General features: G+C 47.2%; 1 protein-coding gene across 1 annotated transcript; it reads left to right on the top strand.

Annotated features, from left to right (window-relative positions):
* Positions 1-8,967: 8,967 nt before the first annotated feature.
* LOC149348239 (uncharacterized) lies at positions 8,968-39,957 on the top strand. The gene is made up of 7 exons (XM_089588030.1): positions 8,968-9,212; positions 11,642-11,757; positions 19,915-20,113; positions 28,899-29,078; positions 36,714-36,808; positions 38,966-39,188; positions 39,852-39,957. The coding sequence occupies exons 1-7, from the start codon at positions 9,117-9,119 to the stop codon at positions 39,879-39,881; spliced, it is 939 nt and encodes a 312-aa protein (XP_089444156.1). The 5' UTR covers positions 8,968-9,116; the 3' UTR covers positions 39,882-39,957.
* The last annotated feature ends 28,489 nt before the right edge of the window (positions 39,958-68,446 follow it).

Below are 68,446 nucleotides of genomic sequence, written 5' to 3'. Positions count from 1 at the left end.
CCCCGCCGCAGAGCTCGCGCACGGGCACTCCACAAATACTATGGCACGGAACCGTATGCCGTTTGGGTGGATGCCGCATGCACGGGCGAGGACGCGGTTGTCGCCATCACGAACCCCTCCCTCCAACCCATTGCCACACTTCACATAACCCCTACTGCCACTTCGGAGGAGGCCGAAGAGGCCGCCATTGCCCTGGCCATCACCCGCACGGAGGCGCGATATATACTGTCAGATTCCAAAACTGCCATACTAAATTTTGCTCGCGGGAGAGTTCACGTCCCTGCATTTCGCATACTGGACTCCCTCGCCGCGCACCCGCCCCGCCATGTATCATGCGTATCATGTAATTGCGTATCATGCGAATTGCCCCCAGCCACATCACACCGTATCCAAGACATTTCACCTCAAATGTCAAGGGTCAAAGGTAGAGGCTTCAGAGACCAACAGATTCTTTCAGAATTGCTAGTGAGGTAGTGCTTTCGTACTAAAAGCAGAGAATAATCACAGACTATCTGGTCGTGTAGAGTAAATGTAAACATGAAATGCACAGCAGGAAAGGCGTACGGTAATGTAGGACGGTTCATAGGTGACAATATCCGCACACGAGTCTAGGGGAGCCACGTCAGCCAGTCTTCTTTCCTCAGCTTTTCTTCGCGAGGGAGGCCTGCCTGTTGTTGTTGTTGTGACTGAGAGAAGGATGAAAAGGAAATTGCACGGGCCTGCTACTGGCTCGAGCCAAGCCACCACCGCTGCCACGTGCAGATAGAGGAGAGGTAAGAGATCAGAGGAAAGAGAAAAAGGCAAGAAAAGACGCGCGTCGCAGCAACAACTGCGTCCGCCGGAGCGGACGCTGCTCAAAAAACAGATAAGCGGCCGAAGCCGCGCTCGCCGAGGCGAGGACAGATACTGCCTTTCTTTGCCGCTTTCTATATATGGCGACATCCGCGACCAGCGTCCCACACGTGCCGAAGAACGGGTGGTGCCAGCGCGTTCTGCTCAGAACGCTGGGACATTCGTAACGGCTAGACGCCGCCATCTACGCCTTCGTCGACCGCCCCGTCGAAGAACACCAAGTAGAGTTGGTTACCGCCCGTCCTGACAGATGGCGCCATAGTACCTGTGTTCTTGGTTTTGCCTGCATTTCGTAAAGACGCCAACTCACGCGGCGCTGACGCCTAGCTTGTTAAGTGCATCGGTGACCGCGCTTGCGAGTCTCGGGCTCTAAGGCAATTCACGGGCTCCTTCGCCCACCATGAGATCACGATGACGTTTCTTTTGGCGCATGCGCAGTTCCGGCGGAAGCGCAGCACGTAGCACGTAGCTTCGCCATACTTTGTTTAGGTTCGCATTCGTGTTCTCCTCTGTCGTTGCACCAGGGTCACACGCTGCGCGCAGACGAAGTGAACTAAGAGCATTTCAATCTTGAAGACGAGAATTAGATGCACAGCTACACGAAAAGCTGTAAAATAAAGCCAGAAAAAACCCAAACGCGAAGTCAGCGCTGCACCGCCAGCGCCTTCGGGAGTGTTTGGTGGCGTCATCACCATCACTAAACCAGCGAAAGGCGATTTCAAACGCAAAGGGGTAGCCTGTTTAACCGACGCAGAGGACGTATCAGCTGCTGCACCACAGATGACGCGGAAGTCGAGCGTCATACGTCCGCTAGCTAGGGGAAAGTCGTGCTTAGTCGGTTTTGCTGCAGCCAGCCCATAGCGCATCGACCAGTGACGGCTCTCGCTGTGTTAAGAGGTTTAACCAGGCCGAAGCGTTGTTTAGACACCCAGTTGTTTTATTCACGCCGCGAGGTTCAAATGGGTCAATTATTCAGCATGCGGGGCGGTCGTTGGCTTAACACGTCCTGTGACCGTGACGCCACTTTGGCGTGACAGAGCCCGGGATGCACCTTAAAACTGCATCACCGTGACCGGCGACACCACCGGCCGCGTTACGAATAGACGACGCAAGCTCTCGGATCACTTGCCACAAACGAACTACCCAGTATAACTTGTAGATCGCCAAATCGAAATCTGCCGCCGACAAAGAGTTAAAAATCTGTAGGACAGAGAGAGAGGGGGAGAGAGACTTTAATGAATAAAGGACAGGTCTTCCTGGTTATGAGCCTAGCATGCTACTCCAGTGTGCTGGATAGGTCTCCATCATATCATTCGGGCTTCAACATTTCGCGCCAGTGCACCTCTCACTCACTGAGCATCAACACAAAAAAAACATAGAAAGGAAGAATGAATGAATACGAGACTGCTTCGATCGGGAGTTTGCATATACAAAAAGCACGAGTGTCGGCGAAGCTTTTCCCTCCCTGCACGAGCATGGCACTTACGCTTACGATGCCGCTGTTAGGATATAACACCAGGCCTAGGAGGGTACGGAGGTGGCGTACAACTTCTTCCGTGGCGTCCTTGTTGTCCTTCTGTGTTGCTTCGCACTTTAGTGCCGCTGCTCACTGTGTTGGGGTTGTTGTTGTTCTAACAAATCCCAATGGCGCACTTCTTCTTCTTCTTCTTCTTCTTCTTCTTCTTCTTCTTCTTCTTCTTCTTCTCCGCACGAGAATGGCACATACGCACGCGGGGGAATTGGCCAAGGTTGTTGTTCTTGTTGTCCTCTAAATAATGGCGCGTACCCACTGCGGGGGATTGGCCAAGACACAGGCGGCAACAGATAGGTGCTCAAAAGGTTAAACACGAAAATAATGATGGGTAAAAAATAAAATACGGTGCTGAATTTATTGCATGGCGCACACGGTCAACTTCTTCGTCATCACATTTTTTTTTTTGTCAGCGCCATACTCTTCTTCATTCTCGTTCTGGCCAAGTAAACGACGGAATGGCTCCATGGCTGAGGTTCAGCTCCCGAGATCGAACATGTTGGATGACAAGCCGCTTCGGTCGTCTTTTCCCAAAGATGAAATAGAAAAAAAAAAATGCATGCCCGCAGTGTTACATCAGAGCACGTTAAAGAACACCAGGTAGCCAGTACTGATCCAGAAACCTCCACTGCCACGCCTTTTTCGATCAACATATGTTCACTCCCTCCTTCAGTCCTTTCCGCAAGCAGTTTTAAAAGTTTCTTTGGAATGAGACAGTCACTGCACCTTTCCTCCTCTCATAATTACGTTTTTTTCTTTTCACCACCCGGAATACGGTTTCCAAGAATACGGTTTGGTAAGTTCAATTGTAGAGCAGTGCAAATGTGCCACTCGGTATTCATAACAAAAGTGCACCAAAGAGACCAGTACAGACGAAGGACGGCAAGGAAGGCATTGACTAGCAACTGAACCCTTTTTTTTCTCCTTTATTGCACATACATATGCATATACATTACAAGTATGTATGTCATAATGAGCCCCTCTATTCCTTACCCTTGCCTGCGGAATCGCTTTCTTGCATGTATGGTTCTTTCTTTCAAGTTACCTTTCATTTTTAATGCTTTAAAACTGAAAGTTGTGACATTTAAACTGGTATTTCTCTGAAAAAGCACCCTCGATCAATTTGTTTTATCGCATACTGTATGATTATTAAGGAAAACATCACTGCTATATTAATTATTACCGGCCTGTTTGATGACTTTGAATCACAGCTGGTAAACAAACCTATTTTAGGCCTTTTCACACTCGTGTGCTTAGAAGCCCTTTCGCCGGGAAACACACCAAGTGCGGAGCAATGGGAGAGCCGGCTCACCAGCTGCGAGCTAGAGGCCCAAAGGGCACTCATAGCACACGCAAGCGAGGTGGCCAGACTCAGTGGAGCCCTGGACTAGGGGACCACCCAAGGCTAAGGAGGCAACCTCAAGACTCGAAGAGAAGACTTGAAGAACACCTCCACCGCAGGCTAAATCTTAGAAATCAATAAAGTTTCTACTCACTCACACACTCGCCGGGAAAAATTAAAGTAAACAAAACAAAACTAGCGTAATGACATATTGATGTTTTTTTTTTCTTGAAAGAAAAATGCGAAAACTAATAAAGCCTGTGTACGCTACACTGAGAGTGAGTTTTATGCAAATTTTATTTCTTTGCAACGTTAGCATTCGGCAGGAAATTCAAGAAGAGATGATACCCCTATCTCAGTCACCGGCTGACACCGGCTGACACCGGATGACACCGGCTGGGGTCAGCGCACTCCTGTTGATTTCTTCAGATATGGGGATATTCTGTAGAACTGCGCAAAGGATCCGCCTCGGGCGCAGTTGATACAGCTCCCTTCTCGCGAGCGGTTCAAGTACGGGCAATCGAGCGGGCCAATGAGGTCGAGCGGCCATCTAGTACGTGTCTCCTGCAGCGTGCTCTCGATGCAATAACTGTTTTAGAATCCAATCATCAGATATGAGGGCGCATTTTGCAGATATTATCGATGAGTGCGATTCTGGGCAGCGTGCCAAGCACATGTTTCGTATGTTCGACCCGTTCGGACTCTGACGTTCTGGCCATGTGCTGAGTCTGAGAGGCGTTTCGAAGAGCCTGGGGCGTCGAACGAAGGCGCGTCCCACCCAACGAAGGTAAGAACTTCAGAAAGCGAGAGGCCGGTTGGACATCCCCCCCCCTCCTCCATGACGGTTTCCCCACGACCTGGTCATGTGGTTCCCATACCTCGCACCCCATCTGAAGACAACCAAGGCAGCGTGAGGCACCTGCAGAGAGTGGTCACGTGACCTGGGAACGCAGCCACGCGTAAGCCGTCTTAGGGCGTGCGTATATGATAGCTATGCTGCTAAATCCATGTTCCAAGCATTGCTTTGCTGCTTACCGCGGATTCTGAAGCGCTGAATGCGATACAGCTGACCCGGTGAAAAAAAAAGCATTATTCAAGCATAGTGGCTTTCTCTATAAGTTGCGCAAACGTTGCACGCATCTACGGAGTTGTCTTCAGAGGGCAAGAAAAAGAAATCAGCCCTACAGACGCCGTGAGAGGTGTTCCAGAGAACACTATCATTCTCTATATAGGAAATACCAATGGTTCAAAAGCAGCTCATTCAGACAGTTTCAAAAGCAGCTCATGTGGAATGTTCCAAAAGCAACATGTGGACGGTGGAACGGGTAACAATTACCAGCTAATAGCAGAAAAAGATGCGAATTCAGGGAGAGAATATTCAATCTTGTGCCTCCATAGTTCGGCTATCAACCGCTTCAAAAAATTCGTTACGACTTCATAACTGGAAGAAAGTAAACCATAAATCTTTCTGAAGCTTCTTTTAGCCATCCTTGGCTGTACTTGATAATAAACACGGCTCATATAACTCCAGCTACAAAGCCCCTTCGCTTCTGAAGCATATAATATCGCTGCACTCACAAAATGACGTCCAAAATTAAGGAAGGCTCGCTGACAATGCTTTCCAATGATTATATTGAGGTTCATGTTTTGAAAGATCCGAGTAAAGTGCACGTTTGTTCAATTTTTAGCGTTATATTCCTGAAAAGCATTTTCCTTTAGACGATCACTTGCCTTTGTATTTAGGGTAGATGTAACTCGCATTTTCTAGCAAAATATATATGCCTTATCAATAACAGCTGACTGACAGCCCTGTCTGGCCATTTTCGACCGCATCAGCTTTTACATGGAGTCAAGCAGAGCGGCCCGCCTACATCCCTACAAAGAAGTGCTGTTTGCGAAGTGTCGATACATGAAGCAACAACAGGCGCATCAGGCAATACACTGGTCACCGTCTAAGACCGGCATTTGTGTCCCCCTGGGCAAATATGTGCGGTTAAATATTGTCATACAGGTGTCAGAAGTACAGAATAAAATAGCACGGATGTAATAAAACCTACCCCGCAAGCAGAGTTTTCCTAAACGAGCCCAAGGGGTACACCGATATCAGCTCATCTCCTATATGCTAAATGATATTATCTGAATCATACCTGCATGATAACTGATATATCAGTTACTCAGGCTTCACGTTTTGCGGAGGCAAAGCATTTATTTTTATTTTGAATTGCAAATAGCTGTTTCTTGAGATTCTTCAGTCATTAGGCTGCTTTGTTCATGCGATAGAAAACAATGACTGATTTTAAAGATTGTCGCTTGCTATGAGTGGAGATCCTACTAGAAGCTTCAACTTCTTGAGGCGTTTTCCATTTCAGTGATATCCAGAAAACGTCATTGCGCGGTATGTCCGCGCTACCGCTCTCTAAACACGAGTAGTATTGCAGACTAACCAGAATGAAGAACCTGGGCAGTTTTTTTTTTCGAAAATATTACAGGTTCTTTATCAAAACATGTATGCGATCAGTTACGTAAATGGGTTACTGATATTAGGCAGTCCAGCTGAAAAAGTTGCGTGATGCAATAACCTCACATAGGTTGTGCCATACAAATGTCATATAATTTGTGTAATATTGTATGGAACCTGAATGACAAACGCATGATTTTGCAAAAATGAATGACGTTTGTATGATAATTTCGTGTGACTTCAATGATAATTGTATGATATTTCTATGACATACTGTATCAGTTTACTGGATCATACAGTTTTTTTTCAGCAGGTTACGCTTGCACTTTATCCACTCTATGGCTTTCAATTATAGAGGCTTGCTTCTCGAGTTAACGCAGCCTCTTAATAAATACCCTGAGAATTTACCTTCAAGAGAGAGTGCATATCCTATTTCATTTTTAAAGCTCGGAATAAACCACCTTGGCGCAGATACTTTCAGACAGACAAAAGAGACGAGGTGACAACGGAAATTATGTCTCTATGTGAAATTATTTGGGCCAAGGGGATTTTATTCGAAGTTTCAAGATTCTAAACCAACTAGCCCGGCAACATGCCTTACTGAGCTATATTTCATTCTAGCAATTTATTTCCTCGGCCGAGAGCATATCTCCAAATCCAAAGCCCATTGAGCTGTCTGGAGAGGAGTCTTGGACTGACGCTCTCCATTCCTCACCAAACACCACGCGCTGCCCACAATAGCCGGACGTGACGTCAGCACCGAAGCCTCTAACGGTGTTCTGGAAGGTTCCGTGCTTCAATGAGAACACGCCCACGAGTGACGTTAGCTAGAGTCTAAGAATCTCGCCATTCGAACGCTATAGACATGTTTTATTGACAGCTCAGGATCACTTCTCAGCTCAGTAGTACCCAGGAACAATATGCGGTTCACGGAGAGCCCACAGTTTTCTCCGGCTGTAATTAAAAATGTATTCATGTGGGCTCAAATTCCTACGCACGGCTTTCTTAAGATATCCTGATGCTCATGGCTGCGGTCGCTAAAGTTTTCTTTATGGAAAGAAAGAAACCCGTGGGTGGTTCCTCAAAGAATGATGTTTGCAACAATCCCACGACAGTGCTGTCTCTCTTGCCGGAGTCTGTCGCTAAATACTCCAATAATGGATCCGAATGAATAACAAGCACTTGCTTTTAGTATCTCGATAACGAACCATGCTGATAACAGCTTAAGAAATACATGCCCGCACCTAATAAATCTCGTTCTGGTTCATATGGGCAAGAAAGCAAGCCATTAGATATATGTGCAATCTCTTCCATATATGACTGATAGAATCAGGAAGCAAGTGTGGCCGGTTCTTTCACATTTGCTTGTCTTTCCTTACTGCTCATACTAACTTTATTACAGCTCATACAAATCCTGTTATCTTTCGGTGTTCTTATACTTCTCATTTTGCATTTATATAAATCTCAGCCCTGATAAGTTTCGAACTGAATCATTAGTATAGCGCGTGATTGTGACCCCAAAACGAACATTTAGTGCTTGCCATTTAAGTAAAATTGAGCGAACATCTCAAGCATCATACATGCTAGTTACGGTGCACCCAATATTTCGGTAATCAATGGCTCTTAAAATTCCTGGCAAAACATTTAAAAACGTTGCATGGTCTTTATGCTGAGAACTACCGCAATTCAGGGTAGCGTTAAAAGCAGTACAGAAGTTCGATTTTTTATGCAGGTATCTGTATACTCGGTATTTTCATTGCTCTTAGCCAAGGATACTTCCTGGATTAGTAGTTGCTTCATAAGCAGGCGTATCCCCTAGTAAAATTACCGGGCATGCTGCGACTTATTTTGACTTCCTTATATCACTCTAATACGCCCTCAAATCGGATAAGCTGCGGTCATTTGGGATCCTGATCAAGACTACGCTACCACTAACATCGAGTCGTTGCATAACCATCTTGCTCGCTTCATATTATCAGACTTCTCACCCTTCTCAAGCGTTTCACCGTTAAAAAAACGTGCGGAACTGGATGATTTGTCACATCGGCGTAAACTTCCCTTTTAATATTTTTCCATCACCTTTATCACTACCCATCCCTTTGTAGTGATTTGTTTTATTCACCTCATGCCGTCTTTCCATGTCGCGATCGTTCTTTCAAAGTTTAACGCGTAAAGTGTCAGTCATTGTCTTACGCCAATTCATTCATTCCCCATAGTATGCTAGAATGGAATAGTTTGCCACAGCCATCGGCACAGTAACTGACAGTAAAAAATTCCAAGATCTTCTCTGCTGCGACTGAAATGTGTAACAATTTGCTGTTTTTGCTTGTGTCCATTTTTCCTTTTTGTATTATGACTTCTGTTTCAATTAATCTTTTTTGTTGTACTTCTTGCTAAAATGTACCGAGTTTATTAACATGATTGCTTCCCCCCCCCCCCCCCACAGACACACACATGTAATACCCTCCTCTGGAGGGTCTTTAGGGGCAACACGAATAAACAAACAAATAAATCTCTAGAATAAATGTTCTTCTTTCGAAATCTTTCCAGAAGCTCCTTCGCTGCGCCGAGAAAAAAAACCGCAAGCCTAAAGATCATTCAACTGTCTAGGCACGAGCCACGAGCGGGCGTAATCCATTCTTCAATAACCTTTCCGCAGGCATTGGAGAATCGCCGGATATGACGTAGCGCCGGAAGGTCGACAGCTCCTTCTAGAAAGTTCGAACCTTCTATAAGTTCATGCGCGTAACAACGAGTGCCCTCAGTCGCTGCTGCATACCTAGGCTCACGCACTAATAACCGGCTTTGCATCGTCAGCTTTGGAGCGCTTTTCGGCTCGATCGAACGCAGCGGTCGTTTGCTGTGCACGAAGACCGGAGAGTTTCTTCTGGGTGTGAAGAAATTTCGCCCTTCGTTGGCCAACGCAGCAAGACATGGCGTCCATCAGATTTCCGGAAATTGAAAACAACAACGTGCTGTCGGTAATCGCAGCCGCGAGACAAGCGAATGGCGTACACGTGTACATTGATGTAAGTATGTCTGACGAAGGGTCGTGTCTTTTGTTGCGAAAGCAATACTACTTGCACTTTCACGCCTTTGCCGTGCCGCGGCGGTGACCACCATTGACCTTCATTTGCGAAAGCAATACTACTTGCACTTTCACGCCTTTGCCGTGCCGCGGCGGTGACCACCATTGACCTTCATTTGCGAAAGCAATACTACTTGCACTTTCACGCCTTTGCCGTGCCGCGGCGGTGACCACCATCGTGCCGCGGTGGTGGCCACCATTGACCTTCATTTGACCTTGACTGCATTAGATTAGATTGGATTAGATTAGATTAGATTGGATTGGATTGCACTGGATTAGATTAGATTAGATTAGATTAGATTAGATTATATTGGAGTGGAGTGGAGTGGATTGGATTGGATTGGATTGTATAACCGATGCATCACCACAAGTCTGACCACAAGCACCACCACCAGCTAAACTACCAGCTGTACCATGGCGTAGGTACGGATATTGCTTTCGCAATTACCGGGCTTAACCAAGCTAAGCCACAGCGAAGTTTTCTAAGCAACAAGCCCACGCGTTTCGACATTGTGCATGTCAGCGCCAAAATTTGGCAAGGTGCTTTTGTTTCCAAGGCTGTTAGAACATAGTCTCAGGGCACGGGACTGGCGATTCTCGTGCCCTGAGATTCTCGTTGGTAGTAGTGGGAGTATAATGGTTGCCATCAGACTCACAGGGATACTCAACAAGCAAAATAATTGAATAAGGATCTGATTTCTGGCAAGAAACAGTTAGGCCGGAAATCATTCATTGTAAATGAGCTTTACAGAGCAACGGTGGTTACGCAGTGCAGAGATAATGTTCGCAGAGACGTCAGTATCCGCGCTTGTGGCGGTTCTCACCTGCTTCTATTTTACAGCTCACGCATCGTCTTTGCCAGAAGGAAACGCGCTGCGGTTTCTTTTGGCGGTGTCTTATTTTTGGGAAGCATGTGCCATCGCTCAGTATGACAGCGCTACGAAGGCGCGAAGTCACCCTTTTACACTTATCATTTAAGAAGGGAGGGCGAGGATGCATGCTTGCTGCAGCCAGTTTACACTCGCAAAGGGGGCAACACAGAGCCGCTACTGGGCCGCGAGGCCGCTGCCGTTACTTTTCGCGAAGACTCGGTTACCTTTGGCAAAGAGTCGATTACCTTTGGCGAAGATTCTCTTACCTTTGGTGAAGAGCCGGTTACCTTTGGCAAAGACTCGGTTACCTTTGGTGAAGATTCTGTTACCTTTTGTGAAGAGTCGGTTACCTTTGGAGAAGACTCGGTTACCTATGGCGAAGAGTCGGTTACCTTTGGCAAAGACTCGGTTACCTTTGACAAAGACTCGGTTACCTCTGGCGAAGATTCTGTTACCTTTGGCGAAGACTCGGTTACCTTTGGCAAAGACCGTACGCAGGGAGTAGCAACGCGACAGCGTCAAAGGCCCGGTTATGAAGAAAACCCGGCGTCGGAGGTGCCGGCGTTGTGAGAGAAAAGTCACAAGCATCACTTTGCCACGTGGCGCCTAGAGAACAACTTAAGAGGCAGGTGGAGCAACTAAGTCCCATCAGCTTGCGGCCTCATCACAACCTGGCCACCAAAGAGTGAGAAAACTATCCACCGCAGCAGGTTGCAGTTAATGATTTGTCGCTCGGGAAGAGCAACCTAGACCGCACTAGGCCCACAGCTAGGAGCACCTTCCATCGCAGGGCAGCGGCACATCGCCTAACGCTGCACCACTGCGCCGGGACGGGTATGAGGACTCACAGAGATCTATGAATGTAAAGTGCAGAATGATATTCTGCTTCTATAGGAATTAACCCATTACGCTGTCAGGTCATACTGTTAAGGTGGAGCTGAAGTGTCCCCTTCAATTTTTCCCTCAGTAATATGACAAGCGAAGCCTACTTGAACAACGTTCTTAGCGCTAGCTTTAAGTCTAAGATATTTTGTTTATTAATTGTCGGACATTTTTTAGCAAAAATGTTTTGAAGGAAACGCCTTTTCTAGCAGGGACGAGTAAAATCATCAGCGAGATTTACTCAAACGAGAAATAATTATTATTTAGAGCGCTCTTCAGAGAAGTGTAAACATAAAAAATAGGTATTGCAAGGAGTTTTGTGAGGCGTTAATTACAGCAATAAAAGGAGCGGCATGAAATACTGGCCGATGAAGCTGGCTTGTGCTTACTTAGGACTTCATGGCACAATCTAATTTTAGTAACTGTGCATCCGTGTTTACTTATGTTACAAAGATAACAACTTCACCATTTCAGTGTTTAACGCTGTGCCGTCAGTATGCTGTGAAGGTCTGTCGTTAAAGCTGCGTGACTTGCTAATATAAAAGAGGAAAAAGCGAACGGCTACCTTGGCAGTGACGCAGATATTAAAGTTGTTTACGGCTTTCTTTTTGCACAGGAGCCCGGCGACGAGAAAGGCACAACTCGCGAATTTCTAGTGCGCGACTTGCCTGCTACTGGTTCAGAGACGATTAAGTTTACGGCGTTGGTACGGGCAACAGGCGATGATGGAGTGTAAGTAAAAAATGATGCTCCCAAGCGGTTTTGTGCAAAATGTTGGGCGTAACGGGCACTGGCTTAGCGTTCGCAGTTGAAAAGAAACGCAATTGCAAAAACAACCAAACACGACAAAGTCGCTTCTTTTGTCAGTTTTCTTCAGAAGTCATACCATTACTTCAATATATCAAACACAAATGAAGCAATGAACATTGCTTTAAATTCCGGAAATTCTCACTGGTTTTTTTTCGTAGGTGTGTACAAGCGCTCTATATAGTTGAAACACTGTGCGATGACAATTTCTGTTAGACCACGTAGACCACACATTCAGCCCCTTTAAGCATACATCCGCCATGGTGTCATGGTGGCACAGTGGTTATGGCGCTCGGCTGCTGACCCGAAAGACGCGGGTTCGATCCCTGCCGCGCCAGCCGAATTTCGATGGAGGCGAAATTCTATACAGGCCCGCTTACCGTGCTATGTCAGATGTCAGTGCACGTTAAAAAACCCCAGGTGGTCAAAATTTCCGGAGTTCCTCACTACGGAGACCCCCATAGCCTCAGTCCTTTGGGACGTTAAACACCATGAACTAGCCAACTAAATCTCTAAGTAGATTGATAACGAGAATAAATGGATAGAACAATACAGGGGAATTTAAAGCACAAAAATGAAACATTACAAGCACCACAGAACATGCTATTGGAGAATTCAGCAACCACAAGTGGAAACGAAGTGGAGGCACATTCTGAACAGCCTCGATAATCACTCGAAGTTTTGCATCACCGCCAGTGTTGCCCTTTATGAGATCCACAACGCAGGTCTCCGGGCGACAAATGAAAGAATTGCAATGGGCTGAGCGGCCGGACACGCGATGTATGTTTCGAGTGTAGGAAGCACTTGGAGGAACACCTATCCGGCCACGTCCAGAATGCTCCATGAGCGTTGCGGAAACGGCCCCGGAGGTGTTCAGACAGCCATAATCGCGCTCCTGCGCGAAAAACCTCAACAGAGGACTTTGACAAGACTGTAAAGTCGCGTATTAAGTTGTATGTGAAATCAAAAAGTGCCTCTACCGTTTGCCCTCACAGACAACAATGAGAAGCAAAGCGGTGAAATCTCATAGGCGCTTTCCATGCTGGCGATCGCAAGAACCAAACAAAAGCGGACCATTTCCACAACGGTGTGTCCGTTGGCAACATGGAGAAGCAACCCTCGACTTACCCATTTTAAGTTGTTAACCTGTAGAACCGGGCCCAGGGAGGTGCTTTCCTCAGCGCTAATCAAAAGGAAAATGTACTCGAAAGAGAATTTCGAAATTATTCCGCTAGCATCTAGAGAAAAAATGGCTGCGGCTTAGCTCAGGTAACCCTGGCTATACAAGGGACAGTCGCGCTTGCGTAACCAGTGGGAAGTCACTAAGCGGCCTGCTGCAGTTCCGCGTGTCTGCGAAAACGTTGACAGTGCTAACGCATGCAGCCAACATCTCTCTCACCACCCCACGTACCTCAAAGCGCTATTCAGGCGTCCACTGAACCAGTGAGCCAGTTATGCGAACGTCTTTTATGCGAAGCATACTAAAATAGCCCAACCCAGCTCCTCGAGCGCGGCGGTGACGTTACCATTGACCTTTCGTGACCTATATGTCATACCACGTGATGCGTGACGTCACAGCAGATGAAAAACGGGGGCCCAACTCACGCCGTTGCGCGAGGCGTCGTGACCAAGGATGACCACGTGGTGCGTTACGTCACAGCAGATGAGAAACGGGGGCCCAGCTCGCGCCGTCGAGCGAGGCGTCGCGGTCAAGGAGGACCACGTGATGCGAGACGTAACGACATAGGAGAAACGGGGCCCCAGCTCGCGCCGTCGCGCGAGGCGTCGCGACCAATGTGTTTCCTGCTTCTGCCGCTAGATGCGCTGTAGTGAACACGTGATGCTGGAGCGGCGGTACACAAGAGGGTGCGCCTGCCTCTGCTAGGCGTACACGGGATAGATATGCCTCCTGGAGACAGGGCTGCTCGTTGGAATGAGAAGCAAAAGTTTCGGCGTGCTACAGAGACTGATGAAGAGCGCGAAGAACGTCTCCAAGCGGCGTGCTCGATATGCAACTCGGCGACAATATGCTTCCCATTTGACTAGGCTAAACCTAAGCTAAGCCTCAGCCATTTTTTCCCTAAAATCATCGGTTTGGAACGTTGTCACTGCAGCAATGAACACAATGAACGCCGACGGCCTATGGCTTAATTTTGATTTTTGAGGAAAGGAAACGGCGCAGTATCTGTCTCACATATCTCGGTGGGCACCGGAATCATGCCGTAAGGGAAGGGAGGAAGGTAGGAGTGAAAGAAGAAAGGGAGAAAGAGGTGCCTTAGTGGAGGGCTCCGTAATAATTTCGACCACCTGGGGATCTTTAACTTGCGCTGACATCGCACAGCCCATGGGCGCCTTTTGCGTTCCGCCTCCATCGAAACGCCGCGGTGGGGTTCGAACACGAAAACTCTTGTAGCTGAAACCCCTCCCCAATGACCCCCCCCATTGAACTGCACATGTACGGGAATCCACTGCCCATTGTGACTCAGGTGAAGATTCTCGGCCTTCTCATTAACAACACAGTCGATGCAACCGCCACACTTCAGCTCTTGCAAAGACAGACCAAACAGACCGCTGCACTAATCAGGCGGGTGGCAGCATGCAACATGGGCTGTCTGAACGCGAGACCCTCATTATTGCCGCGTCTACAGCTATAGCCGCTCGGCGGCTGTTCGGCACGCAGCTCGTGCGCTACGCTGTTCGATTGTGAGGAATACGAAACTATACGCTCTACCCTGGCCGTCTTGGTGTGCTGTGACATCCTGTCGGTGTTGGCGTTCCTCTGCCGTCTAGACGGGGCGCTACCTGTACCAACTCTTACGTGACACTGGTGGAGGTTGCGGGCCCGAGGTCCCATGTCCAGGACCCCTCCAGACAGCCGTGTACAAAAGCCTAATGAGAGCGTTGCCATGGTCGCCGAGGACGTGACCCGTCTTTGTCGGCGCGCTGACCCAGATATGGCGGAATCCACGAAGCTCCGCCTCCTGATGCAATGTGTGAAGGACCAACTCTTCGCTCGTTTGGTCCGAAATCCCCCGCAGACTGTAGCCGATTTCATCAAAGAGGCGACCGTCATTGAGCGGGCCTTGCAGCAGCGCTGCCGCCGAAATGACTCCTTGTACGGTGAGGCAAGCGCCAGTGTGGCTTCTTTGAGTGTGTCCAGTGACAATTCGTCGTTGCGTTAAGCCATACCTGTACAAGTCCAAGAGATGCTGCAGAATGGTGTTATTCAGCCACCGAGGAGCCGGTGGGCTTCCCCTGTGGTTTTGGTTAAGAAGAAGGATGTTAGTCTGCAATTTTGTGTTGACTACCGGAAGCTTAACCAGGTTACAAAGAAAGAAGTCCACCCGTTGCCACGTACTGACGACTCTCTTGACCAATGGTGTACAGCCCGCCGAGACAGAGAAAAGCCAAACTCTTCGAACTGTTTTATGGAGCGCAGAAGCTGGCCAAAGAAAATGCACTCATCATCGTAGGAGATTTCAATGCCATGGACAGGAGTTGGGGATACCAGAAACAAGACATCAAGGGAAGAACATTAGCGGAGGTAGCGGAATACTTTGGCTGCAGTCTAATCACAGATCCTGCGACCCCCACGAGAATCGGGAATAGCGTGAGCACGGACAAATGCCCGGACCTCACATTCGTAAGGAAGAGCAGGGAGTCACAGTGGGAAAACATGATGGAAAATCTTGGCAGCGATCACTTTATCCTCCGGACACGAATAGCATCCGACACCATAAGACGCCAGATTGGACAGGCGAAAATCACTGACTGGAACGCGTTTCGCGGGGCTGGCAACAAATCTGAAGGCGGTATCCAATCACTGGAGGAATGGAGCGGCATGCTGAGAGAAACGCGACAACGATGCACAAAAAGTCTAAGGAGAACGACAGCAACGCCCGAAGTAGACGCCCACCTCCTCAGACTATGGGAAGCGAGACGCAGTCTCACCAAAAGATGGCGGAAGCAAGAACACAACAGGAAACTAAAACTAACGATAGCAGAATTACGGCAAAGGTGGAAGAATACGCGATGCAACTCGCGAAACAAAATTGGCAACAACTCAGCGACTCGCTTAGGGGAACTCTAGGCACGGCCAGAAGCTGGAATCTCTTAAGAGCACTAATCGATCCGACCAAAATGAAATCAGAAAACAATAAAGCCATCCACAGGTTCATCCTCTCCTTCGAGGGATCAGACATCGCCCTACTGGAGAAGGCACGAGAAAAATGTTTCGGCGATCACAACCCCCCGATACCAAGGAACGTATCGAGGAGCCGAAAACGAGAAACTCGACCGCCCCATAACTGTGGAAGAGGTTTACGCGGCCATATGAAACACCACCAGAAACACGGCAGCCGGAGCGGACAGAATCGACAACGTCATAATCCGCAACCTCAGCGACGACCTCATACAAGAGCTCGTCCGCTTTCTCAACAAACATTGGGAGGCGGAGACGGTTCCCGAAGATTGGAAACACGCCGAAGTAAAAATGATACCTAAACCTAGTAAAAAGCTACAAATTAAAAATCTCAGGCCCATATCACTCACGTCGTCCCTTGGCAAGCTTTACGAACGGATGGTAACTTTAAGACTGTAAAATTACATGGAAGATAACAACTGTGTACCGCATGCCATATTCGGATTCAAAGCAAAGCTCTCAACGCAGGACGTTCTCCTCCAAATACAAGAAGATGTGCTGCGAAATGTACCTCGGACGGGATAAAATGTCGTAATGGCCCTGAACATCAAGGAGGCATTCGATAACGTCAGCCACGAAGCGATCCTTACGATCCTAGACAACCTGCATTAAGGACGCAGAATCCACGGCTTCGTGAAAGCCTTCCTGTCCGATAGAACTGCCACCATCGGCATAGGAGACCTTCGATCGGACAAAATTCGCACTCCAAACAAGGGAACTCCCCAAGGGTAAGTTATCTCACTCCTACTCTTCAACATAGCTATGATAGGCCGAGCTCGAAAACTAGAGAACATCGAAGGCATCAGGCATGTCATGTATGCTGACGATATAACAGTCTGGGAAAACACGGGCTGTCTCGGAGAGAAGGAAGAAAGGCTACGGCAAGCGGTCTCTTGTGTAGAGCAATACCTCGCAGAATGAGGACTCGCATGCTCGACCGAGAAATCGGAACTGCTGAGAGTGTGGAGAGGGAAGCGAAACCGGACTATCGCAACCAACGAGGATTTAAAACTCAACGTCTGCCTAGAAGGGACGCCCATACCGGAAAAGACAACAATAGGAATTTTGGGCATGTGGGTTCAATCCAACCAGCGCAGTACTTACACTTTTACCCTGCTCAAAGCAACAACGCTGCAAGTCGCAAGCATGATCACCCGCATCACCAACAGGCGACATGGCATGCGTGAAGATGACACACTAAAACTAGTCATAAACATAGTGGTTAGTCGAATCACGTAAAGCCTACCCTACCAGTGCCTCAACAAAAATGAAATACAACAAGCGGATGCCCTGCTACGCAAAGCGTATAAGACAGCGCTCCGACTACCACGCAACACGTCTACAGAAAAACACATGGCCCTGGGATTACATAACACCTTTGAGGAGCTACGAGAGGCGCAGCATGAGTCGCAAAACTCAGGCTGTTGCAGACGACGACTGGAAGAGCGCTCCTACGGAGGCTCGGATACCGAAAGCAGATGCGAGAAATGACGAGAACGGAAACCATCCCCGACGAGCTTCGCAAGACCCTCAAGGTAACGCCAATACCAATAAACATGGATCCCAACCTCCATCGAAGCAGAAGGGAAGCGAGGGCCGAATTCATCGAGAAAACATACGCTCCTCAAGCCACAACCGTGTATGCCGACGCGTCTTGGAGAGAAGGAGATACCAAAATCGCTGTATCGGCGGTGGTCGATTCGTCTTTACGCGAAATGACCAGCGCGTCTCTCTGAGGCTGCACAGCTGCAGAGTCCCAGGAAGTAGCCGTTGCTCTAGCGGTGGCGGAGGGCTATAGAACCGGGCGGTCGCTAACAATACTCACGGACTCTCAACAGCCTGCCGATATTACATGAATGGCCGGATAGGTCGTTACGCGCTCCGTATACTCCTCGGAGCGACCGACAGAATTAAAAACCAGGAAGAACAAAACGGCAAGATCCCACACAAAATTGTGTTGGTACCGGAGCACACGGGGGTGGCTGGGAACCATGTGGCCGACAGGATACCTCGAGGATACATTACTTTCCGAGCATCCGACGAGACCGCGGAACTCGCGCCAGCACCCAGGAAATAATCGCCCATACTACAAAGCTATAGAGACAGAAGAATGCGATATCCCCCGCCGCAGAAATCTCTCATCAGAGAAAAAGCTGTCACTTGGAGACAATTACAAACAGGCTCTTTCCTAAAGCTACATATACTAAACAAAATGCACCCTTCGGTATACGCGGACAAATGTCCCTGGTGCGACGAAAAAACACTCTTTATCACATCGCATGGGCCTGCCAAAACATAGACGTGGTCCCCAAAATACAAAACCCGAGTGCGGAGCAATGGGTGACTCTGCTGTCCAGCGACCGCTGTGAAGACCAACAAGGTCTGGTACAGCGATCTCGTCGGGCGGCAGTGGCCAGCGGAGGCCTGGACTGAGGGCAACCGACCATTTATTAGAGGCGGACGACTTCGACCGAGAAGGCTCCTCGGGATAGAACCAAGACGTCTCTGAAGATGCCCCCAAACCGCAGGGAAAATCATTAGTGAACATGAAGTTTTCCCTTCCTTCCTTTTGGTGTCATACGCCGCTGTTAAAAAAAAAGAAGACAACCTGCGCGAAAACAATATCTGTCAATTTTTTTTTTCTTTAATAAACCGGAAAGGTTAGTTGTTCGTTTAACTGTAATAGCTACATAAAAAAATATGAGCGCACGCAGAACACCAGGAACTTTATTTGCAAAGGACGTTTATTTTCTCCCAAAAAACACCAGTACGAAAAATCGAGTTCAAAATATTTTCACATAATAAACAGCAACACAGAAGCTTCTTCTCTGTAACAAAGACATCAACTGAGACCGAATGGCATTTGTCAAAACTTCTACACCATTCATGTGAATCCTCGTCTCGCCGTAGAGGCGCTTTAAAAGAACACTTTTTTTTATTTTCGCGATAGTTTATGATCGTTTCAAGACAATGCAAAGGTGAAAAATTAGGCTGACGTGAAAAGGTACGTTTTAATTGCGTGAACTGTGCCTACAATTAAATTAGTGTGATACGTCTTGTGATGGCAACGAAGAGTGACCGCTTACAGCAATATAACTTCTACTTCCTATCATAGAGCCGCGACAACGCACGTCCATATTTTTAACAATAAAACGACATTTTGAAGCGAAAAGCTTTTAGTCAACACCACGCTTCGCGTGAGCCGGAGGCCAGATTTGCCTCTTCTGCGCATGCGCGAAACCGAGCGACGTCACGCACGGCGCAGGTTGCCGCCGTCGCCGCCCCCGCCGCTGACTCCGTCACCTGACCTTACGCCGCCGCCGCGCGCTACTGCCCATGTGCGCCGCCGCTTCTCCTCCTCGCTACCGTTTGACCTTTCGCCGCAGCCGTGCGCAGAATGCATTTGAAAGAAGGGGTATATAAGGCGCGCTTGCTCATAGAACAGGCGCAGACACTCGCCATGGAAGGCAACAGTCGGACGGCGCCGAAACACCAATCCAGAAGGGGCAGCTTGGGAGTTGGCTGAAAAGCAGCGATAGCTTTTCGCTTCGAGATACCCAGGCTTAACATTACCTAAGCCACAGCCAATTTTTTGTTGTTGCATTTTAATATATCGATGCTGCGTAAATAACAAGGGCGCAAAAAAAGGCCATAAGGAGTGTGTAGGGGGTAATGCAGTGGTCAGAAAATTTCGGGGGCTATTCTTGCATCCAAACACCCCTCCCACCCCTTTCCCCCTCCTTCTGGCTACGCCCCTGGTGGGGCAGGGAGTCGATCGACAGGCATCTAATTGTGAGTTCACACAAAATCGCATTCTCAAAGTGGGAAGCGTATAGTATGTAACCCTGCTTTCTTTTCACTCCGTAAAAATCATCATGCAGATTCGCTCTAGGGGTTTCAAGTGGTACCGGAGCAACATTGGAGGCTGGACGCAACCCAAATACCAAGAAGGGTTACGGAGCAAGGGAGGAGGACTCCAGTTGGGAGCAGAAGGATGCGACCGAAGATGTGTCATTCAACACTGGAGAATGCCTGGTCGTCTCAGCCGAACTGCAGTTTAAAGCGGGGAAGAAACTCAAGGTTAGTAACAAAATCAAGATCAGTAACGCCATTTGCTTTGTTTATCCCGAATTTTATATAATTAGTGAATAACTGTTTTTTTAGCGCCGCTTCTGCACACTGAGTGACAAAAAACCTCTTGGCTGTACCGAAATGTCGCTGAGCCGCCGTGGTGGCTCAGCGGTTATGGTGCTCGGCTGCTGACCCGAAAGACGCGGGTTCGATCCCGGCCACGGCGGTTGAATTTCTTTGGAGGAGAAATTCTAGATGCCCGTGTACTGTGCGATGTCAGTGCACGTTAAAGAACCCCAGGTGGTCGAAATTTCCGGAGCCCTCCACTAGGGCGTCTCTCATAGCCTTAGTCGCTTTGGGACGTTAAACCCCATAAACCAAACCAACCAACCAAACCAAATGTCGCTGAGACCGGGCTGTAACGGCTCTTTGCGGGAATCACCAAAGACGGTGCGTTCTCTAATTTGCAAGTACTTATATCAGGGATAGACCTAAACGCTCATTTTCTGACGATATGTCCGCGGTGATTTCCCTCAAGGTGAGTTGATGGCGGCGGGACGGCACAAATTCGAGCTTGCTAACCGAACTTTTGTTGCAATGCCATGAATTTTAGGGGCCGTGAACCCCGTCAAGCCCAGCTAGAGGCTTTTTTGTTCACGGTCCTCAGTATCTGTAATGTTGATGTTGGAATAAAATGATGATGAATAAAAAATAAAACTATCATTATAAGATACGTGTTCAGACAAATTTACAACGCAAAAAGAAAGCTGCGAATATTCCTTAGTTCATACTAGAGATAGAGAGAGAAGCCATTTAATGAAAAAGCAGATAATTTATACGGCTGTAACGGCTTTTATTGAGAGGAGAAGACTGGTTGTGAAGGCCGATTAGAGCGGGCAAGGGCAGGTCCGGTCCCAGAACAGTTGATGCTCCCGTCTCGCGCCGCGCGTCGGCTCTGGTGCTTCAGCTGCCGATCGTCTTCCTCTCGTCTAGCGCCGCGCGTCGGTTCTGCTGCTCCGACTGCTAACCTTCCTCTTTACAATTGGCCCCGGGGGAAAAGGAGCCATCCTGGGGATTCAGGGGGTCAACAGGACGCAGGGGTCGTAGTGTGACTTCAAACGCGAAACATGGACGGTCTCGCGCCCACGTCGTCGGAGATCGGTTGATGGCGTCACGGGCTCAACCAGGTAATTAACGGAAGAAGTGCGCTCAAGGACACGGTAGGGTCCGTGGTAGTTTGGCAGCAACTTGGTAGGGAGGCCTGGTGCAGCAGTAGGCACACGGAGCCGAACAAGGGATTACGGCTGAAAAGTGACTCTGTCATGTGAGTGGTCGAAGTGCTATTTCTGGCGCACTTGGTCGTCGGACGTGAACGACCGGGGGAGCTGGCGGCACTCTTCAGCGTGCCTGGAGGCTTCAGATACGGTTGGGGATTCCGACGAATCAGGATGGTAAGGGAGAATAGTGTCAAGCGGCGAGGATGGTTCACGGCCGTACAGAAGGAATAATGGGGAGAAACCAGTAGTGCTCTGCGTAGCGGTGTTGTAGGCGTATGTGACGAAGAGGAGTACGACGTCCCAGTTAGAATGGTCTGCCGCCACGTACATTGACAACATGTCACCTAATGTTCTATTGAAACGTTCGTTTGGTTTATTGTTTTGGTTTATTGGGGTTTAACGTCCCGAAGCAACTCAGGCTATGAGGGACGCCGTAGTGAAGGGCTCCGGAAATTTCGACCACCTGGGGTTCTTTAACGTGCACTGACATCGCACAGCACACGGGCCTCTAGAATTTCGCCTTCATTGAAAGACTACATTTTTGGGCAGCCAAAAGTCATTGTGGAATCTGATCACAAGCCGCTCGAAATGATTTTCAAGAAGCCATTGCGCCAGTGCCTTCTCCGCCTGCAGCGTATGCGTCTAAACCTACAAAAATACCATATAAATGTCAAGTACACTCCGGGAAAACAACTGTTCATCGTTGACGCGTTATCACGTTTTCCTAATACAGCACAGCTCGTAGAACAGTGCGCGGATTTCCACGTTAGCACTATCGCTTGTCTTCAAGTTTCAGACAGGCGCCTGGAGCAAGTTCTGCGGGAGACGGACCGTGACCCAAGCATGGTGAAACTTCGCCAGTATGCAAGCACAGCGTGGCCCATTGACAAGGCTAACGTCACTCCCGAGCTACGCAGCTACTGGAGCTTCCGCAACGAGCTGCATACTGAATCCGGCCTTGTGTTCCGGAGCAATCGCCTTATCATTCCTGCCAGACTGCGCAGTGAGGTACTGGCTTCTCTTCATGCTGCGCTCACAGGAGCAGAAAAAATGAAGGCACGCGCCCGAACCGTTGTCTTCTGGCCAAATATAAACAGCGATATTGAGGAAGTCGCTCAACGCTGTCAAACATGCGAAAAGTACAAATCAAGAAATGCGCGACTACCGCTGTTAAGTCACGAGATACCAACTCTGCCCTGAGAGTCAGTAGGAGCTGATATTTGTCATCACGACGGTGCCGAGTACTTAGTTGTTGTTGACTTCTACTCTTTCTTTTTGAAATCAGGCTTGTGCAAGCGCCGTCAGCTCACAAGGTTATTGCAGCATGCAATGACATCTTTGCAACACATGGCTTCCCAAGGCGACTTTGCACAGACAACAGACCACCCTTCAGTACCCAACAGTTCAAGGATTACGCCGATAAGATTGGCCTGCAACACGTCCGGTCTAGTCCGTACTATCCCCGTTCGAATGGAATGGCAGAAAGAGCAGTACAGGAAGCTAAGAAGCTGTTAAGGCGCTTCCGTTTCGGCAGCACTGAATTTTGTGCCGCATTGCTTGAGTGCCGAAATTCACCTCGGGACTCTTCTCTGAAGTCCCCTGTGTAGAGGGTCATGGGCCGACAGACAAGAACGCTGCTTCCTGTACCAACCAGCCACCTACAGCCACAAACAGTGCCACCCAAGACCGTGCGACGAAGGCTAGAAGACATCAGGAGCAAGCAACGCTGCTTCTACAACAGAGGTACACGGCCTCTTCCAGAGCTTCGCACTGGCTCGACCGCAACTATGTACAACGTGCCCTCAAGATCATGGTCCCCTGTCATGGTCGTACAGCGGGCTGAGACTCCTCGTGCCTACATCATCAAAACGGAAGAGGGTCAACAGTTTCAGCGCACAAGAGAACACCTCAATCCGGCTCCTCCTCCCTCGTCTCCAGACCACGAGACACCCGCGCCGCTGCCAGCTGTGCGAGCCCAAGACACCACAGGGACGTCCGAATCTATACAACTCCGTAGGAGTGAACGGAAGCGCCAACTACCCGAAGATACCCGGCGCCTGAGTTCAAAAACGCTGCTTGTTTCGACTAAAAAAAAGAGAGAGAGAGGAGATGTGACGTAATGCAAGTCATGCGCACGCGCCTAGCCGGACAGAAGCCGCCCCCATTTCTGTTATCTAACCGCTTGCCTATATAACCGCTCGCATTCTTGAATAAAGCGTCATTCATGCACCATGCCCCGTCGTGTCCACAGAAGCTTTGCTGGGTCAGGAAGGACACCCTGTTTTGACACGACGTGACCCAAAATCGTCAACTGGCTAGCGGCGAAGCGACATTTTTTAAATTGAGTTGAGGCCCGGCTGCCGCAAGGCATCTCAGAAATTGCTCCAGGTGAACGAGGTGCATCTGGAAATCGTCCAAGTAACATAAGTATGTTTTCCATTTCAGGCCGCGCAGTATGGTGTCCATCATCCGCTGAAAAGTGGCAGGTGCACTGCATAGTGGAAAGGGCATGACGTTGAATTCATACAGCCCGTCAGGCGTCACAAAGGCCGTCTTGGCGCGGTCAGCGTCGGCCATCAGCACTTGTCAATACCTCGAACGTAGATCTAAAGATGAAAAGACTTCAGCTCCCTGCAAGCAGTCAAGTGTGTCATCAATACGGGGCAGCGGATATACGTCTTTGCGAGTGTATTTGTTGAGGCGCCGATAGTCAACGCAAAAGCGGATAGAGCCGTCTGTTTTGGTGACAAGGACGATGGGGGAAGCCCAAGGACTGTGCGATGGTTGTATGATGCCACGCTGCAGCATGTCATTCACCTGGGCGTCGATAACCTGGCGTTTGGTGGCCGAGACGCGATATGGGCGTTAGCGCAACGGCGAATGGGCGCCAGTGTCGATCCGATGGGTAACAGCTGAGGTGCGGCCCAAACGGTGGTGAGAGACGTCAAAGGATGACCGAAACTTATCTAGCAGGGCCGCCAGCTGGGTCTTCTCCGGCGGCGAAAGAATAGCGTCGATTGAGCGCGCGAAGACCGCCACGGGAGCGGGATCAGGAGGCGTTGAGGAACAAGTGAGTGAAGACACTTCCAGGCGGCAGGAGTCATCCTCGCAAGGGTCCCAGCCGACGACCGAGGCGAAAGGCTAGACACATCCCAGGCATTCAACGCGATCAAAGAAGAGTGGAGGGGCACAGGAATGGATTGGTTAGGGGCAAGGCGCTGCAGCCGGCTGAGACGGTAAGCACGGCGAATGGCAGGGGTAGACAGTAGCGAGAAGCGAAGGAATCTGACGGGATGAAGATGACAGGGCCGTTGGATGCAGAGTCGCAATGAACAGAGACGAGCACAGCAGAGCACGGCGTTATCATGACGTCATCAGCCAGAGTTAGCTTGGAGCACGGGTTAGTGGAAGCGTTCACCGAGCCGTCGCCGAAGGGAAGAAGGGCGAGTTCGGAACGAGTGCAGTCGATGACAGCGTCATGTTGGAAGAGAAAGTCCCAGCCTAAGATGACGTCGTGAGGCGGCGATGCGAAGACGATGAATTCAACAATGTACAGAAGGTCCTGAATATTAACTCTGGCCGTACATGCTCCCGACGGCGCGATAATTTGCGAATTAGCGGCACGAAGCAGAATACCAGATAGCGGAGTCATCACTTTTCGTAACTGGCGGCATAATTTTGCACTGAGTACAGATACAGCAGCACCGGTGTCAACAAGCGCGAAAGCATCGGTGCCCTCCACAGAAACCATGCTCAAATTGGCCGGAGAAATTCGAGGTCTTCAGCTTGGCCACGAGCACGCAGTTCTTGCCTCCGGAACTGCGGGCACTAGTTTTCCGAACGGGAAGAGGGACGACGGCGCATCGGGGAAACCGAACGGGGACGCGGAGATGGAGAAAGGCGGCGAATATAGGGGCTGAGATCGGAGGGACCAGTGGTCTCAGAAGGAGAAGTGCGGTGAAAAGGCTGGGGAGGGGCGTAGGCGTAACCTCGAGGGTCGGTATCGGCAGCAGGGGACAAAACTTGGCAGCGGCATTGACGCATCACGTGGCCAGGAATGCCGCAGGCATAACAAATGGATAAGTTGTCCGGTGTCCGCCATGGACGGAAACGTTGTGGTGGGGGCCGGGCGGCACAAAATGGGGTCGACTGCGGTGGATGTTGGTACGGAACGAACGTGTCTGGGCGGGGACGCCTGACGGCTTCGGCGTAGGTAAGTGGCGCAGCGACGGGAGGCTGGGAGGAAACGGAGGGCAGGGCCTCGGACACTTGCTCCCGGATCACGTGCTTATGTGTCGGAATTAGATTAGATGAACTCGGAACAGGCAAAAAGCGAAAGCTGCCGCGCAAGCTCCTCACGGACAAACTACTTGATCTGAAGCAGTAGCGAGCTGTCCTCTGTCGTCATGCTGAGGCTAGTTACTGTGTCTGTGTAGAGGGCTGCCGAGTGAAAACGCGCTGTCGGCAGACCTCATCGTATCTTTGGCTGTGGTCTCATATAGATATCGGTGACAGAGGTGACGTTCTTTCCCACAAGCATATTGAAAGTATCGTCTTCGTTGTGCTTCTGCTGCCGATCGTTTTCCTCTCGTCTCGAGCCGCGCTGCGGTTCTGCTGCTCTGACTGCTAATCTTCCTCTTTACACGGCGTATAAAAATCACTGGCATGCTACACTGCGTGTGGAAGGGAATTTTGGAGATAAAGCTGGAAGGAGAGCGCGCGGTGCAGAAAAGGTAAAATAAAACAAAAATGAAGAAGAGAAATCGCGACCATTAAATCCCTAGTAGGCTCATCGGCGAGTAATGTTACATATAAAATGATGAAGTGCATATTCCGACATATGAGCTAACAAAGTTCAGTGCGCGAAGAATGGCTGAGGATAACATGCAAGGTGAGAAACTATAGTAAGAAGCCGCAGAGTATTGCATCCTCTGCAATCTCCAAAACCACTTTTTTAGACATTTCCTATGTAAACTAGGTTTCATCAGCTTAGTCATCAACTCAGCTTCCTTCTGCTGGGCACAACCCTCTCCCTCCGACCGACAATTGGTCCTCCCTACCTATGCGCAGAAGTTGCGCATTCTGATCAGTCCTTATAAGTTACTATAGGTCGTTCGTTCCGTTTAGGTACGCTATTAAGTCCTTTCCCCAGCTCTGCGCAATTGAAACCTCTGCATATGCTTGTGAGCATCCCGTGTATCTGATCCACAAGCAATATTTTGCGTAGGTTAGCAAGCAGGCAGCGATAAGAAAATTAGAGGTCACTAAGGCATTCCCGCTCTGGTCTTTTTCGTAGTTATTTCTAATCTAATCAGCCCCGTAAATACATCTTTACATTTTCAAAATTCAGTACAGAGCGGAAGTCATCGCGTCACTTTGATAGCGTTCCTGGCTGCTTGTAGGCTATCCCATTTGCTGTCAGACACTGATAAAAGTAACTTCGCGCATAGCCTTTTGAAGCGCTTTTACATTTGATTATTTCACAACCTCGTCAAGAAATGCCTGCTCAAATGAAGACTACTACAACGCGCGAACTGCAGTTAGAGCATGCCTATATTCTGAGTCATTCTGAAAAGCCTGATGGATAGCATGACTATAGATTTCTGTCGCGTGCCTGAATAAGTCATAATAAAATAGCAAAACTAACAGACGATTACCATGGTCGGTAATGCGTAATCTAAGCAAAGCTCTTCATGTATTGTTGCGAAAGCAACAATACATTAAAAGTCACTCAAACGATTGCAAAAGCAACAATACATGAAACACTACACGTCAGACAAAGGTAGGGAAATGAGGCAGGGGCTCGCTGACCGATTTGAAGGAAGCCAACCGCCTCTAAAAGCAAGAAAAGCTAAGGGGGAATGTTTCGTTTTAGAGGGAAGCTCTTATGGTCGTGCTTGGCAGGTGCCGAAACACGGCACCTGCCAACCATGACCGATAGAAACGGAGCGAAACGTCACCGGCCTCGGCGAAAGCGGAGGAATGAACAACTCGACAGTGGCTGCAGAGGGAAGATCGCGAAGGCATACATTGCGAAACGCAAAAAAAAATGGTGCGGGTCTAACGCAGTAAAACCGTGAAAACGTTCGAAAGCAGCTGTTCATTCTTCAAATGGATGGGGCAGTTAAGCTCCGCCTAAAGAACACGAAGTTAAGCTCCGCCTAAAGAACACGACGCGATACCAGTAGAGGGTGAATGCAAATGTATGCAGAATTCTTCATTCTCTATTTAACGTTCATAGATGGCGTTCAGTCTTCATACCACTACCAACGCAGTGGCGCAGCGGTAAAGAGATTTATCACTGCACTGGGAGGTGGCTGTTTCTACCACAGCCACCCGTAGGCTTTGTGCTACCCATCTTGCTCTTCCCGAGCAACCTCTCACGTAGCTGGTGCGACGCTCTTCCGAACTTACCCGAGCTTAACCGAGTAACTCGGGTATGCTCTGGTAACTCGGTTTGCTAAGCAACGGCACAAGATCGTCAAGGACAAGTTGCGGGGTGGAGATTCGCGGGAAAACAGGCGGCAGCGGCGCTTCGCCATCTGTTGGAGCGCAGCTGAAGCGGTTGCTAGGCAACGGCGACTCAAGGTCATTTGGTCGCCGCACCGCCACGAGCATACACGACTAGCCTGATTGATAGCATGACTATAGATTTCTGCGGCGTGCCTGAGTAAGTCAATGTAAATAAGGAAAACTGACAGACGATTACCATAGTCGGTAATGCGTAATCTGAGCAAAGCTCTTCATGTATTGTTGCGCAAGCAATACTACTGGAGCCCACCTCGACTCGTCGTGCATGCTCCTTATTTGTTGACAGGCATGCAGCTGACCGAAAGTAATATATCACACCAGTATTTAGAGTTTCGAAAACGTAGATCTCTTCGGCTCTCTGGGCAAAGAAATTTTGCCGACACCGTGCTTAAATTCATCCGCTTTCGAAAAACCTCACGTCCAATCAACCTCTTAATCGTTCGCCGATATAGCGAACATTTTTAGGGCTACAGTGCGGATTGTAACTACGTTTTCCAAATTCTAAACACTGATATGGATATTATGTACAGTGCGCTACAAGCCTTCAATAATAAAGGAGACGGACTGTAATCTCAAAAAAGTTAGCTATTTAAAATTAGCTAACCTGCTTACTAGACAACATGTCTTATGTGTACTGCGATGGGCTACATCATTGATACTGCCGTGCCAAATAAAGCGCTTCTAACTCAAAAAGCCTTTTTTTTAAGAATTGCAGCACTCTTTTGTGAAAAACCTGGAATACTAGCTGTCGAAATTATCAGTGCAGTCATGGTGAGCGCAAAACGTGTTCCTGAAAAGAAAAGAGTGTTCCCTTGCTACTACTGCGATTTCTACCGTGCGGTTGTGATGCCGTTGCATTCCAGACTCGATGTGCTATTAACAAAGTTACAGGTCCGAAGCAAATATCTCTATTTATGACCCAACCTGTATGTCGGCTGAGATTACATCGTGTCACACGATTCATTTGTCTGCGCTTTTTTTTTCAGTACGAATGCAACGGGGTGCCGATTCCTGGTGAGGGTAGTTTCCCCAGTAAGGATCTCAAGCATTTGTTTAGCAAAGTGTTTTGCCACTACCACACTTACGAACGAACAAACGTCTTGGAGTGGCATTTTGAGTACATCGGAATCACTGAAGGCCTGACACCCTCCGCCACTGTTAAAGACGTGAGTATGCAGAGTACTAAGGCAGACCACCTTCCCCTTTATCCCTGTGTGCAGCGCTGTTCTAGACGACAATGAGTACGCCTTTGCTTTTGTGAATTATTTCCTGAGAAATTATGATGCGCCTTCTCTGTTTAAACGGGGCTGCCCACACCAGCTGAAGGAAGATTCATAACATTAAGTGTAGCTGGAGACTATACTGCTGAATGAGAAATAAGCAAGATAAATAATTACCAGTGTATGTCGAGTGAGTACAACGACCATTAAACGCTTATTTGAAGAAAGAAAAAATTGGCTGAAGGCTTAGCTTGGTTAAGCCTGGCTGATTGCGAAAGCAATAGCACCTGGCTGCGCTTGGTTCTGCTGGTTGTTTCGTTTCTCGAATTCACGCGTAGCAGACTCGAACTCGCCAACTCTTATCTCTTGTTGTTCGCGTCGCTGAGCCACGATGTCACCTTCTCGAATCACCACAATGCTCTGCTCTTTCTTCTTGGCTGTATACTGCACTCTTATTTTACCAAGCCACTCTTCTTTCTGTTCCGGCGTTTCTGTCGGACGGCGTTTTCTTCTCTTGTGATTATATCGCTCCGCACTACTCATAGATTCTTCTTCGGCATCAAGTAAATTTAATTTAATTTAATTTATAAATAATTAATTAATTTAATTTAATTTAAATTATTAAATTAATGAGCCCCATCGATGAGACGAGTTGAGCCCCCAGCTCTCCTCTTGTCGTGACATCACGCGGTCCCGTGGTAGCGCGCCGCAGCTGCGCCGGAGCGAAGGATGAGCCTCCGTCGACGAGACGAGTTGGGCCCTTAGCTCTCCTCTTGTAGTGACATCACGCGGTCTCGTGGTAGCGCGCCGCAGCTGCGCCGGAGCGAAGGATGAGCCTCCGTCGATGAGACGAGTTGGGCCCTTAGCTCTCCTCTTGTAGTGACATCACGCGGTCCCGTGGTAGCGCGCCGCAGCTGCGCCGGAGCGAAGGATGAGCCTCCGTCGACGAGACAAGTTGGGCCCTTAGCTCTCCTCTTGTAGTGACATCACGCGGTCTCGTGGTAGCGCGCCGCAGCTGCGTCGGAGCGAAGGATGAGCCTCCGTCGATGAGACAAGTTGGGCCCTTAGCTCTCCTCTTGTAGTGACATCACGCGGTCTCGTGGTAGCGCGCCGCAGCTGCGTCGGAGCGAAGGATGAGCCTCCGTCGATGAGACGAGTTTGGCCCTTAGCTCTCCTCTTGTAGTGACATCACGCGGTCCCGTGGTAGCGCGCCGCAGCTGCGCCGGAGCGAAGGATGAGCCTCCGTCGATGAGACGAGTTGGGCCCTTAGCTCTCCTCTTGTAGTGACATCACGCGGTCCCGTGGTAGCGCGCCGCAGCTGCGCCGGAGCGAAGGATGAGCCTCCGTCGATGAGACGAGTTGGGCCCTTAGCTCTCCTCTTGTCGTGACATCACGCGGTCCCGTGGTAGCGCGCCGCAGCTGCGCCGGAGCGAAGGATGAGCCTCCGTCGATGAGACGAGTTGGGCCCTTAGCTCTCCTCTTGTAGTGACGTCACGCGGTCACGTGGTAGCGCGCCGCAGCGAAGGATGAACCTCCATCGATGGCAGAAAAGTGCAAGCAGTATTGCTTTCGCAATAAAACATTATTCGAATTTTTTTATGCAATGTATTGTTTTGCAGTGCCCACTCTAAACTAAAACGAAGCCTCTCAGTATCTTGAGATGGCATCCCTGCATAGCACAAAAAATTTGGGATGGCTACGATAAGCCCAGCCTCCAATTCTTATAATGCTTATAATTTGGCGACTGCTGCAAGGAGCAAAGTGCGGGCATCGCGGACACCCGTCGACAAATTAGGTGACCCTTTTCTTTAGGCGCTGAGTCCACCTCTCTACAAGTGGCCCGAACACCGCGAAATGTTTGTATGCAGGGCGCAACGGTGACAAATATGGGCATTAAAATGTGGTAAAATGTGTGGGATCGTCAACACCGGAGTGACGGTGTGCTAATTAGGTAGCACTTCGCCCACATATCGCGGGTTCGGGCCGGAGCAAGCTCGGGGCACTGCCAGTGTTTGGTGCGCGCCTGCGCTCTCGCTCCGAAGGAAGGAAGGCGCAGTTATTCGAAAGCACAAGTGTTTATTACACAGAAAGCTGCATTGCATAACACTGCACTAATCCCCAGACCTCGGTACAGCCCATACCCCGCCGCAGCACCCGAAAGCGGGCCCGCGGAGCCGCGCGCGCAAAGCAGAGACTACATACGCGCGTGACGGCACAGCTAAGGGCGATCGCATGCCGCGCGGCCAACCAAAGGGATAAATCGCACGCAGCGCAACACGAGGAAGGATGGGGTATACGCGGAGCACATCTTGACGACGCAGGTCGCACATCGATGGCTCATCGCGCGTCGTCACCAGCAATGACCGGCGATGACGGAGAACCAGCCAAATCAGGCCCTCCCGAATCCGGAGCGCGTCGGCGCCGCACAGGCGGGCTACACGACTCCGGAGGTTCGGGCCTGGACTCAAACATACATACTAGATGCGCACGTTAAAGCGCCCGCGTTCTTGGGCCCCCGGCAAAGGCCGGGGCACCCGGGAGCCAAACTCTACGCACCTTTCTGCTGCCCGAGTCGGTGGCGATCTCCCCGTTCATTTCCCGCTCGGGACCTCTCGCCGAAACAACGCCCCCAACTGTCACTCGGAGTGACCCAATGGGGACGCGAGGTCGAAGCGGGAAGAACGGAAGGGAGGGTGATTTACTGCGGTTCTCGGAAGAGCTTCCCTTGCAAGGGAGGACAAGCAGCGCGGCTGCCCGCATTCCGCTCGCGGACACCCCACGGGGGGTCCCTCTAACGAACGAAACGGCGGAAGCGGGCGCACACTCGGGTATCCCAAGAAGCTCAATCCCCACAAATGACAAACCTTTTACTCAGAACAAGATTATGTCAGACATGCTAAATTAATGTGCAACTCGAGATTGGTTTACCATAACTTTTGCACATTTCACGCCACCTCCGGCGGTATATTGCAAGTGGCTTTTTTGTTCATGTTGACAGATAAGTGCTTATAAATGCATAAATGTGCCGGTTGTTGCATGGCGAATTTGCAGGAGTCAAACCGGTTTATTTGGTTTATTAAGGTTTAACGTCCCGAAGCAGCTTGGGCTGTAGTGAAGGGCTCCGGAACTTTCGAGCACCTGGGGTTCTTTAACGTGCACTGACATCGCACAGCACATGGGCTTCTAGGATTTCGCCTTCATCGAAATTCGGCCACCGCGGCCGGGATCGAAGCCGCGTCTTTCGGGTCAGTAGCCGAGCGCCGTAACCACTGAGCCACCGCGGCGGTGCACAGCAGGAGTCAAATGAAGCATGAATGACCATTCTCTGCTTAATGTCGCGTTAATATGTGGATGAAGTAATCAAACACTCAGTCAATCAACCGTTATTTCCTTCTAAAAGGAAACGAATTTTGAAGTACTGTTTGCGCGCAATGCCTTATGTAATAAATGGAGCCTCAACAAAATGGTTTGGTTGGTTTGGTTTTGTGGGGTTTAACGTCCCAAAGCGACTAAGGCTATGAGAGACGCCGTAGTGAAGGGCTCCGGAAATTTCGACCACCTGGGGTTCTTTAACGTGCACTGACATCGCACAGTACACGGGCCTCAAGAATTTCTCCTCCAAAGAAATTCTATCCGCCGCGGCCGGGATCGAACCCGCGTCTTTTGGGTCAGCAGCCGAGCACCATAGCCACTGAGCCACCGCGGCGGCTCAACAAAATGATTCACGTCGCTGTGTTCAAGCTGAACAAAGCAAAAAGGGACCGAAAGCATGACTTGCTGTCAGCGTCGAAAACTTCTTCTTACATTTTCTCAAAGATTCTGGGGTCAAACATTGTAATTACTTGAAAATATTCTTCATTTGTGCCTTCAAATTGGCTTGAGAAATCGCTTTTATTTTTCCGACTACTTCAACTATAGTTCTGCGATAGGAGTGCATGAGAATGGCTGGCTATCTATTAAATGTTTATTTCCACCGTTTCGGCAATGCTAACAAAATTTTTATAGCACATTTTGAATGCGAGCACAGTGCCAAGCAAAATGTGTATGAAATGTTTCTTTCTACTGTTCTATAATTTGGGTCGTAAAACGTTAAGGCCCTGGACCTTGTGTTTTGTGACAATTTGGTGACCCGCCGCGATGGATCAGAGGTTAGGCTGCTCTGCTACTGAGCCTCGGAGTAGCCGGGCTCGAACCCGACCTCGGCAGCCGAATTTCGATGGGGGCGAAACGCAATGGCTCTCGTGTGCGCTGCGATGTCAGTGCACGTTAAAGATCCCCAGGTGGTCCAAATTATTCCGCAGCCCTTCACTACGGCAGTTCTCTCTCTCTCTTCCTTATTTCACTCCCACCTATCCCTTACCTTATGGCGCTGTTCGGGTGTCCATCGAGAACTGACACTATTACTGCGTCATTTCTGTTCCACAAAAATCAATTTTCGATCCTTTTTTTACAATGTGGTGACATGATGAAAGAAAAACTGGTAATGGTGCAAGAAACGAGGACACAGAAGGCACACAAAATACAGGACTGACTCAAAGATTCTCAAAGATTCTGGGGTCAAAAATTTAATTACTTTGAAATATTCTTCATTTGTGCCTTCAAATTGGCTTGAGAAATCGCTTTTATTTTCCGACTACTTCAACTATAGTTCTGCGATTGGAGCGCATGAGAAAGGCTGGCTATTCATTACATGTTTAATTCCAACGTTTCGGCAACGCTAACAAAATGACATGAGGTGACTGAGGTGACATGAGGTGTCCAAAGCACTAGCCCGTCTTAGGATTATGCAAGTGTAATGTTTTTCTATGAAATCTCGACAAGCGCCCTAAACAATCAGAAACGCTAATATTATTCCCACTTTTGATAATAATTAGCGCCTGAGCACCGAGCCTCGAAAACCTTCGCCCCATATCGCTGACGTCCTGCGTCGGCAAGACCATGGAGCACGCATTGCTTAACCGCTGGCAAGCCCACTTAGAGCACAAAGGGGCATACCCACCATCCATCATAGGATTTCGCCCACAATTGTCCACGCAGGACGCAATGATACAACTGAAGCACCACGTTCTTGATGGCAAGACGAGAGGCACCAAAGCAATTCTCGGCCTCGACCTTGAAAGCGCGTTCGATAGAATCGCGCACTCGGCGATCTTACACCAGATATCGCGGCATAACCTTGGTGTACGCACGTACAACTACGTTAAAGATTTCTTGACAGACAGGCGAGCTGTTTTAGTGGCAGGGGACCTCCAGCTAGAAGAGCAAACGCTGGGGAGCACCGGCACCCCGCAGGGCTCCGTCATCTCGCCCACGCTCTTCAACCTGGTCATGATCGGCCTAGCAGAAAAGCTACAAGAACTGAAAGACGTCCGGCACACAATATACGCCGACGATATAACCCTTTGGGTGCACAAAGGCAGCGACGGTCACATCGAAACGGCACTGCAACTAGCAATCGAGACAATAGAGGAATACCTACAGGGTACGGGTTTACGATGTTCGCCGAAAAAGTCAGAACTCCTACTCTACCGCCCCACGCAGAGGGGCAGACCACCCGGGAGTGGTCGGAATGCGGCAACGACAAAGCGCGAGTACGAAGAGATCAGACTACGTACGAGAAACGGAGCAACCATCCCGATAGTACACACAATTAGGGTCCTCGGCATGATAATCGAGGCCAACGGCGTCAACGGCGAAACGATCACTAAATTAAAGCACAAGACAGCTAACGCCATGCGAATCCTCAAGAGGGTCACTAGCAGAAGAAACGGAATGAGGGAGGAGAGTCTCACACGACTCATACACTCTTTCGTCATTAGCCATATTGCGTACGTTGCGGCATTCCACAACTGGTACAAGGGAGAAGAAGCCAAGATCAATGTCCTCATTCGCAGGGTGTACAAGATAGCACTGGGTCTACCCGAGTCTACCAGCACGCATCGCTTGCTCCAGCTCGGACTTCACAACACGCTTAGCGAAATCGCCGAGGCGCAGCGCACTTCACAACTGGAAAGATTAACGGGAACGACAGCAGGCCGCCAGATCATGGAAAGTCTCGGCATCCGTTACCACGTACAACAAGGCCAGAAAGTCGCCATTCCAAACGCGATCAGACAAACGCTAAGAGTCGACCCGATTCCACGAAACGTCCACCCGGAACACAACCGGGGAAGAAGAGTGGCCAGGGCCAGAGCTCTCCTGCACAGCCATGGAGACGATACGGGGACAAGGTTTGTTGACGCCGCGGAATACGCAGAACGCTCGCGATTCGCGGTTGCGGTCGTCGATTCGTGCGGCAAAACGCGCATAACGTCAAGTGTAGCGTGCGAACGCGCAGAAGAGGCGGAGGAAGCGGCGGTGGCACTCGCCCTCACGGATCCGACGTGCACCGTGGTTCTCTGCGACTCGCGTCAGACGGTTAGAAACTTCGCCAAAGGATGGATCTCACAGAGAGCGGCCCAAGTCCTGAGGAACCGGCAAGTCCAGCAGGAGGTAGAATTCCAAACCAGAATTCAATGGTTCCCGGCGCACATGGGAGAAGTATCGAGGACGTATCGCAACCGCAACGAGACGGCACACGCCAAGGCGCGCGAGCTCGCGAACCGCGCCGGCGACCGTCGTCCGTGGAATAGCACCAAAGACTGCTTGACCAGCTACAACGAAATTACCAAGGCCCTCTGCCTGGCCCGCCGAACCTTCCCTCCGCCCAGCGACAAGCTGGACAGGGCGCACGCGGTGACCCTCAGACAACTGCAGACGCTCACGTACCCCAACCCGGAACTATACCACAGGCTTTACCCCGGTACATACCCGACAAATATATGCAAGGTCTGCAACGCCAATGTAGCCACTTTAACACACATGCTCTGGGACTGTACCAAAAACCTTCACGGTGCTAATTCCGGAACCCTCCCGCCGCGGTTGGCCGCTGCCTTGCGCAGCCCCAGCCTCGGGGACCAACTCTGGGCCGTCCAGCAGGCCCGCGAGGCGACGGCGAGGCAGCGCCTCGACGTCCCCACGTGGGAGACCTAAGGCCTCGTCGGCGAAAGCTCTGCAGGACTATGAATAAAGTTGTTACCAACCAAAGCGTTTGTTTGGTAACCATCCACGCATCTTGGCTCAAACTTGTACCTCACTCCACCTCGTTTCAATGCCATAGAAGGCAGAGCGCTGCTTTATCTCGCGTCTAAGTAATGCGTAACAGTAATTAGAGTTTTTTACATTGCTGCCGCGTAAAAGAATACGGGGCATTTCTGAAGCGTTTCACGAAACAGTAAGAGGCGTGTCTCAAGGAGCAACCTCTACATCTCGCAGGATATGTGTCTTTGGCAAACCCCTGCAATATAGTCACGCTAAATCATATGCAACTAATCTTTGGCTTGAGCACATAAGCCGGTCAAAAACCCAAACATCAACCTTCATAATTCGTTTCTACCTGTAGCTCTCCTGTATCTCTCCTGTCGCTTTGGAACGACTATTACCATCGCCTGTACGCGATTCGTGCCGAAACATCGCTAGTATTCTGTTCTTGTGTACACTGTTTAAATGCCTTGGTTGCAAGCCTTGCTTTCTGTTTTTTAGATAAGCTTCAAGGACTACAATTTTTGCCACATGAGCGTCGGCTCAACTGCCACCATTAAAGGAAAATACAAGCAAATCAATACCTCGTATCAAGGGTGAGTTTCTTTACTCGCTTACGTCGTTTTAGATTTTGCCCGAGAACAGAGTTTTAGTCTCTAGAAGCGAAAGCCTATCGTGGATAAGCACTTGTGCATGCTGACAGAAGCCGAAAAATCGCCAAGTCGCGTGATATTTTGTAGTTGAAGGAAGCCCAAATACCAAATAGCTGCATTGTAAACAATGGGTTCATTCGCATCCACGTTCACCGCATGCAAAACGGCCAGTTCACCAGCCAGCGCTATGTCTAGGAACTTGCCTACGCGCTAGAAACGCAAGGCCAGGACTTAAAGTCTAAATGTGAGTGCTTTCATGGCTCTGCTACTCTTTGTAAGGTGTCAAGAATTCATCGTCAACTTATCGACACTGGCTCCGTGGTGGCCCAAGAAGATCCTGAAAATCGTTGAGTGCGGGCTATAGCGCGCTAAAGTGCTAAAGCGCTGAGCACAGTTGGCCGTAAAGACTACTGGAAGGTTGCTCACAACCAGGTTGGCGTGTTTCCACCTGTCCCACGCTTCAGAACGACAACGCTGAAATCGGCCTCTGCGGGGTGAAAGCTAACGCACTAAAACTTGAGAGGACGCCTAAGCTCCGCCCCAAGGGTATGACGCAATAGCATCAGTGGATCCCTTGTTTGCGCTTCCCTTTACAAACAATGTTTTTATTTATTAAGAAAGAAATTTTATGAATGCCTAACATAAAAGCTTTAAAAAAGGTCGAGAACCTCAAAAGGAATCATTGGCTGGGGAAGGATGTTCAGCTTCCCAATCAGTAAAACAAACATCAGCCGCATAGAAAGTAAAAGTTGCCATGTTTTAAGTTTACAGCCAATGTTTAAAACGGAAAAGTTTCGAGGATTTGAATTCATGGAAAAAAAAATGTATGTCTGAACAGAGTTTGACACATTTCGGAAAAGCTACCTTATGATGGAAACAAGTTACAACTTTGAAGAAAAAAGGATAAGAAGACGTACCTTTCTTATCGCGGCAAACATAAAAACTGAGTTCCTGGAATCCTTTGTGTCTAGTAGTTGTTCCCCCAAAAAGTCACACAGCAGTACTTGCCGTAGCCAGCGCTTCTCGACGGCATGACCTGAGAACAGAAAAATTATTAGTCGTAGTTCCTCTCTCAGCTTCGCAACTACTAGCGCCTCCAGGCCATTTTACACTGCCGGGTCCCGTTTCAGCAATAGAGCAATAAACCTTTTAGAAAAATGCCTGCGTAGATGAAAAAAACAACGCGATGTCATGCCTGCAGTTTTTTCGCTAGAACTGATTGAAAAGAGAGCATTCTCGTTAATTTTGCTGAGACTGTAATTGAGTTTCAGCGGTCTGCTGCTTTCACTACCGTTGATTCAATGTAGAACCACGCAGGAAACCTGAAAGCGCTACACAAGAAATTTTGACCATTACAAATACCATCTGCAAGATTAACACGATGCTCACAAGCTTCCCTGAAAAAAAGCTTCTTTCGCGCAAACACAGCTAATTCCACAGCTAATTTTTTTCATGGGATGCAAAAAGGAATTATTATTTTATTCACAATTTCGCGCCTCAATAAGTTCAGGCATTGGAACAAAGTTAAACAACTCGCTAAGAAAGATGCAATATTCAGCGTTTGCCGGGGCGCATGCAGTGTCGTTCTTGCACGTGTGCGGCTACCGATATTCATACCCATCTGGTATCGTAGCTCAATTCAGTTATTGTGAAGCCGATGCACGCGGCAAAAGCGAATAGAACACTACGAAAAGCCTTCGCCTCGAATTTCTCAGCTGCGCACAGAGCCTGCGGTTTTTTCCTCCTCTCCACTCGTACCATACTTCGCTTCCTCTTACATGTTCCTCCTGACGCCTATAACACCCACACAGTAAGTTCCGCAACGAAACCGTACAGTCGCTGTAAAATTACGCTCTGGCCCCATCTGCTTCGCCGTGCTTTTGAACATGGGGCCTACTGGGGTCACTCCGCATTCATGGAATGTTCACAACAATTACTAGACAGAAAAGTTCCCTTTTAGCCACCTAAGAGCTCTCAAACTGCCATTAGCTGGAAGCAATATTTTTTGAAAGAAATGTTGTACCAATTTTATATTTATTAACGCGAGTGTTCCTAACAGCTGCTCATGTACAACCCCTGTGCTGGGCTCTTTCCCCGCAGCATGGCTATAGGCATCCAGAAGGTGAGCGGCGGTAACCCGGATGTACACGACTTCCAGAACGAGAAAGACCCCGGCAAAGCGGTGACCTTCCGCATTGTAGTGGCTGACACGGTGTCCATCGTATACTCCCCAACCGAGGCTGTGCGGCTGGAGAATGCGCAGGCTGGCGACGAAGCGGTCTGCCTCACCTTTCAGAACATCGCCATCGAAAATCTGGAGATTGTAAGTTGTAGCAGCGAGAAAGAGATATGCTTATTTGCAGAAACGCAGCAGTGTCTACATTGGTTCTCGTTCCCCGCCCAACAACTGTTCAACTTTTCAGGGGAAGAAATAAGGCCACGATGGCGAATGACGTTTATATATTTTAGTTACGTGCATATACGAGCGAAGAGGCTGCCGACAGATTTGAACCGGCGTTCTCAGAAAGCGATGCTGTGGGGGATTTTTCTAGATATCTTCGCAACTTTTTCGTGAAACTGAATGCATTTCACCTGCCTACGCCATGCTAAATCAGACCACCCATTAAGTGATGTCTAGTAGTCTGTGGCTCACACATACAGTGTAAACAGTAAATAAACGCCCCAAAACTTCAGGGATGTCTCAGAATAGGCCGCTACACGAGAAAAGGTCATCATGTATGTCACTTATACAAAATGTTTTACCTCCCACAGGTTGTAGTATATAGCCTATAGTATATAGAACATATAGTATGTATAGTTTTACCTCTCATAGACATGTATGTGCAGTAAGTTCATTTTTATTGTTTGCGCAACGAACTCTATAGCACAGCTCGGTGCATGCCTTCCCGATGCTTTCCACTGCATGGCAGTATAACCTTAGAGAATGATCACTCGTAATATATGCTCGCCTCCTTTGTTTCTGCAGCACACTGGGAGACTGAAGAGAGGAACATAAAACTCGATACCCAAGAACAAGCGATTCCTTGGAGAAAGGACTTTAAACAATTTTTTTTTTAATTTAAACGAATTCGTTAAACGCTGAATAAACAAATATTACTGTGTGGCGTGATACTCTGAAAGCATTTCTCTTTTCTTGCAAAGAGCTAAAGTTGGCCGATCGATGGACATGTGCGCAAGGATGCACTGTTTTACAGCCTTTTTGCCTTCACCCAAAGATCGTTCCACGCGTCCGTTAAAAAGTGCCCGTTTATTTCCTTGGGACACAACGTCATACCACGGCCTAAACACTATCTTTATGCTTTTATGTGCGACCCCAAAATGATTAACAATGCCTGCAGTTAATGCCTTCCACTACGCTCTCATTGCCCTCGTACAAAGGTGGCAGGGTTGTTTCACAAGCACACATGTAATAATATTCGCCAATGACTCGCTTGGAAGCGTTGAGGAGGTGGCGTATTTGTTTAAGAAGAGTACTTGACGGGAGCGGCAGTGCCTTTTCGAAAAACATACGCATCTTAAACTGCTCCGTTGCTTGAAGCAGACCGAACGCCTTGCTGTACGCATCAGGTCGCTGTTCGGACCTTGTGAACGTAGCTTTGTGTGAAGTGACGCATGAATCAGGTATGCTTAGCGTATGCAAGAGATCAAAGCATTATACATCCTGTCAGATTTCGGAGGTTTCAATGATAACGATGCCAGTAAGTTACGTCTTTGCATGCCGAATAGATAAAGGAAATTTTATTCTTTATCAAAAAGAACAAGCTGGCTGCAACAGTGAATTCATTTCGAACTAATTGATTCAGACGCTATCAGTGAAAAGAATTACTGGAAAGAGAGCATTTTTCGTCACTCTGAGCCCTACATGCAGTAAGTTAGTCTCATTGTTAAACTGTAATTGCGGAGCATATTTCAACCGCACTGTGCAGGTAAAGTGAGTCGTAATGAAGAAGGATCCCTGCTTCAAAGGAAACTAGATTATGTAGGCCAAACGTCGAATTTACAACCAGCATTGTTGGTCCAGCAAAGCTAAGTGTAGCTAATTTAACAAGAATACTCCTTTCCAAAATATTTAAAAGGGCTATACAAAGAGGCGACCATCACAACGATATAAAAAATTTCCTGTCATGAACAATGCAATCGCCGTCTGTAAAAAGTGATCAACACACTACTCTAACCCCCAAGAGGTTTTAGAGCTCACTAGCATTGCTTGATGATCGGCGTGATCCGTGATCTTATTTTTTAAAAACACCGCGATAACGACCTGTTTAGCCAAGGAAGATACTAACGCAGATGTCAAGTTCCCGGCGCTGAAAACACCATGACCGTGTGAATTTCATTGCCAACCCTCTCGAGCACACTGCGAGAAATGGGGCCGAGCGGCGAGTGGTTCTTCGGTTGTTCGAGTTAGAATTAGCGGGAAACCTCTCAGTCTCCCTGCGCGATCCAAATAAGGGCACAGCGGCTAAGAAACGATGCTAATCAGTAAGCTCTACGTAACCGGCATAAGATTGCTTAATGAGGAGAGAATGGAGCGTGCTTTAAAGGCGATATGGATTAGATAGTGAAAGTAGTCGTACAGTTCTACACAAATCTATTCAAAAGGCAACGTAATCGGAACGTTAATAAGAGGGGGAGTAAATCATAGCAATAGGACATCAAGCCAGTCAAGAAAAAGTAAAATACAAATTTAAGAGAATAGCGAATCGGCAGAGCAGTTGCTGAGTATCAGGCAAAAGCAGATCTCTTGAAAAAGGTGCTCAAGTTGTGCTAGCAAAATAATGACTTTTCCAGTACAATTAATGAAACCATTGGCGCAAGGTGAGGCTCTGAATTTGAACTTATCTTTCACGCCAATTCCTTGCTACCTAGATTCGAAGCGTATTCCTGTCATCCTCTATTCATGACCACCAACGTGTACCCCGTTTGGGAAATTCGCAGCAATAGGGCTAACCGAGGCGCTTTCGTATCAAGTAATCGCATATAAAACAAATTATTACGAAGCCCCCAAAATAACTTCCCTCTAAGCCCTGTCCCTCCATTGCGTAAGGCGCCATACATTCAAAAAACTCACAAACTCACAAAAAATTCACGAAACCGAAAGAATTAATGCACAAACCGGAGCACTGGTTGCTAACTCAGTCTTTGACAAGGCGGAGAAGAGCACTCGTTATGATGCTAACTAGGTAATTCTATTTAAAAAAAATGGCACACTGTTTATTTTGAGTGAACGTTTGTTCAATCATACCTTGTTTTCTCTGCCGTGATTTTGAGCCCCTACACTGTAAATGAGATTTAATCCTAATGCGAGTTTCAATGGTTGAAATCGCCCTAAAACTACATGCGGCGAAACATTTACACTAACATTGCGGAGGAAAGAAATGACAAATCACCTATTTTACACTGTTCGCTGAGTATGGCACATAACGGTGGGTTCTAGTCATTTTAACACCCGTTATTAAATACAGTTTCTTGGTCTCAACTCTCCCCTAATCCCCAACAAAGAACAAAAACACGAATTTATGTCGTCCGCGTCACCGCCTAGCGCCTCGTCTCCTTCTGGTAAGTGGTGCGATACTGATGGTTAGTGATGTCATCTTTGTCAATATCGCCGCTGGCTCGCTACTCAAATCAGCCGCTTCAGGTCCGCTTGCCGTGGTAAAGATGTCAGTGTTGCCGTAATAAACTCCAGTAAGCTACATTGAAGCGCTCCTCTAAAGCCTTGATACTTTATCTTTCTTTTATTCCTGCTAACACCCTGCTAGAGCCCTGCATAGGACTCGATATAATATTTATTTTTGGTGACTTTAGCACGTTGCTTGCGGTCTAGTAAAGTGTTGCAGCCGCCGCAGAGGCTCAGTGGCTATGGTGCTCTATTGCTGACCCGAAAGACGTGGGTTCGATTGCGGTCGCGGCGGTCGCATTTCGATGGAGGCAAGTCCTTGAGGACCCTGGGCTGTCTGATGTCAGTGCACGATAAAGAATATGGTCAAACATAATTGCGCTTTTGAAAAGACGGGACAAAACAGGGACGACACAAACTCTCGTGCGCAAACTGTCAACTGAAGTTGACATCTGGGACAAATCCAATCAGCTGGGACAAAATCTCTTTTTTTGATGCTTGTTGACGTGATCGATAAACTGCTACTGAACTCCGTTTTTTTTTTGGTGATTTATGTTAAGACGTGAAGCTTATATATGTGTGTTCATCGGAATAAAACTTCAGTTGACAGTTTGTGCACGAGAGTTTGTGTCGTCCCTGTTTTGTCCCGTTTTTCAAAAGCGCAATTATGTTTGACCATGTTAACTACCAACTAGCCCAATTTGAAACCCTCTTAACGATAAAGAACCCCAGCTAGTCAATTTTATGCGGGGTCCTCTACTGCGGCATCCCTTATAGCTTGAGTCGCTTCCTAACGCTAAGCCCCGTAAACCAAACCAGTTGTTGCGCACCGACATGGTTCTCGGTTGGAATAGCCTTTCAACACCGACCACTTGATAGAGTTTATCAGGCTGCATTTTTCTTTAGACATATTACGGAACCAATCTCTAAAGGCATGAAGTGCAAAGAAATGCTGTCATGTCAGATTACCTGCAGGGATGTTTTTATTTTGTCATTAACACTGGCATTAGATAAATTACACCGCTATGCATGACAATGCAAACTGCAGTGAAACTGATTTTCACATCCATTCTATACGTCGTAGAGTTACATCGCTTCGTCTACGACCAGCGGCAACGATACAAGCTTGCAAAACACAAGCAGACGCTGAACTGACGAATGACGCTGCCTACGTCGACATCACTTTGCACGCTGCAAAAAGAACGCGTGACGTAGGGTTAGACGAAAGCAGCGCAGTTGCCCAAGCTAGATTGAAGGCTGTTCCTTGCCTTTGCTTCTCCGTTTCCATCGCTCGCACTGCTGTAAGAACGAGCGTGACTGAGGATGCGAAACATTGCGCAACGCTTGACTTCAATAGCGAAAGGGTGTAGAAACCTTACCCCTTTTCATCCGGAGATACTTCGCATGTATACCCGAGTATACATGAATTACTCGATCATTTCATCATCATCATTTATTTGACCCTTAAAGGCCCCTGGGGGGGGGGGGGTATTACATAAGGGGGGGGGGGGGTGGGGAGTAGTACATTCAACATGACTCACATTGGTGGGGAAACAAAAGAATTTAAAAAAACAAAAACATACAAAACAAAAAACACACAGACAACAAAAGCATAAATAGAAATAAAGTCACGAAAGGGAAATGAAACAATTTATACAGCAACATAACACATCAGACGTGCTTTAACAAGCATAGATATAGTCCTTCTGTGAGCGAGACTACAAGGCATTTATGCCGCTGTGGCGAGTTTTTTCTTACGCTGCAGTGATGTTGACGGACAGGAATTTTCCTCTTTTCATAGAGACTTACGTACCCGTAAGCACATGAATGTTCAAATGGGAATAAATGGCTTGTCCTGCGGAGCACATCTACCCTGAGGGTTCATTTGTGCAATGTGTATGGTTTCGTTATTTTTACCGTATTGCAAGGCTCTTACTTAGGAGCACAAGGGCGTAAAATATTCTCTACCTAGAGAAATGAAACCCAAACATGGCGCCTCGTATCATCATTCGAGACTATTCTTAGCTCAGTGCCAGCGTTTCTTCCCCTTCACGCTGGCTGCAAGTGGCACGCTTGGAAAACACCGCTACTTTCATGTGACTCTGCGTCATGCGTTCTTCGCGCCCTCTTAAGCCGGGCGGCTCTATAGGCGGAGGCGGTAGGAGTCGTCTGCTTGTACTTTTCAAAGTCGTCTGGTTGCGTATTATCATATATAAGTCGACGTAAACTTAAAACCAATATTTCGGAGCAGGAAAGGGGTTTGGCAGAAGTTTTAATGATCACGCACAAAGCTTCAGTCGATGCGTGGCACTCTTCGCTTTTATCTTCGAGCCTTTAAAGCTTGGTTTCATCACCTGATTGAAGAGTGGCCGGGCCTAATAAGCTCTAACAAGTGCTCGGAGTTCGAACTCTGTTACATTGCCGCTCCATCTTGATGCACCACACTATACTCGACTGCAATACACCGCGCGAATCAAACCAAACAAAGCAGGCATAATGAGTTCTCAGATGGCGCTCTAGTCAGCTGTAGGCCCGAGGAAAGAAAGATTAGTTGTGTTAGTATGCTGCAGGCTGTAGAGAAGCAGATTGATGCAGCTTACTGTAGTGTAAAATGGAGACAACGCCACACCGTGTACAGTGTCAGGCGTCCGTGAAACAGCAGTTGTGAGCAGCTAACCAGCGACAACGGTAACCAAATGGACATCACTCAAGGGTCATTGCCACAAAACGGTTTAGTTTTGCTCCATTTGGGATCTGAGGAGTTGGGTTTCGTTTGGTCAGGAAAGCAAGAGCTCTCTAAACTTTTCGAAGACCTTAAATGTAAGTTCAAGAATGAATTTAGAGAACTGCGCGAATGCCTGGAAAGAGACTTAAAGAAAGAAATCAGAGAAATGAAGGGATTTTTGGAATTTGCGAACAAGAGCTATGAAGAAATGAAAACATCTGTTAGTGAGGCGAAAAACGAAAACTCTGATCTAAGAAACGCATTGCAGGGTCTGGAAAAGGACCGAGATGCCCTGCTCGCAAAACTCAAGGATCAAGAAGTAAGGCTGATGCAAAATGAACAGCATGCCAGCTGTTTCAACATAGAAATCAAAGGTGTACCAACGGAGCCAGCAGAAAACACCCTGGATATAACCAGAAAACTTGCAGATGCACTTGATGTACCTTTCGAGGATTCTGATGTTGAAATTTGCCACCGGGTTAGGACAAGTGGAAACGCTGATAGTCCTAATATTGTGGTGCAGTTTACACACAGAGCCAAGCGCGACTGTTTCCTAGAGAAAGCAAGAAAAAAACGGCTGACAACAGAAGATATACAGTTAGAGTTGCAGCCCAGTGCTCCGATTTACATCAATGAACACTTATCTCCTCCCATGAAACGCTTGTTCGGAGCAGTCAACAGCAAAAAGAAAAAACCCGGCTGGAAGTATGCCTGGCATCGAAACGGCAAGATTTTCGCCCGGAAATCAGAAGGCAGTCTTATTGTCCCCATTTGCCATCTTGATGATTTGCAGAAAATGACTTAGGAACAACAAATTTGTTCATCTTTTCTGGTGGCTCCTTATTTAAAATATGGGTTATCTGCCGTCCGAGGTAAAAGATTTTATATCAGATAAAAAACCAGCAATGACATTTTTTCATCAAAATGTTCGGTCGCTTGCACATAAGACAGATGAACTGACCATGTTATTACATAGCTTTAGGATACCGATTACAGTCATAATGTTAACCGAAACTTGGTTAACGCCTACATCACAATTGTTCCGGCTTTCGGGTTATCAGTCGTTCTTCTGTAGTCGACATGATAAGCGAGGGGGCGGTGTAGCGCTTTTGCTCAAAGATGATATTGTTGCTGAACCAGTCGACGATTTCACCGCTATAACTTCTGATTATGAGGTATTAACACTACAAAACCGTACAAACGTGTTCTCTGTTGTGTACAGACCACCATCAGGTGATGCCACCCGCTTTCTTGCTTTCGTTGAAAAGCTTTTTAGTTATGCAACAGAAGAAAAAATGAATCTAGTTTTAGGAGGTGACGTCAATATAAACATGCTGTCATCTTCTCCGCTCCAAAAGGATTTCCAGACTAATTACAACTTGCGGTTTTTCGAATACAATTTCTACAGCAACACGCGTGACTGTTGACAGTGCCTCCGTATTGGATGTATTCATATCAAATATAAATATTCATTCGTTAAAGGCCGACGTTCTGTACACTGATATCAGTGACCATTTAGGCATCATTCTACTAGTAAGTAAGCTCAATCATTTGATTCAGAAAACTAAGGAACCAGTTTATGTTCAGTCAATCACGCCATCAAATCTGGAGGCTTTTCGCCACGCCATTGCTCAGCAAACTTGGGATAGCCTTTATTGCGCACAAGACAGTGACTCTGCATATTCCGCTTTTATTAATATTTTTAAACCATTATATGATACACACTTTCCACGCAAAAAAATTACAAGGCCATCGAAAGCGCAGAAACCTTGGCTGTCCCCTGAGCTTCTTGACATGATCAAACAAAAACATTTTTTATATGCCAAATTTGTAAAAGCTAGGGATGAAGCCTTACTTAAGAAGTTTAAGAAATACAGAAACAGTTTAACAAAAAACTTACAGCTGCCAAAGATGCTTATTTTTTAGCAATATTTAGTGACCCTGCTAACCAGCGAAGTGATGTACTTTGGCGCAAATTGAATGCTTTGTTACAGCCTAGCTCCTACTCAGCTATTCCTGATATATTGAAACATGATGGGCAGCAAATTTCTGGAGATGCAGTACCAGACGCATTTAATGAAGTGTTTACTCAAGCACGGCAACAGGACACAGAACACAGCCTCACTAACTACGCTCAGTTTCTTCCAGTAAACAGGAATGGAGCATCGCTTTTCCTTGCTCCCACTACCTCTCTTGAAGTTTTTTCATGTATCAGAGCTACAAGCAATAGCAAGTCACTAGAGGCCGATGGCATCCAGATTCGCCCTGTAAAGTTTGTGCTCGATATTATAAGCCCTATTCTTGCCCATGTTTATAACATAATATTATCAACAGGTACAGCCTTTGTCAAAAGTTTAGAGCCCAGGGGGTTGTCTTCTAAGCACTATTTTGGCGCTCCTGCAGCACTTGTGGAAGTCCTACGCATCGGAGGGAGCAGGACCAAAAATCTTCTTACCTTCAGGAGATTTGGGACGCTGAGGCCGCATTAGGAGCAAAGCAATGCAGCCCAGAAGCAAACCCCCTGGGCTCTAAACTTTTGACAAAGGCTGTACCTTTCCTAAGAGGATACAAATCACCCGCGTTGTTCCCGTCTTCAAGCGCGGTGATAAAACTGCACTGAATAATTATCGGCCTACATCAATAGTTCCAGTATTTTGTAAGGGCATTGAGAAGATAATGCATGAGCGATTACTCTCATTCTTCAACCGCCACCATTTGATTGCAGACTTTCAACATGGTTTTAGAAAGCATCGCTCTACGGAAACAGCCCTCCTGAGCCAAAAAGAAATAATTTTAGACGCGTTCAGGTGTAAGCATATGGCATTAGGCATATATATAGACTTCTCTAAGGCTTTTGATTTAATTAATCATTCCATCCTTCCTAACAAATTAGAAATGTATGGTGTGCGTGGAATTGCCCACTCGCTTTTGTCGTCCTCTGTCCCACAGGTGACAGTTTGTAGATGCCAATAACGCAATATCTACACGGAAGGCAGTTACCACTGGTGTGCCGCAAGGAAGCATTTTGGGCCCACTTTTATTCTTAATTTACATAAATGACATTGCAAGCTGCACAGATAATGCTACATTCGTTTCGTATGCCGATGACACAACCATTTTTATTACAGGCAACGTGGAAACAGATTTAGAAATAAAGGCTAATAAGACACTGTCTGACTTAGAACGCTGGTCCGCGATAAACTGCTTAAAAATCAACCCGATGAAAACAAAAGTAATCTTGTACACGCCCAGAGGTAAGATGTTCACAACTAATAGGAATTTGTGTCTGGGCAGTGAGCAGTTAGAGATAGTGGACTCCGTTAACATCATTGGGGTGCATTTTTCAAAGCACCTTACCTGGAATGAGCATGTTGATCACCTACAATCAAAATTGTCATCTGCCATTGGTGTCATTGCTCGTCTGCGTCGCATTCTCCCGACCAAGGTAAAATTAATGTTGCACAATGCACTGGTGGTATCTGTCATGCAGTACTGCATCATGGTGTGGGGCACAACTGGCGTGACAAACTTGCAGAAACTACATTTTCTACAAAAAAGAGCTGTACGTTACATAGCTGATGTCCATTATACATACTCCACAAAACCACTTTTTCCAAAATATGAAATTCTTCCTGTGTTTTGTTTTTATAATTACAGGTTGATGTTGTGCTACGACGGTTTTGTAAAGTTTGGCATTGATTACATAATTCATCTGGCAAAACTCCAAAAAAACACAAATATTAGTCAGACCCGACATAAAGAAATGTGGTTTGTACACACCCCGAGAACCTCCTATGATGAAAAATCTCTATCTTATACATTACCTTCGCTGTTAAACTTACTAGACCGACAAAATTTGGATCCCTCTAGAAACCGAAACTGTCGCATTAAACATTTTTGTCAACTTCTTTATTTGCAAGACTGAACCATGTCTTCCTATATTTCTAATTTTGTTCACCACTGTTGCTTATGTGTGTTGATTTATCTGTATTACCTTTTGTTGCTTCTCCGATTGATTGCCGTCTTGTTTCATTCTGTATTACCCGTTGCTTTGTGATCTTTTTTCATTTTTTTGTGAAAGACTGGCCGTCATCCTGCTGTCATGCCAACTAACAAGGGGTCGGGACCTCGTCAAGCTGTTCGAGCTTTTAGTCCCGTACTCCTCCTTTTCTAAGGAAATAAAATGATTGATTGATTGATTGATTGATTGATTGATTGATTGATTGATTGATTGATTGATTGATTGATTGATTGATTGATTGATTGATTGATTGATTGATTGATTGATTGATTGATTGATTGATTGATTGATTGATTGATTGATTGATTGATTGATTGATTGATTGATTGATTGATTGATTGATTGATTGATTGATTGTGCACTGCCACAAGAAGCACATAGCTGCCTGTACACTTCTGTGCGAAGCAAGGATCACCTACACCCTCAATTAATGCGTCTTTGCTTCTCAATCTGAAAGCGAATTGTGATTTTTCTAGTTCGGAGGAGGTCAGTGTCACTGCTCTTCTGAAGCAACTCCCTCACAGCGAACATCAGGCCACTTCTTGCTGGCAACATTTGCGAAAGCATTAATCCTAATGGGTTACTCCTTCCACGTCCAAAACATAGCGATCAGGCCTCACTTCAGGGGTACTGATCGGCCTATTCGTCTTCAGTACACGTGTTGGCTGGACGTGAAAGGATTTGATGAAACCTTCTCTTCTGTGATGTCTTCACGCACGTTATAAGTCTATTTTTGTTTTCACGTAAGTCGATCTATATCTGTCATCAGAACGCAGTCGATGGTTCCTTTCATGTGTGGCAAGGCAGAGTCAAAGTAAGCATTGAAAGCGTATTGCAGAGATGGTTACACACAACGCGGATCTGGACGACGTAGGTGAATAATGCTTCGCATTGAAAAAGTAGCTGCCGGCCCGAATAGCTTGCCAATTCACCGCGTTCCTACTGGTGAATAATTGGAGATATGGTATATTATGGACTAAACTAATTAGGCTGCGTCAGTGTGGTCAATAAAACGCGTCCCTTTGAAATTACACGCAAATGGTGGCCTTCTGGCCGCAACAATTTATTATGGCTAATTATCGATTTACAGATATGGCTGCTAATGAGGCACCAATTCAAGCGTGGTGCCTCAAGCATGGTGCACAATAGAAACGGCAGCTCTTAATTTTTTTCAACCTGCCAGTGCTGACGAAACGGCAAAGATGACAAAAAATGTGAATAATTCCTGCAGCTCCACAATTCATTGCATACAGATGCGGCCCCTGAAACATGTAGTCGATGTCATTGAACTGATTCTCGCTGATCTTTCCAGCGTGTGTGTGTTTGTTTTTGTTATTTTGGCCGGCAGTGTTCGCAGCTAAAGAGCAAATATCTAATGTCAGTGCCATCTATGCAAATAAGTGCTAGAAGCGAATGAAGCAAATACAGCCCCTTGTTGATCTTGCCAGTGCTGACGTTACCGTCATGAACTGAAGGGCGGGTACTCAACGTCTGTGGTGAAACTGAAATCATTGCCGATATATGCAAAGAATATCACTGCAACTGAGTTAAAGTTGTTTTTTCCCACAAACATAGGCATCCCTCAAAAAGGAAAAACACGTGCAAATTTCGTAAGGGCGTGCATCTATGGAGCAATTTTCTTCCACCACACAGCTTAGTCTTAAGTGCAGCGTTCAATAAAATAGGCGACAGTTAATGGCGCCAAAGAGCAATAATCACGATAGATTTTCACAGTGCCAAGGATATAAAGCGTGCTGACGAATTACAGCGAGGCTTTTACTGTTACTATTTTTAGTTTTAGTTTCTATTCTTAGCAATTTACCGCAAGGCACACAATGGTTCCCTTTGCCTGAATTTAACGGATGTCTCACAGTGGTCACCCGGCTCACTACAACGACGGCAGCGGTTGGAGTGCCGGCTGGATCGTTTTTCGTTTCAGTGCAGTGGCTTTTGTTCCTTCAGTGTAACTACGCAATTGTTGTGGAATGTCCTGATGAACCCGTAGATCAATGAGAATATGTGTGTTTACGTCACCACTGTTGTGCAGGGGGATCGATTGTGGGGCGTTTGAATTCCATGCGCGAGGCAAAGTGGTTGTGACGTCAAGAGCATCTCTGCAATTCTGATTTTATGTTTACATCAACGCCAAAGCAAACTGTGCCGGTTTCTCAGCCGAACCGCACGCTTGAAGCTATCCCGTTGGAACAGGTCATTGCTTATTCAAGAACAGGAAAATAAGATGAATACATATTTCACATTCAGCAACGTCAGCCGATCAAAAGATCACATTCCCGGACATTGTGCTGGATGCGAAAGGCTAATGCTTGCCACCATTTTGTTTATTTTTAACCGCAAAACACTAGCTTAAACAGGGCATCTTAGGCTACGCTATCAGCCGATCAAAAACCGCACAAATATTCCTACTTACGCTGACAATATGTCGCTAGTTCATTCGGTCAATAGTAATATTCTCACGTTGTAGTGACGGCAGTCCAGCGGTCACGAAAACACCAACAAGACTCGGAAACGAAGCGCTTTATTTGGGCTGACTTACGCCCGCAAAAGAACTGAATCACTCGGCGGCGGCGTAAGCAACAAACGTGCTCGTCAGTCGTCGAACTACGAAATGTCCGCCGTTCGCGGCATCACTCAATTTAAAGCCGGCAAGGAAACTTCCAGATAACAGGACAAGATCATCTACAGTAATCTGGAAAAACCTAGATGCAGCCTTTCATGGCTGCGATCAATCGAGATTAGTCTGGTCGCTTCTCGCGTCACGAACAAAAGTGATAACAACCCTTTCCTGCAGCCTTCAGCGTGAACGATCAAACACTACAATGATACGTGGCAATACGTATAGCTTCGTTACCGCTCATTCCATGAATCTTTATCACATATCGCGGTGAGGTACAGCATGCGACGAAAGAGGATTCCAGTGGGAGAGACAGGTGGCTGGCATTTGTTTCCTGTTTGTCATTCGTCGTTTGAATCACCCCTGAAAGGCCAAGTGGTCGTGACGTCAAGACCATGTTTGCAATTCCATTGTCTCAGTGCACCAACCCCAAAGGAAACTAGGCGGTTTCTCAGCTGAACCTCGCCCTTTAACTCTCGCGTTATAACGGGTCATTGTTCATTAAACAGCAGCATAAGTAGGGGATAAGGCCTAAACAGCAGGGGATAAGGCCTTAGTGAAGCTGCGTACGCAGCTTTTTTACATTATCTCCTCCATTATATGTAGTGAAAGACCAATAAACAAAAATGAACCCCGAGTATAAAGATAAGATGAATAGATATTTTACATTCCGCCGCGTCAGCCGATTCAAATATCACGTTCTCAGACATTTTACTAGAGGCTAAAGGCTAATGCTTGCACTCCTTTAATTTATTTTGGCATCAAAAAACACTCGCTTCAAACGAACACCTTAGGCCATGCTATTTGCAGGTCAAAAAACTGCACAAATGTTCCCTACTTACGGTGACCTTATGTCGAAGGTTCTTTCGGGAGGAAGTATGCGAGAGCACGGTTCTTAGTCACTCATAAAAAGATGTTTGGCAACCTATTCACAAGAACTCAGCACGCCGGGAGCTACCAATGGAGAAAGCCGTGCTTGCAGTACTACTGATTACCTTCGCAACTGCCCTTGTTACAACTGCCTACGAAGAATACCACGTGCATTATGAAGCATTCTGTAGTAAGTTTCTGCTGATGGGCACATCTTTCCTGATTTACTACCTGTGTGCATGCAAGATGAGCTATTAAGTTGATGGCTTGGGCTAGTAGTTGTCACAGCGAAGAGATACGGAGAAAGACGAACAGGAAACTGTACCTGATCGCTAGATGCGATAAAGTTCCATGAAATTAGCGCTAACAAAAACATTGCTAAGACGCGCGTTAACAACGTGAACAAATAATAAGCACTTTGGCAGTTATGAAGAGACGTTGTAACGTGCATTATCATATCTAACAAAGAAAAAAATTTCGGCTATCATGTTGCCTTCTTATGCGTGAAATATTGATTCCGTTTCAACTTTTATTTTTTACAGCTCTATTTTTTTTTTTTTTACTGCGCCTCCTGTATCATTATCTCAATGATCTCCAGCTCCCTGTATCATTGTTACAGCTCTCAGGAATCAGGAGCTCTCAGGAATCAGGAATAGCAACTGAATCGACATTTATACATATCCACATCAGCGCTGGCAACAAAGAGCATCAAAGGCAGATAGGGTGGATAAAAAACGAGATATAAACACTAGGTGGATTCAGGTCATTATGTTTTCGAGGAAACGTGCCTCTCTATTATAAAGTTTGATTGACGTGTCGATGATGCAATCTATTCCTTTCTTTTTGATGAAATATGCCTCGAGAAGTTCCCGTGCTTTATCGTTACGGCACTCGCATAGAATCTTGACTTGTGTCAGGAGAGGCATGCATTTGTATTCTACGCAGTGTAACGGTAAGTGACGCTGCTCCTTGCTTTCAATGGACCTTTCGTGCTCACGAGTGCGGATATTGATAGAGCGGCCTGTCTGTCCTATGTAAACCTTGCCATATGTTAATGCAATCTGATATATTACGCCAACTTGGCAGTCCACATAGCGGTTCTTATGTTCACGCCGCACTCATTTTTCTTTTTTTTTTGGAAAAAATGAGTGCAAGGCTATAGGCACCCTGCGCATCTAACTCCAGCGCGACGCGCGCGCCACTGGCGGCGGCGCGCGCGTCCCTGTCAGGAAGGCGGGGGCAGCCCGACAGCTCCTGCTGTGTTGGGCGCACTGTCGCGAAGCAGTTTTGGGCGTCCTTACCGAGCAAAAAATGGCACATAACAACAGCAGGACCCACTGCTGTGTTGCAGGATGCAATAATGCATATATAAATTCGCCTGGGACAAGGTTTTGTGGATTTCCGACGAGACATTGGGAGACTGCCCACCCTTCGCGACGGGCAACACGCACGCGCGGTTTCTGGTCAAGCAGTGGTCAAACCCATGCAGAAGCTTACTTGACTCATGCATGGCTGTAAACAATATGTGGTCTTGAAAAGCCACGCATAACTCGCCCGCAGTCACGCCTGTGGAAGAAGCCGAAATTTTGCGCAGTAAAGAATCGTTTACCTTACTTCCAGTTATGCGCGGAATCCTTGCTCGCTTCCACTGCGCCTTGTCGTCCAGCGTCTTTTTCGACAGTAAAGGCATGTTTTCAGAGGCAACGGCAACATGTTCTTGATAAATCTTTGCCTCCACATCTGAACAACTGGGTGATAATTTAGTACAATGCTAATGTCGAAAATTTAGGGTACTTGTACTGAATGTGTAGAAATTAAACAAAGCTTGCAATGAAATCCCGCTTTTTGAGCACACGCATTCTGCAAGAATCCTGCATGAAAGAGCTGGGATACTCCTTTTTTGCAAAAGTTTTATGTTTTCCGCAGGAGTTTCAGTGCGCACAGGCGCTTCGCCGCAGCTTGCATCCTTTTCTGCTTGCAAAAGCTCGTTTATTGGACATCTCATATCATCAAAACACTGACGCACGTGTTGCAACGATAAGGACCTGGCAGTTGCTGGAAAAATTAGAAAATATGTGCGGCAGATTACGCCATGGGTACATCATTTCAAGGCGTAGTTTGAACAGGGCATTTCACATCGAACACCGAAGTTGCGGCAGACGAGAATGTTATGAAGTCAAGTTTGCGCCGCTCGCTCAAAAACTGGACTTTTCCAATTACCTTCAATGTTATGCCGCCTGGCCGTCTTTGAAAGTTCAGGGTAAGTTTTTTTAAATGCAGGAACACTGCAGGCTTGCGGGTGGCTCGTTTTGGAGAGCGTTTCACACCGCTCCAAAAACACGGTAACGGCAGCAGCGTGTTTACATTTGCCTGCCTTGCAACTGCAGCTCGCGGCTACAAGCAGTCTACTGGAAGATAGCTACATAAAAAAAAAAAAATGAGTGAGAGTGCAGCGCTGACAGGCATTAGATAAAAAAATATTTATTAGCGTTAATTTGATCGTTTTCGGTGGCGCAGTGATGCTAGTCTGCGCAATGCACCGGGCTGCTACTTCGCTCCCGTCGCACGACACCACCTCTTTCACAGTGTGTACATGGCCTGCTTCAAAAAGCTTCGTTCCTTTCCTGACGTTCGCTCCTCGAAAGAATTTTTCAGCCTCATGAATGAATAGGTCTAAATCCCGCCCCTACGAACAGCGGCAGCCGCTAGCAGACGCCATCCCTTCGCAGTCGCGGGGCGAGCCTTCCTGACAGGGACGAGGCACTGGCCGCGCGGGGGAGCTGAACGCAGCCTCGACGGTGGCGGTGCCTGGCGAGTGCAGGGTGCCTATACCGGCAAGATTTCTTTAGGACCGGATTTTTCAAAATTACTTAAAGCCTTTGTCTTCAGCCGCACTTGTGAAATGGCACCGGTGGCGGCGGACTTTAGGCAAGAATGAACACCCGAAAAGTATCGGTCCAGTTTTCGTCGTCCAAACGCTGGGGACCCATCATGGCCGCAGTGTCACCTATGGTGTCGTTGTTTAGCTTTGACAAAAGAAAATGCAAGCTTCTGGAGGTTTTTGTCCACCACACCTTTCCTAATTGCCAGATCGTTTAATGTCGGACAGAATTCGCGTCCTGTTGTATTTATGGGTGTTGCATTCCCTAAATTTTGAAGACAGTGAGCAGCTGCAACTAACTAATCCTTGTTTTTGGAGAGATGCGACGAAAGAAAGCCGCCCATTACCTCTGAGAGCCAAGGAACGCACTGAACAACCCACAAGCCACTACAGATTTGGTCTGAAGCTATCACAATTGTCTGCTGAGGCTTGGACATTGCGCGAAAGATTAACCCCTTAAAACACTCTGTACGTTTAGCCTGGCTACGAAGAAACTAAAACCCACTGAGGTCCTCCCGACGAGGAGCTGTTAACTTATTCTTGTGCAAGAAAATTAGCGCGGAAATAACTATGAGGTTCTTTTTTGCTGCCAGCAATGCGCTCATAATTTTTTTATTGGAGAAATGCATTCTATGAGAACACGTCCCAATGTCCGCATACACGGCAGTATTCTGAGTCCAACCCATTCGTCCGGGCCGGCTAGATTTCTTCAATACCAGCGTCATATTTTGGTCTTATATACGGCTTTCATATCAAGCAGCAGTACTTACAGGTTTATTGCCTCAAAGATGGGAAAATGCTTGTTCCTTAAAATATTGTTACGTCAATATTGTTACTGAGACTAGATGACAGATAGTTACAGGATGATTTAAGACTGAGCTCCATGTACGCGAAAAAGTAAGCGACGCGACGAGGCTGCGCTGCAACGACGGCTGGCGTTCGCTCTGTCACCCACCGGCCAAACACCATGCGTTGCGACAACGCGAAACAGACGCGAACGCGAAATGGAGACGACGATCAGTGTTGCTGGCATAACACACCACACAGCCGTTTGCGCCTATAAGGATTAAAATTTTTGCAGAAAAGTGCGAAATAAAATGTGTCTACAGCTTTGTAATTGAATACAGACTATTTAACTGAACGCTTACGCAAACTTTTGGTACTTGGTTGTGGAGTTTTGGTTTTGGCGGTTTTCCCCGCGTGATTTTCCCCTTCTGAAACGTTGCGCGCCTTATAATTTTTTTGCTGCAGGTCCCAAAGAACCCAATCACACTCCACGGCGTCGATGAGCCCCATTGAAGCCTTGGGCTTCGGCGTGTGCAATGGCCAGGGTGTCGTACCGGAACTGAACCCGAACCCGAAACCGGAACCGAACCCGAATTTTTGCCCGGAACCGGAACCGAACCGAACCCATATTTTTTTCGCCATCTTGGAACTGAACCCGAACCGGAACGATTCAAAGGAACCGTTCCGAACCGGTTCGGGACCCGGTTCAGCCCAACGTTTTTAGATCCCTTTCAGTTTGCAAGCTCCCCCGCGCCGCGCCCGAGAAAGCGGTTCCCGTCCGCTTCCACTCACCACGCGGCGCTGCTGTCGCTGTCGGCCCGGAGGCGCAGGAGCGCTCGTGCTTGGCAGTTGCTGTGACAGCCTGTTCTCAGCCGCGATAACATTGGGAGCGAACACGTCGAATTCAAATTTGCTGTACTTTTGGAGCTGTCACGTTGAAACTTCAGTCTCATGGTTGAAGAACTGTTTCGCCTTACTAGTAAGGGTGAGATAAAGAGCAGGCTGTTGCCAGTTCGCAAAAAACCAATCGTTTAAATTGCGCTTTATCGCATCACGTTTGCGACGTTTAGCGCTGATGATATGCGTATATTGGAGTAGAGCTATCAATATTTCTTCGGGAGAATGCACGAAACATTAGTGAAAGGATAAAACTAGCGATGTTCCGCTTCTAGATCAGTCACGAAATTCCGCGCTATATTATCAACGAAGCACCGCACATGCGAGCAGCATTTTGCACGTTCTTTAGAATTCCAATTTCAGTGAACACAAGTATAAATGCAGACACACTTAGCTGGATGCAGGGAGGGAATAACTATAGAAGAGCTTTTTATTTGCAATGATAGCACAGACAGGAGCAGCGTCCTGCACTTTCATTTTTAGAATGTTAATTTCATTGAACACAGACAAGCATTAAATGCAGACACACTAAGTCGGAAGCACGGAGGGAATGGCTACTTGAAGGCGAGCTTTATTTGCAATGACAACGTTTTCTCTGTTCTCTAGCCGACGGTTCACGTCTTTCGCAGAGAAGTGCATGCGTGTCACTATGACAAAATGCAGCACTTGGCATGTAAAAGTGGCCATATGCTCTGCACATCCAAGCCGAGCAAGGTTTTGCAATTCAAGCTCGTCTAGAACCTCGCAAAAAAAGTCCCTTTAAAAACGGGACCTTCCTTCAAAGAAATCGGGATTGTTTTGTTTACAATGTTGGTAAACTCTAGCATCTTTTTGGTGGGATGCTTTAAGCACCCTTGCTTGAAGCTTTTGTATACTGTAAGATAAGCGTCGCTGCCAACAACTGGCACAGGACAGCCGATATCTTCTATGCTGATATCTGCTGGCTGCTCCAAATCAGGCGGCGGCGACGATGGCGCACACGCGAAGGGCCACGCTGGTCGGGCAAACAGCGTGGCGAGCGCCACCGCGCGGAAGGAAACGGAAAGGCGACAATCCGCGCACCGCAGCTTTCAAACTGAAAGGGATCTAAAAACGTTGGCGCTGCACTTCAGCCACCATGGACGCTCAAAGCACCATGGGACGGTGAGCTACTTGTTGCGGAACAGTCGTAGTTTTTCGGGAACACGGAGTGGCACTACTAAGATGTTTCATTCCGAAAACGCTGTTCGTATGTGCGCACACGACTTTCGCGCGAACACAGTGTGCAAAAACCATAGTAGTGAAAACGCAACGGCACACGACGCCAATAAAAGGTTGCAGTTTTCCGAAATGCCATTAAAAAGCCTCTTAAAGTATCCGAGCAACAACATTTTTTTTTAAACATATTTACTTTTAAAAATGCGCCTGTTAATTACGAAATATTAGTTTTTGTAGTGTTCATTACTTGGCCAATAGGAAAGCTAGCCCTCACTTATTTTGGGCAAACTTTGCATTTACTTGCTTTTGTGCTCGTTTCTTGCAATTTACAGACAGGATATTGAATGTTAGGACATTCGTAGTTATCAAACAGCTTTATTTTTCTATTATATTTTGGCCAAAAGTTGTAGTTTTGCAGTCGGCAGCTCACCACCCCATGATGCTTTGAGCGCTCGTGGTGGCTGAAGTGGTCTCGAGGGGTCGCCATGCAAACTCCCATAGAAGGGTTGCCAGCTTTCCATCTAGGTAATAGTAAGAAACTCCATGCTTACGAGAGAGAGCGCGAAATTACCGGCAGTGACGTACGCTGCCGGAGTAGTTGCGATTGGCTAATCGCGTAAGCAACTTCCGGGCGATGAGCGAAATTTTCAGTGAGTGCAGATCCGAGCGACACGACAAGCGACACGGGCATTTCACTTCGCGCGACGGCGTCGCTCGTCGCTTGCCGCCGTCGCGTTCGCGTGAGCTTTCGCGTACATGAAGTTCAGCCTTTAATGGCGGACGGCCTGGCGCGAGCACTCCTAGCCGCAGCACTCCACAGTTTGTCGTCTCCTAGTCCTTCACACTATTCGGGGCCGCCGAGCGATCGTCCCGATCGTGAACGAGAAGATCGGCACTGAAGAAGAAACGCAGTATCTAGATGAAGATGGGTATAAAAAATGTCTGATGAAGTCGATGAAGAGCTTGCCGCCACGGTGCGTGAGACGATCGGCTGGTGAGGCTGCCGCACGAAGCTTCTGGCCCACAGGTCAGCTGCAGCACTCGGTCGAGGCCCATGGTCATGCACCGTCGTCTTCTAATCTCTCACATTATCTTCAAGTGTAGCTAAGTTGGCCACCTGGCCAGCGTGCTACCTCCGTGGCTCAATTATGAAGTGCACACGGGGCTGCTTACATGTCAGGGAGAGGGGCGCAGAGTGGTATCTGGATCAGAATTTGAATCGATTTTTTAACTCTGACACTTGACCAGACTCTGTTACATGAATCTTCGGAAGAATTCTTTCCAATGTGTTTTAACGTTTCTATATTCCCCAAAAAAGTTGCTGCGAATTCTGGATTTGGCCGCTGCCATCATCGTTTTGCCATAAGTGGCCGCGGAGCATGTGTTCTTCCTCTTATCTCGTAATCCTTTCAAGCTTCCACCCGCACCAGGCAGTGATAGTAGTGCTTCACAGGAACGCGTTCATGAACGGAGCGTAATGTGTCTAATGCTGAAATCAGCCGGAAAACTCCGCTGAAAGCAGCTCGCACCTACAGCTATAGCGTAAGATATTTGATCATTTTTCTACCAAATATTCTCGTTGGCTCTTTGGTGAACATTTTGGCTTTCTTATCGCTACTATTCGCTGAACGTCGTCAGGATTGAATATAAATTTTACGGACCATGGGCTTCTTTGTGGACCATTGCAAATCAGTCAAAAACTTGTTCACTGCTGAGAGCGTCATTCCTAAACGCTGTTCAAGGCATTTAATATGCAATGAGGCCGTTTTGCCTAGACTATAACAAAATTTTGAGCCAATTCGCTCTTCGGTGTGATCGGATATCGTGATATCGCAACATGCGTTTAACAGCGTATGCGGCGATTAAGAGCGCCAGCCCGCATGATCTTGCGCGACGACGTCGGCCTGGCTACTGACTCATGTGAGATGCTGTTGAACTGCCCTAGAAAGTCAACAGACAACTGCCTCTCGAAAGGGAGCCTGATTTCTTTTCTCTTTTTTTTTTGGGGGGGGGGGGGACGGAGGGGGGTGTACAGAGTTGCCTCGAATATCTGTTCTCTGCACCGAATTCATCATCGAACTCAGAGTAGAATCTCTGCTGTATTTGAGCAAATCAAGAAGAGCGGAAAAAATACGATAAGCTTCGTTAGCAGTGTAACAATAATTACGCGAAAACGCCGCGGGTCTAAATCTGAAGCCTTGCCTTGAAGGAGTGCAAATAATGATAGTCAAGAAAATGTTCTCTTCCTCTTCGCTCCCGAACAATAGTAGGGCGTGTCATCCTATCCGTCTATCGTGCTGCCTTCCTGCTGCAGTTCATCGCGAACAATAAAAAACTCGCGAGAATTGGATATTAAATAGCTCTTCCGCTCGCTCCCATGGCTGCAGCACACTCTGGGCCTGGAGTGCGCCTCCACCGGAACACCCTCTCGAGGGAGCACCGCCATTGGGTGCATATTCGAGCAAGCACCAGTAAAAAATGGCAGTGGCTTAGCTCGGCTAGGTCAGGATATTCTTAGCGAAAGCAGCTTCGTCTAATGACATTTCGGTAGCGACGTCGCATTTCGGCTGGTGAAGCGAGCGGAGGCGAGCGCAATGACGAGGCAAGCGGTGTGACGTCATATCAAACGGCGTCGGCGGCGGCGCCTCCGCGGCGAGGCGTGCGGTGTGACGTCATGCCAGATGGCGCGGCGAGCGAGCGGCGTCCGCCACCTGCGGCGGTTGCTAGGCAACGGCTCATGGTCGGTCTCTGTGCCTCCTCGGAGCACCGCCACAGCGAAATCGCAAGCTCGTGGCCAATGTAGCTTTCGCTACAAAATGAACCTCCCCCAGCTCGCAGCTCCTCTGAGCCTGAAACGGATGCGCTAATCGCTAGGGCAATCCAGCGGTGGGTGGCCATGTAGTTCTAGCATCTGCTCCAATATATGAAATCCTGTCTTCATTTCATCCCCATCACAAGCCGGCTCAGACAGGATCATTCGACTTCCTATTCGCACCGTCTGTTGATTGATTAACAGAGATATCCGAGAAGTCCTAGTAGCACACGTTTGAAGTCACTATGCTTCCTTCCTTTTACATACAGATCTCACCACAAAGAAGCAAAACAAAACCTTGTTATGCATCGACAAGGTGAGTAGAAGTAGCGTGGCGTTTGTCGCTTGTTTTTATTGCAGCTCAGGAAATGTGCAGCACACCTAGCGGAAAATAAAGCCCGACAATATTCCCAGAGAAGCAGCGACAGCAGGAACATCGGCTATAAACCAGGCCTTTCTACTTCGCCGCATTCAAGGCAATTTTATGCAATTTAATGTTTTGAAAAATTAAGCAAAAACTCAAATAATTCAGTGCCTTGAAAGAAGCCTGCAAAGTTTTCTGTATATTTAGAAAGAGCAGCAAAGCAGAAAGTACAGCAGAGCAGTTATGATAATGGTAGTATTAGTTTGCAACCAGAAGTCTAGCGGCTGCCTCATACCTTCTTCCTTAGCACTGCTCTTACCCGGAGCTGTTAATACACCTGAGAATAACCACGCTGCTTCCTCGGCTGGTAAGGTTGCAGCGCTGAAGGCGGTGAAATGCGGATTACCCTTTAGCATTACATAAGGCGACACAAAAATTTTTTTCAAGACACGGTGTCAACGCATCGTTTCTAGACAAATGCAGCAACGATAGCTTTGAAGACTGACTGATCAAATGAGGAAACTTCTTGCCAACATCTTGATGCAAATTAAGGCAGCTGACCGAATTGATAAAGAAGTACTACTGCGAATTCCTTTCTAGGCTGGCTTGGCTTCGTTGCGCCTTTCATGCTTAGCAAGCATCCAATGAAAATAACGGCTAAAGAAGCAAAACCGGAAGGCAATTATTCGCATGCACTGATCTCTCAATGAACGTATGGCACTCGGAGGTCATTCTCTTAGTTTTACCCAAAGTAGGAAGCCAGGGTCTTCTGGTTCCTCAAGGGACCACAGCCAATGAGTAGAAGGCTGATTTGATTGATTTGATTTGATTTGAGAAGGAAAGCTCCTTAATTATCAGTTTTAGTTTGAACGCCTATGACATCGATGGCAACACAAACCCTGCTTGTTTTAAGTACTCGTTGGGGTCCAGAGATATCTGACAATCTTTTTCTGTTGCATACCTTCAGGTCTTCCGAAAAACTAAAACTCCAGTACCATATTATTCAGACGTTTATCCGAAATTGTGCGAGAAGAATGTAAGTATATCTTTTAGAAAATGAGTGAATGCGCTAAGTTTCACCATTTCTTATGTGCACTTCCTGCTGTAAAGAGGTTTCTGCCGAGCAGAACACTTGAAACCCACCTCTAATTTTTAAACGATACCTGTATGATCGCCAACTGGTGACTAATTTTTTTGCACTGAGGCTTAATGTTGAACACGAGAGTTGAGGTATTGTGCGTATCACTTTTCTCTCGTCTACTTCTTTACTTTTGACTTGATACATTTTCCAGAGGCAGCGTGAATGTAACCGGAAATTAAGCCTGCATGACGAGCAGTATCGGTAAGCGGCACTGGCGTCTGCGATAGTGTTAGAATAGAGACCTTCCGCGGTCAAAAGTTTGCTGACGAGAAAATTATTCGGCGGTCAAACGTTTTTTTACCTTATTAGCATGTGGCCAGGGTTATGTGCATTGTAGAGAACACATCATCTGTCGACCTGCGGAGCACAAAGGCCAAGAAATGTAGCACACATGGAATCGTAGGCTGTGTTGGGAAACAGCTGCAGTGGACGGTTACTCCTTCGCCAAGTTAGTCGGCGCAAATTCTCGCAATATTTGAAATCCTCATCAGCATCGACGGTATCCGTTCTTCCCACTTTCTTGACGTCCGGGATCCGGTGAAGCATCGACGCTGTGCCCGTATTTATCGGGGAGGTTGGAACTGGCTAGTGTATGAAGGAGGACGAGACGCAGTAAAAGTCGATCTCTTTGTGAACAACTAAACATCGCCAGTAGAGATGGAATGAAGAGAGTAATAAGGGTAAAAACGTAATGAAGTGCTGGTAAAAGCCGTGCATGCTACAAAGGGGAGAGGGGGTGGGACTGAAACATCCCCCAGCTCGAGCCCGCAACATTGCAATTCACTTGCCTAATAGAAGTACCCCGGCAAGCACTACTAACAGGGCATCGTACTGTTTTCGAGTAAGTTCACTGCCACAATTCCTGTTATGAGCCCACTTCTCTTAGCACAACGCATTGCGAACGCTTACGAAATCTAACACCAAGTTCTTTGCTTCGTTTTCATCTCAACAGAAGACGGACCGTACGAATATTTTAATGTTCATGGTAAGAGTATTTTTCTTTGTCCAACAGAAATATTTTTCTAAACGGTGCAGCCTTTTCAGACTGCTCAGCCTGCATATATGTATTCGTGTACCGGTTTGGACATTGCATGTGCTTTGTAGGTAGCACTGTGCACAAATGCGGTTCGAGTAAATTCAGCATAAAGCGATTCTGTACGACATATAAGATCACAGACGACCTGTACATTATTTGAAAAAGTATTTGACAACGCGCCTGGTTAGCCTTAGAAATGGAGATGCTGCGACAGCCTTGAAGAAACGAGCAAACACAGTGGCAAACGCTGGTCATAACCGTAGCAACGAGCGCAGGGCAGCAACAATTACCCTCGGGGCACTTCCGAAAGCAACCGCTAGGCGTACTTCAGTGACGCCACTGAAGAAAACGAAAAGCTGAACATGGGGGCAACTGCCACCACACTGTTTCAAAGCAGACGCTCTTCCATTCGTTCCATCCATAAAAGCAATGCGAGGGGCCTATGTCATAGCGATTCTATTACATTTTATTGCGAGTCCTTCACCGACCGTTTTTTGTCTCGTATTCGCTATCAATCGAAAGGGCCCTTTGATTCATGAGCGTGCTATTAGTAGCATAGAAGAGTGCAAAATAGAAAGGAAAAGATTTCGTAGTTCTACCAGCATCAAACCACATTACTGCCGTCTTCTCATTGCTTGCAAACGTTGATTTCAAGATAGCTGCCCGGGTGCGGAAAAAGGTCATTTTGGCAAACTAAGAAGCATACGAAAGATTCGAACCTCGACCTTTCGATTTAAACCAATAAAACATTTCCTCATTTGTTGTTCTTTGCGAAGGCACAAGTCCGCACTACAACTTCCTACACTACACTACACTACACTACACTACACTACACTACACTACACTACACTACACTACACTACACACTACAAGCTTCTTGTTTACGGAAAGTGGATGTGGTGTGCCATCAAAAAGGAGCACATAAAATGAGAATATTACTACATTGATGAATACCACTCTGCAAAAATGGCGGCGTGTCTGCAGTCATAAATCAGTAGAAAAAATATGACACGCGCAGTCAACTACTACGTGAGAGTTTTCCCCGCCATTATGATGAGCGGAAGGTTGGGACGCAAATAAATTGTAGCTCAATTCTTTTTGCCCTATCCTGAACAGTTCCACCTCCACCCGCATTATTCAATGTACAACATGGTAAGATCACGCTTATTTTTTTATAGTACCGCACGCTTTATTTCAACAGACTCTTAACGAATATACCAAGCGCATGTAGAAGAAAGACTGGTGCTCAAACATTGAGCCAGATTCATTGACATGATATGAGAAATTGAGCTGCATTGATACAATAAAAAGGAATGGCACCAGTGACTAGCATTTTAAAGCATACCAAGTGAGAGCTCGCTTAGCTCTAGACTTGCTGTGGATAGCAAACGTTCTCATTTTGGTCACTTTTTCTCAATGTGGATAAACCTGATTTTGACAAAAAAATGCTCCTCACTGATTCATTCCTTTCTTCGTAGAATCAATCATTTCTTTTCTGAATAACTTTTTTACGCAAGTGCGACAAAACCTTGAGAAACACCCTATAATTTTCAAATTTTTTTTAACATGAGCTCTCACTTTAGAAGTGAAATTTCTACAATACTTTAGCCTGCCAACCACCCTTGAGCCAAAATACGGCCGTGACTGTTAACCTGTTAAATCTTGTAGGCGGTGCTGTTGCATTCAAAATGCTTTGAAAACCACAAGAAAGATTTTTTACTGCTCCACATAATGACAACTATTCCACCTGTTTAGTGAGATCAAGGCTCTTGTTTTTATTGTCAGTGCAATAAAAGTGCCATAATATTTTTTTTTTCGACCATCGCAGTGATCACAACGCAATAATTGCTGTGTTTACTTTGCTTCACAGAGGGCAATAGCGAAAACACTCGACAAATGCTTGCGTCGACACAAGAGTGGAAATAATAAAGGACACTGAGGAGCGCCCCATTACTCGGACAACTAAACGAATAAAGCAATATATTTTAAACAACTCTCGGCTTCATTTCATGCATAGTGAAAACTGGCGCACTTTGACGGCGGGCTTTAAACTTCTATAATTGGAAATAAACTTCATCATATACCACGTGTTATATAACTGAGGTTCTGAATGCTCCACTCTTCCAAAACCTCGTTTCACATCACTCCCCTTGAACTTGACTTCATCCGCGTATATCGTTGGCATATATCAAAGCAGTGGACTAACGCCAACTGAGGAAGTTGCTGCTTCTGAAACGGCGCCAGTATGGCTATTATCTAGCAGATGCACCATCACCTCTGCAAACAACAGTGCGCCGAACATAGCCCTAGCGCCTGTGGCGAAGCGCTGCAAAAGGCACCTTCCCTGGAGCCGCTCGCCACAGCGGCAGCACCTTCAGCACAGTTGGAAAATGAGTCTGAGTTCTTGCTTAAACTTCGTGTTCCTGGTCCTATGGCTGCGGCGAATACACGGGCTTCTCTGTGTTCTCATCAGTCCATGAGCGACAACATTTTGAATGGTGCCCCTTCGTCAGTGCCTAACCCAAACATCGGTATGGTCCTGAACAATACAGCATGAGGGCAAACGGGTAAGTGTTTTAATGAAAGGGCAAGCGGGAATATCTTAGCAAAGTAGAACGTTCTTGCGGGCTAGTTGGTTCATTGCAGAAAAAGGTTAGTACTCCGCGAATGGAACACGACCGCAGAACGAGGAACAAAAACGACAACACAGGAGTAGTAAGGAATAACTCAGGAGGCCAATTAGCCCAACATTGTAAGGGGAACGAAGGAAATGGTGAGGGCAAGAAAAAGAATCCTTGCAAATCGATCTTCGAAAAAACCGCTTGTTTGTGCAGATCCAAAGAAAAAACAAAAAGGGAGGTGCTGCAAGCATTTCAGGTCGCAAAAAAAGGACAAATGTGTCAACATGCCGTCAATTTTGTTTCTGCCGAAAGAAATCGCCTTTCAGGAAAACCACTTCTAAGTTTTTGCACCTTTTCAAGCGCCGTTTTCACTATTTCTGTCTTTACTAGTTCACGAGTTTTAGTCCGCGTTTTGAATCTTTGCCTGTTTTTATGCCCTTTCATTTTCCACTCTCTTCCCCTTTCCTGACGTGCCGCCGTGTTGGTTACGGCGCTCGGATGCTGACCCGAAAGACGCGGGTTCGATCCCGGCCGCGGCGGTCGAATTTCGAAGGCGAAATTCTAGAGGCTCGTATTCTGTGCGATACCAGCGCACGTTAAAGAATCCCAGGTGGTAGAAACTTCAGGAGCCTTTTATTACGGCGTCCCTCAGAGCTCAAATCGCTTTGGGACGTTAAACCTCTATAAACCAAACCGAACCAATCACCTTCTCCTTGAATTGTTAACTGCTCTTTTTTCATTATACTATTTAATTTCTCATAGCACGCGTCTTTATTCCTTCACTTTCCGCTTTTGCTCCTATTATTTGTTAAGAGACAATGTTTCTCTGTTACAACTTGTATTTAACATTTTTCAATTTTGCTAAACCTGTTCTTTTTTGCATATATTATGTATTCGCCCCTCCTGCTTGGGCCTACTGCAGGCCTGCAGTATGTTCTAAATAAAATAAATAAATATGCTGCCACTGCACGAACCAGTCAGTGGCGCCGTACCGCGGCCGAACTGTTTTAGCTGGGACTTGTCATGCCTTGAGCATTCGAGGTGCTCGAAGATTGTCATCTTCCTCATTCGAGCTCCCTGCTGTCTGGCACGCCCATCTCGTCTAACTAAACCCGGTCTGTGTTCTTCAACCGTTTGTCGGTGACAATACCATATTTACATCTTTGTTCTGATCGTGTTTTAGTGGTTTTAATCTAAATACCTGTGTGATGCGATTTCAGTACTGTCACCAGTTATTTTGTAGTTTTCCCTCTCCCTTCTTTATCTGTAAATGTGCGAGCGACATACGTGGTCTTGTGCCTTGTGTGCCCGCCATAAACATCCTGCGCGGTCACTTTCTTGAATAAAGAGTTAGCAGTCTACGCCTGGGGCGTCGTGTTCGTTTCATAAATATGGTTCTCAAATAGTAATTATGAGTCATAAGTGATGGTCATGGTCATTAACCTAAATTGTGAAAATTACATGCAAGATATAAATCCATACCTGCCATTTACGTTTCTTTTCACTAATTGCACTGAGAAACTTATCATTAGTAACCGAAGCTTGAACGTCAGTTTGCTATTAGTGTTTATTTTAAGCTTTTGGAAGAAATCTGGAAGGAATAAAAGATAGCTGATTATGTTTGGTCTGTGCTTGCTAATTCATCCTATATAGAGAAGCCAGTTCCAAGTTTTAGATAGTGGCGCTAAAGCCTGGGAATCTTTTAAAATTAACAAAATCTTTTGTATTTGTTGCCAATCAGCAACAAGCAGAATTTCGTGCACGTTGTTCAGCTAGTCCGGGATGCGTGAAATGCCGATTCGAAGGCCTCGAATTAACACGAAGGACCAGATACAGAAAACAATTTTTCATCCAGTATACATTTCCACATCTTCCAAGTACCATTTCTCTGAAAATAATAGTATAGAAATTGTTCGGCCCCTTTTTGTTCACACTTCATGTTCAGAGTTGCCAAATA

This window comes from Amblyomma mixtum, chromosome 4 (genome assembly GCF_055824585.1).
Source record: "Amblyomma mixtum isolate Tamu chromosome 4, ASM5582458v1, whole genome shotgun sequence".
NCBI lineage: Eukaryota > Metazoa > Arthropoda > Arachnida > Ixodida > Ixodidae > Amblyomma > Amblyomma mixtum.
This window is presented reverse-complemented; position numbering and strand designations above follow the sequence as displayed.

Excerpts from the sequence above, each read along its gene's own strand:
- LOC149348239 (XM_089588030.1), top strand. The coding sequence starts at position 9,117 with ATGGCGTCCATCAGATTTCCGGAAATTGAAAACAACAACGTGCTGTCG. Across the intron at positions 36,809-38,965 it reads ATCAATACCTCGTATCAAGG|CATGGCTATAGGCATCCAGA; the intron begins GTGAGTTTCTTT and ends CTTTCCCCGCAG. Across the intron at positions 39,189-39,851 it reads CCATCGAAAATCTGGAGATT|CACACTGGGAGACTGAAGAG; the intron begins GTAAGTTGTAGC and ends TTGTTTCTGCAG.